Genomic DNA, 72,089 nt, shown 5'->3' with positions numbered 1-72,089 from the left:
AACCCCATTATTTGCTACATCATTCCAATTTGTACCACTTGACCCTCCCATAACAACACCATCATGATCTCTTCCTATTCCTTCTGAATGGAAGGTTGCATGCAGATTTGATTCATCAATCTCTGATACAACTTGTTGAGCACTTGTTGAAGCACTGTGTTCAAATTGTAACTCCACTTTTGGTCTCTCTAATGATCAACGATAGAATGAACTAAAACTTTCCAATATCACATAAATGCAACACAAGCTGAATTCGTGTCGTAACTATATATACACATAGATACAAACATACAAAAATTAAGCAATGATCAATTCAAAATATATTTTATGAGAGCATATAAATTTAAAACCAAAGTTTTATAATATCATGATCAAGTTAATGATGAATATACCTTAGGAGGATTTGTGTTAGATGAATAAAAGTGTTCAATTTACTTATATTCATGCATCTTCCATTTAGTTTTTCTACCATAAGGAGCTTTCCCTTTGTAAAACACCATGGTTTTCTTTATCCCAATCACTTTGTTGTTTGAACTGTAAACATAGCTTGGAGAACCGGTAGCTTTCTAGTATCCACAAGATGTTGTTCTGTTTGGTCTTCCTCCTGTCATCTCTACAAGCATCCTGAAATATAGTTACTACTATTACTTATAAAAGTATAATGAGAAGAAAAAAAAGATGCAAAAAACACAGAATTTCAAAACACCGTGCAAATTTCTTAAAACGAAACTATTCATCGAAGATTCACATAGCAACAGCAACACCGTTCAATTATACAGAGATGCTAAACTAAGATTGGTGATGAGTATTACAACTCTTATATCATTTAAAATCAATTAAACAGAGAGAATTGATACCTTCGGCGCATGGTGAATTTTCTTGAAGTCGTGAATACGAATGACCTGGTAAACAGTTGTAATGAGTAAAAGAGATGAAGAATGTGAGTAGAATATCTGAAAAGAACACCATTCTTCTTCACAATCAAAGTCAGTGGTGTGTTAAAAATACCTTTGGCTGTCCCAGCAAGCTCTTCAGTAGCAGTATTAATTGCACGAGAGACATTAGTCTCATCAGTTGAAACATTCTTGAACTATTAAATTTCTATATTTTATTTTGAAAGATTAAGATCCACCCCTCCTAAGATTAACCCCAGAGAAGTTCATTACATGGCATGGAGCATAGTTACTAAATTAAACAAAAACATAACAGAAATATATTCTCACTCATCTCTATCTAACTTCTCATGTATCAGTAACATTCAGGAACATGTAAGAAACAGTTGTAAGAAACAATAGTTAAAAAAATGAAGCATTTTGAAATGGTGTGCACCCCAAATCCTTGAGGACCATATTGATCTGCTGCCTTTTGCTAGAATTGTGAATCTGTGTGTATCCAATCTCCACAACCATTCCTAATACATCTATACCAAAAAATGAATAGAAGGTAAAGTTAATATGTTGTGGTAGTTAGTATAGAGTGTAAATTAGGGGATATGTGTGATACCTATCAAGACATCCCTTTTCCAATTGTCGGTCAGGATACATAAAGACAAATACTGATATAGATTGAACCATTTACAAATTCACAATATTTTGCAGAAAGGGACCATAAAGACGCACATCGAGAATATCGTAAGAGTAAAGTATGAACAACAATGGCCAATGTCAATAGGACCTGGATACATGCTGCTCCAATCTCCGACTTTAGTTCAAACTGTTGACAAAGTACCAGTGTCATAGTAAACTAATAATAGTGATGGTAAAGTTTCAAGAAATATTATTCCAAGTGTTAGATAAATGATTACAAATAACACGTTGAAGTTCAAACTAAATCCAACTGTGTGTTTACCAAACTACTGAAGTTAGAAACACTCCTGCATGTGTAAAGTACATACCATTCAAAGGTATTATTGTCCACATTAACCTCCCTCAAGCACCTCATCATTTCAAGCTGATAATTTGCACCATCGGCTTCAATTTCCCCATCCTCCTTTCTCATCTGCAAATTTTAGAAATAGATATGATGAAACATGAGGAGTCAAAGTTAGATAGTGTGAAAATAGAGAAAGAAAAGAAAGAAGAAAAAAACAAAAATTTGATATCATACTGGAAAAGGGAAGCATTTAGTAACTTCAAGAACACTACCAACATTAACTAACATTTGATGACAATCAAATAACAAAACCTCTTCATACCAGTAAAACATAATTCGAGAATCCCATAGTGAGATGAGAGCATCATAATTCCAACTCAGAAGCATTACTTTCGCAGTTGTGAAGCTCACCAACAACCAACAATACAAAATATGAAACATTCATCATAATGACAAGAATAAAAGCAAATATATGGCATTGTTTAATTGTTTTTTTAACTCCTTGGTCAATACTAAAGGGTATAAAAAGCAAGAAATTTAGAATTTTAGATCTAAGGGCTCGCCTACCTCCAAACTTGAAACAGGCAAACATAAACATAAATGCCTATCTCATCCGGTGTCGATTCCCTATAAACTTCAAATAGTTAAACGGTTTACTGCAACTATACATATTAGACCGTTCTTAAGAAATAGAGAACACCAAGTATACCTTGGTTTGTCATACTTTGCAAGATGTTTAAGCATTATACATTCCTGCAACACAAAATATTATCATAAATTAACACGGTCCAACATATTTTGGAACCACTCAAAAGTTGCCTCATAAAATAAAATAAATCAGCTAAAAGGCTTGATGAGCAACAATCTCTCAAAATTAAATCTTAAAAAGTCAATCCAAATTAAAGCACAACACAATAACAACGATGAACACGTGCAAATTTAAAGGAGAAAAAGAGGACAGAAGGAAAAAAGGAATAATCATAAAAACATATTAACCGACACGACATATTAACCAACCCGACATATTAACCAACCCGACATATGAAGTCGAGTTTAGTAGTCGACCCAAAGAACCGACTGAGAGTCACTTCTAGACGGGAATGTTTTCTAGAGAATACTCGTCAACGTTAAACTCACTATCACCTTGTACAATGCCTTCCTGCTGCAACAAACACATAAATATTGATTTGTTTATAATAAAAAATTAAGTGTAACAATACTATGAATGTTTTGGACCAAACAAAAGAAGGATGCCCAACCTGTTTCAGAAGTACACTCATAAGATCCTTCTGTTTGATTTTTTATATGTGATATTGACGGTAAACACTGAATCAAAAGCTTGTATATACACAGTAGGAACTCTACAATGTATATCAGATCCCTGAAATGCAAATATTAGTGTATGAGTATATAAAATTCGTTAAAAGTTCAAACTTGTAAAAGGGACTGCATTCATGTAAATACTAAGAGATGTGTATCAGTGGCATTTTATTGGGAAGTTTGTTAGCACTCTGAAATATGCACCACAAATTTTATGCACAGCAACAACTAAGCTAAACATAGTGTAGGCCAAGAAGGTTCCTTTTCTCATCAACTCTGAAATTTGCATAACAAAAACTAAAAACTAATCTGCACAATAGAAACCTAAAATGATTTAGAAGATACAAAATACAACAATCAAAACTTTGAAGCGTCAAAAGTTAACCCTATCATATAAAAAACTCATCAACGGAAACCAATACATCGACGCAACACAACATAAACCAGTAAATCAACTAAAAACTTGGAAGCACAAAAAGTTAAGCCTATCATATAAAAAAACTCATGAACACAACAACAACAGAAACTTCTTACCACATCAAACACAGATTTTTTTACCATCATCGTTTCTGGTGTATGGAACCCTAAAATCCGTACATATATGTATGGAGAAGAAATCCCTAAAATTTGCACGTATAAAATACCAATTAATATATACACAAAATATATGCAAATGATATACCACCGCAAAATTGTCCAAAATATTAAATCCGTCGTCATCAACTCTTCAATTGAAACAAAACCAAAACCACAAACAGATCTCCATCTCCTTCGCTTGAAATCGAAACGAAAAACCAAAAGCAATAGAAAAGTTTCTTTGAAATATTGTGGATTTTTTTTAAGATTCAAAAGTTAATGGTGGAAGAAGATGAAAGTTAAAGGTTGAGATGAACAATGAGGAATCTGAAGAGGGCTGAGTTTCAAGATGAGAGAAGAGAGGTGGCGTGTGAAGGAAAGAAAGAAAGAGAAGAGGAAAGAAAGAAAGACAAGGAAAGAAAGAAAGAGAACCTGCAAATAGTGCATCTCATTGGGAAGACCATGAGTGAGCAGTTGTTTTGCAGAGAGAACTTGGAAAGTTTTTCTGGTTCGTGTGCAACTGGAACGTTGCAGAAAAATATTAAATAATGTGAGCAGCCAATGAATGGCACAAAAGGTACCAATTATGCAACTAATACCATCTAATTGTCTGACAAATGGTTACTTTGGACCTAATTTGCCCCCATAAATGAGATTTGTCACCTAACAAAGCAAGGGTTAACTTGTATAATCCAGCACAGTTTTCTTTCTTATATTATAGATTTTCAGCTGTGTCGATATTCACTATGAAATCATCTAATACTGTGTGTATTTATTTATATTAATTTAATGGAAAAGATTTCAATATTATATGAATTTCTCCCAACAAAAATTATTACTAATGATTTTTTAAGTTAAATATTTTTTGAGTTCATATAAATATGATATTTTATTTTATTTTTATAGACGAATAAAAATTATTTTTATTATTAGACTAACTTATATTTTTCTCAACCACTTTTATAAACGGATCAAATCGACATTAGTTTTCTCAATTAATAATGACGGCTTTTAAATCAGTTTGAATAGTTGTTCATTGCAACGCCAACACTAGTCTTAAGACCGAAGATGTCACGCTGATCTTTGTTTATGCACTAGAAGTTCTATTTTCGTGTCATCTCCCTCGGACTTTAATTGCTCCACCACTTTAATTGCTCCACCGACTGCTCAAGACATTTTTTTAGATTAGCTCGTCATTCCAACATTTTCACCATCTACTTCAAAGTCAAACTTCTAAGCAATCTCAACTACAAGCGCAAACATCCAAAGCAAAGAGATTTCAGAGTCTTTAACAACTTCAAACCATATAAAAAATGTAAGCAGTAAACGAACTCTCCACAAGCATATACGATTTAGTGCATCATCAGAATGTACATCTTTTAGTGGAGAAGTTCTTGTGAGTGGAAGAAAATTAACAAATAGCTATGTCGCAAGGTCACACACTACACAAGGTAGTGCAACATGATAACCTTGGAGCCACGCCTCATGAAATTCTCTGCGGTGTCGCTACACAACACCATAGAGCTTATAGAACATTGTCATTTATGGGCTCGCCAATTTTTTCCTTAAAGTTCTAGAGGAGGAGATGACAACCTTACATCTCTCGAGGATCACCACGCTAAGATTTCCTCATTGCACCAATCTCATAATAGAAATGCACAACGGTGTAGAGATGATGTATGTAACACCCCTTTTTACCCCATAAATAATAAGCATATAATCAGAGAATAAGCATGCATAGAACTCAAAAGGGCGTCACATCGATGTTTTCAAAAAACTAAAAGCTTTAAAAAAAACCGACAGCATTTATCCACAAAATACAATACACCTGGTCATTTCAAATAACACCTAACATATAATCATAATTCATCTAGAATATGCATTAACAGCGGAAAGTAATACTCATGTGTTTCATATAAATGATACATGTCCCATACCATGATCATATCTCCATAAACAACTCATAAGATAACCAATTAAACGTGTTCACAAGTTATAACAAAATACATAAACAAATAGAACATGAGTTCAACGTCTAAGCTACCCAGTGTTACATGACCAGAGCATTGACTCGCTACTTAATTACCAAGCAACTCGGAAGAACTCCGACTAGATCACACGCCAGCTACTAATCGTCAAAACCTGTATGTCGCCAAACGAGGGCAACATTAAAACAGAAGGGTGAGAATACGAACCATTATGAAGAGAGTATAATGAGATACAATGGCTAAATCAACAATTATAGGAATACATTACACCTTGCCTAATCATGTAAATTAATACTAATCAATATAATCACATACATTAAACGTACAACAAGTATAAGAGTATAATATCTCAATACTATATTCTCAATTATGCACATAGCCATAATTATCACATATTCCCGCATTTAACCAATTACGTATTCAAACATCACTCATTCTCAATTATCAACTAATACAATATCACCACAACACCAAGTGTACGTAATCAATTATCAAACTCATACTCATAGAATTACAACATCGATGCACATAATCAATTGTTCACTCGTACACTTATCACAACAACATAATGCACATAATCAATTATCACAATCATGCACATATCACGATAACATAATGCACATAATAAACTATCACATAACTCTAACGTGACTCAATGAAACATGTGACACTATGCATGTGGTACCAATGTGAAATTCTAAGTTTCACCGGCCTCCGATTCATATCTCTAGAATCTAAGCCACACTTCCGATCCGGACAAGACCAAAGTCCACCAATTGTAAACATATAGTTTACGGCTTCCGATTCACTCTAGAATCCAAGCCCGCTTGTGTTTCAAAGCAAATCCACCTGTGTTTCAAGGCACACTATGATATGAATGTATGTACAATATCACAAATATATGCAATTAAGATCATCTCTACCATCTTAACTGTCCGCATATCACAATAATTCAACTCTATGAATTATCCACCAATTGTACAAAACATTCACAACACACACACATCATTAACATATAAGAGACCAATTAATCAACTACGATTCACACAATCCAATTAACACTAGTAACCATACTATCTCATGTTAATTCTCATTTTGCCAATTATATATGAACACACACTTTCAACATCAAGCAATTAATCATTAGAATTAATATTAACCAACTACTCATTGAGAATCAATATTAGCACAACATCATTGGCATGAAAATATATATTTCTCAACATACATATTCAAGACAAAACACAATTACGGACAAATCCTCAAAATACCGTAATTTACCGACAAATCGAATAATTGATCTAATTCCAAATTTATTTAATCAATTGAACTCATTGAAATTAATTCAACTATTAATTTAATCATCCAATTAACAATCACACCATATTAATTTCTATGCACTTATTTCTAACAAGACCATTTTTATTGAAAAGAATATGGCGTTAGCTTACTAACGCTTCGAACGGGGACTCAAACAGAGATACGGTTCAAAAGTTATAAATTTGTAAAGTTTCATCGAAAATGTAAACACCGACATCGTAAACTAACAACTCTAAATATACAAGAATAACTCTTATAAATTTAATTGGCTAACGGCCTGACTCAAGTAATAATAAAACAATTCTAAAGAGTCAAGTACCTTCAATTTTAATTTTTGTTTTATCAAATTGACTCTAAACAACTCAAAAGAAACACTGACAACTCTATTGACAACTCTAAACATGTCAGAATTACGCAAACAATTTAAATTATGACTCTTAATGATTCAAAACAACTCTGACAACTTTATTGACAACTCTAACAACTCTATTGACAACTTTAACGAAATTAAAAAATAACTTAAATTAACTCGTTAATCTAATTATTTATCTCTAATTTCAAAACTCTAAAAAAAATTATTATTAATAATACTAGATTATTATTAATAATACTAAATTATTATAATTGAAATATATATCAGTAACCTTGAATTGAAACAATTGGAATGGACTTATTCCGCTACAGTATTTTTCTCAATTTTACACATAGCACTGCTACAGTATCGCTGCAATTGTATAAATTATACAGGTGCTAAGTTAGTTTAGGTGGCTATTATTTTTGTTATTCTTAACTTCATGGACCTATATTTTATTTAGTATTTCACTATTATTATACCAAACTAGTGACTTATATATATATACTTGCAATGTGAATGAAATACAAAAAAAATCTACGCTACAGTACCGATTTATTTCACCTAGCAAAACATGTAATTTGGATATTCATTATATATCATAGATAACACCACCAACACACTTTAAGCACCATATTATAGTTTTACGCTACAGTAAGTAGCAAAACATAATGTCATGAAGCATGATTCATTCAATCTCAATTATTATATTTATCCAAGAAAACATAGCAGCTGTCAAATTATCACTTGATATATGTCGCTTCAGTACCAAAATTACCACACAGAATATATTTATATGTCAATTTGTGATTCTCAATTATCTCTCAATTTCATCAATGTACCAATTACTAACATCAAAGCAAGTTTTTAATCTCAATTTTATGAATTCTCAACAAAACCTAACATGTTAAAAACCTAAAAGTTGAAGAACAAGAATCCCTAAATCATGTTAATCTACCCATTGACCCAATCATACTAACCCATAATAATAAGGATTCTCCCCCTTACCTCTTGATTTCTCCTCCAAAACCCTAGCTTTTGCCCCTTGTTGTTCTTCCTCTTTTTGCTCCTCTTCTCCTCTTTTCCTTCTTTTGAAAAAAACTCAGCAAAAATGAAAATGATACTTCTCTCCCTCATTCTACCCTTTACTATATTATTCCTATTGGGCTTAACCCATATAATTCCTCTTCCTAACTAATTAGGCCCAAATGATAAAATAGAGTAGTCAAATAAATAATTATGCTCCAACAAATAATATTACTACCCTTAATATTATTTTCTGATTAATCCAATTAAATCCGACTTTATCTCAAATAAATAAAATTCAATAATAATATTATTTCTAATATTATTTCTCTACATATTCCACTTTATTAATTCTTCGATTAACCGAATAAATTCCAACTTCACTTAATAATCCGAACACGTTTCTCAATAACACCGACGATCCAATTAATTATCAAACTTCGTCCAAATTAAGTAAATAAATCCTTATTTAATTTAATTAGTCAAATAATAAAATTCGGGCTGTTACAATGTAGACTTGGACGCTCATAAAGGGCCACATGTCAGGTTTTTATCTTACACTCTTCTCGATATTGAGAGAGAGGATTTTACAAGAGTGCTCAGATACTGACTTCAAAGAGGCCATAGTAAGATACCCCCATTTTCACAAAGAATAAACCAATATAGACAAGTCAACGTTTTTCCACTCCATAAAAGACACAAGCATAACATGGACGAATTAGTCAATCTGAAAGACGTCATTGAATAATCGATAAAGAAAAGAAGATTAAGCAGGTATACCCAATAAGAAGGAAAGAATGACGTTTGTGAGAGGAGAGCAAGCTTCCCTTAGGAAATCCTATATATAGGACAGCTCACCACGTAAGAAACGAACCCATCGTCAGGATAAATCATCATTAAAAAAGACGATCAAAGTCGTCGAGAAGACCAAGGAAGGATAACAATGACGTTGAAAAGGAAATTTGAGGGGGGAAATGAAAATCATAGCCTCCATCACAAAGGGATATGACCTACACTAAATTTGTAAGGTTTGGCCTATAGTCTATTATAGACTCTCTTTTTTAAATCTCGACAATTCAATCTCCTCTTTTGTGTTATGAGTCATTTGTCCAGCAAATAGAAGCATATCTTAAATCCTATTATAAGACGTATCGTCTGAGGAGATATAATGATGAATTCAAAAAGTTCTTTTTAATTTGAAGTATTTTCTAAAAAATTCTGCACCTTTTGATAGTGAAAGATTTTATATATGGACAACTAGAATTAAAATATTCATGGAAGCTAATAGCTTGAATTATGAAACATTGTAATTAATGGTCAATTTATTACTCCTTATTGTGTTGATAATAAAATAGTAAATAAACTTGAATTTTCATTGGACCGAAGAAAGCAAAACGAGATTTCAACTCGATTTTAAAGTTAAATATTTGTTGATGAGTGTGTTAAACACTAAGGAGATATTTTCTATTTTTAATTGTAGAGTTAATAGTAATTCACCCCCTTGTAATGTTAGCGAATTTTGCTTTTCCTCCTTCCTACTTTTTGGCAACGGTTTTTCAAAAAAAAACTGTTGCTAAAACCTGCCTTTGACAACGGTGGGGGATAAACCGAAACACGCTCATATTACAGGAGGGTAAACTACTATTAACCCTTAATTGTATTATGAGACACTCTTATTAAGATGATACATGGAAATTTTCCTAAGATCAAACCAGAAAGAAACCAGTGAGATGAAATGCTATATTATGGAATGTGTTGATGTGCATAAGGTATATCCTTATGCACGATGCATAAATACTCAAATATTGTTTATATTACTCAAAGGATTATATTTATTACTCAAAATAATATATACATTACTCAAAATAGTATAAATATTACTCAGAACAATGAATATATTACTCAAAATAGTTAAAATTCGATATTACTGAGAATGATGTAAATATTACTTAGAATAGTGTACACATTACTCACAATTACTAATTACTCATAATTAATAGATGTGTACAAATAATGCATATATTATTCATGGATTATGATATTATTACTCGTTTCTAACTAAAATGTTACTCGGAACAATTTAAATATTACTCGTACGACTAAAATGTTACTCGGAACAATTTAAATATTACTCGTACGAGACTTATGCACCGTGCATAAGGATATACCTTATGCACATCAACCTGACCCCTATATTATTATTATTATTATTATTATTATTATTATTATTATTATTATTATTATTATTATTATTATTATTATTATTATTATTAAGGCTTAATTGCAATTTTGGTCCCCCTACTATCTGTTTTTTTTGGATTTTGGTCACCCTATTTTAAAATTCGGAATTTTAGTCCCTTTATTTTAGTTTTTTGAGGATTTTGGTCCCCTTGCAAATCTGAAGGCAATTTTTAATAAAATGAAACTCAAATTGATGACATATTCAACATAAATCTTAAATAAAATTAGTTTTTTTGAACAGTTCATTGTTGAAATGACACTAACACATCATCAATGTGAGCGTCATTTCATTTAAAATTGCCTTCGAATTTGCAGGGGGACCAAAATCCTCAAAAAACTAAAATATAGGGACTAAAATTCTGGATTTTAAAATAGAGAGATCAAAACACACAAAAAATGGATAATAGGGGGACTAAAATTGCAATTAAGCCATTAATAATAATTATTTATTTCATTATGTATATTATTATTATTATTATTATTTATTTTTGATAATTTAAAATATAAAATAAGTGGTCAATATTTTAATATTTTAATCTGTATTATTTAAAATATTTTAAATGTATGTATGAAATTGTTTTATTTTATTATTTATAATATAATTTTATTTTGAAAAAAAATAAGTATTTTTATTAAAAAAAATTGATTTCACTAAATAAATGGTGACGAGTCGGGGATACCCGAACCTATTTGCGTCGGGTTTGAGTTTTAATTCTCCATCCTCGTTTGAGTTTGGGACGTGGAACGAAAATTGTTTGGGGACTCGGATTTGGATTTGAGGAGGTAGTAACCGTCCGTCCCTTTGTCATTCCTAAATCAAGCCTTACTTGATTAATTTTGACATCTGTCATACTAGTTTTAGGCCCTCATTATTGCGAAAAGTATATACTTACTTAACAATATGTTCTAAAGATCAATTCAATGCTATTCCATTCGAACAAATTTTACTTTTAAATTTGGAAAAAAAATATATGCACTGACACTATTTTATACTGTCAACAAATTACTACCATGTATCATGTCAAGTCATAAAACCGGTCTATTCAACCAAGTTATCCGATTTAGTCACGCAGTTCGACTAGTGAATCAGTGGTTTGACCAATAAACCAGTGACCTAATATCCTCACCGATTTAATATCCGATCCGATTTTTAAAACACTAAGAATTATACCATCATATAATAAAATTATAATATTCAACTATGTTATATTAATATTTTAAAATTACTATTGACATATACACTTTTTTTCTCTACTACAAAAGAAAACATGAAATATCATAGAGATTGTTTTGACTTAAAACTAGCGGGATACCCGTGCGTACGCACGGGTACTGGTATGGTACGCGCATTGTTTTTAATATATAATAAAAATGAAATGAAAGAAAAATTAAATTGTTAAATAAAAAAATTTATTTATTGTTTATTTATTTAAAAGATAAAATGTAAATGATATCAATATTTGGATCAGTTGTTTCATTTTTCCCGTTTTATATAATTTTTACGATATAAGAAAACAAACAATAAAATTTTATTGACTCACTACATGTTTTGATCAGTGGTTTCATTTTTCCCGTAATAAAGTTGGATTAGTAAGTTATTTCTTTTTATTGATGTCACATAAAAGAGAGTTGGTATTCAATGTGTAAAAAGTGAAGAAAAAAAAGTGAATATAGCATTAAATATTATATCACTGCTTTCAAATATTTTGATATCCGATGTCAAAAATATTTGTATCAACAATAATTTTTTCCAATTTATAAAAATATTTTTATCAACAAATCATTTTTTTTCCGTTTATAAAAATATTGTATTAACAATACACTTTCCATTTATATTCGTATCAACAATAAACTGTTTTTCATTTAAAAAATATTTATATTAACAATCTATCTTTTTTCGATTATAAAAATATTTATATCAACAATACGCTTTTTCCTGTGTTAATAAATATTTGTTCTATAATGCACATTTTTCGTTTATAAAAAAATTTATATCAACAATACATTTTTTTTCATTTATAAAAATAATTGTACCAATAGTAAACTGTTTCCCGTTTATAAAAAATATTTATATCAACAATTTATTTTTTTACATTTATAAAAATATATGTAACAAAAAATATTAAAATTAAATTTTTTCAATTTTTAAAACAAAAACAAAAATCACTTAGAAAAGAAATAAATTTTTATTTTAATTGCATAAATTTTAATTAATAATATTAATTAATTAAATTGTTGAGAGAAGATATGTTTGTTTCAGAAAATGGGTTTGGTTTGTTGAAAAAAGTGGGTTGGAATAAAATCAAAAGCAATGACGAGAGATACAAAGAATGGAGATATGGTAAGATTATGATAATGCACATCTCGAGGATATTAGTCACTATGCATTAAATGCATTTCAGCATACCAGAAATAATATAATAAATAACATTGTCATTATATATAAAAATATTTGGGGATATTAGTCACTATGCATTAAATGCATTTCAGCATACCAGAAATAATATAATAAATAACATTGTCATTATATATAAAAATATTTGATTCAATAATAAACTTTTCTCGCTTATAAAAATAGCATCATTCATAAAAAATTTGGATTAAAAATACTTTTTTTATCTATATAAAAAAAATGGATCAAGAAAATATTTGTTATAGTTTTTATAATTATATGTCATATGTTATTTTAAAAATATATATACATAAATATTCTTTATTAAAGAATATGGACTAAAATATTTATAAATATACTATAATTAAATATAGTTAAAATCATTTATACAGCATATTAGAGAGAGAAAAATCAGTCATGTTATCTAATTATGCATATAAATACACATTCAATAAAATAAATATAAATAATGTTAACATAATAGAGAGAGAAATAAAAAACATATTAAAATCAAAATAAATGTAAACATAAATAAACGCTACAAAAATAATACGAATGCTTAAAAAATTTTGTTTTTTATGATACTATTTATATCACTTTAATTACAAAATATTGTTGTTACACTTTTATTTAGCAAGAAAATTTAAAAATTAATAGTAAAATAGTATGAAAGTGTATTTAATTTAAATTAAATGGTATATTAAACATGTATTTAATTTGTAATAATACCACATTTAATTTGATATGCAATCTCTTGGTAATCTCTTGGTAATCTCTAAAGTTGAAAGGCCTTGTGAAGTGCATCAGACAGGAGAATAAGGAACCGATCTCCCTGTATCTCCTCCATCAGAATCTGCTTAGGTGCAGGCCAGTCTTCAGCAGTGCTCTTCGGGGTATTGGAATCAGTAACTTAGTTAGCTTCCCCTTTAGCAGATTCATCTCCATGTGAGCCAAATTTGATGGCCTCACCAGCTCCCATATCTTGTTCCAGCTTTCCATTCTCATGTTCATGCACAACAAATTTGCCTCCTTCAACACCATTCTCAATCGGTCCTTGAACCATCTTAAATCCCGCAATTCTCTCCCCTTCCATTCTGTCAAAATTTGGTTACGAATTCGGTTATGAGTTAGCTTGGACCTGCAAAATAAGTAGTTAGTTATAGGGCCTCTGCAGTGGCAATTGAATGTTGGTAATAATTCTTACAGTTAGACCCCTACAATTATCAGCAACACAATCTGTTTCACTTAGGAACTCATGAGCGTACAGAATCTTGTCATCACAGTAATTGTTATCTCCTGCTAAAAACAGAAAAATGAATGACTGGTTAGCAAAAGTGAAACACTTAGCAAAGGCAGATGGCATAATATGGTGGCAAACCAAAAGTCCACCAGATAAACATCACGTTGTAGCCTATGATTGCTGCCAGAGAATCTGCCGTGCAAAAGCATCTTAGCACCTCAATGGCGGCATGTTGATAACATTGGAGAAGAATGAAGGAAACTGATACATGTTAAACTCTTTAATTACTGTAATTGTTGTTAAAATCTGGAACCAATTGATTGATGTATGAAAATCCTGAAAACAATGGAAAACAAAAATATATTGTTAAAAATCTCATTCATCTTTCCAATTCTTGCTATATGGTTCTGCCAAAAATATATTGTTAAATTGAAACAAAACAACACATAGATGAGAATACATAATAGAAACAGAATAATTATAGAATAGTAACAACAAATAGAAAGGATTTATCGACCTCATTCACAACAGGCAAAAACTGATATTGATGACGACGACTGGATCACTTCATATAGAGAAGTAACCCAACAGCAGGTTTCTCATCAATCAATTGTGCAGCCCAAGAACCTACATTTCCAAAACCCTGTAAAAAAATACACGGTTTCGGATCAAAGTGCTAAATCCAAAAACTTCATTGAAGTAGAAATGTGATACACAACAACGCGAGCCAAGGTTTATAATAAAGCCAAGGTATAAATATGAAAATTATTGATGATACTCAATTAGAGGATATTATGATAAAATAGTTTTAAATATTTTCAGAATTGGATGATAAAAACATCTTAGAAGTCAAAATCCCAACAAACCTGGAGGACCCAATGTGCACAACTCAAGAACCTTGCAATTCCAAGGGCAAAAACATAGTGTGCTGTGAATGGTTCAACAATCTGAAAGTTCAATTTCAGAATTAACTACAAACAGTTTCAAACAATTAAACCATAGTAAAGTAAAAGGAACAGACTGAAATATATTTTTAAGAGACCTTTGTGTTCTGCATGACTCGCAATTGAGGTAGAACTGATACAGCTTCAAGATAAACACAAAAAGCCCAGAAAATCTGGTTAATAGTATGATGCTGGGTTGTGGGATGAACGAACAAAGACAGCACAGCACAAGGAATCACCTGTATTTGGGTATAAGAAAATTAACACACTCCATCGATACTCACAGCAACTGATCCTCTATTCACTTTGATGCATGTCCTTTTCACCAAGTAAATTCTATCAAAAATAAAATTCCTCCAACCATAGGATTTTAATATTTAGATTTAAAAAACACAATTCATCAATAAGATAGATGAAATTTCGGTGACATTGAACCCATTACCCATATTGAGATTGTAAATTTTTTATTCTTCAATACATTTTCTTCAAAATAAACCAAAAATTCTCCAAAATCACATTTCTCATTATGAGACATCAGGCTCTATGGTTTTGCACAAGAGAAATCATCGTAAGTACCACAAAATACAAAATACAAAATACACTTTGAAACCTCGTTTGACACGAGCAAACCAAACTTTAAGACAAAAGGGCAAACCAAACTTTAAGACAAATGAGCAAACCAAACTTTAAGACAAAAGAGCAAACCAAACTTTAACAAATAAAAGCGGTCTTGTTTTGTAGTTACTCTAAATTTGCCGTTTTGTAGTTACCGCCCTGATCGTTGGTGATTGTCTTATGAATACAAAGAAATAAACAACATTTCAAAGAAGTGGTGATGAATTATTATAAGCTGCACTACAATGCTTGAACTTTTCCTCTGTTATTATCTAATTAGCAAGCTATTCTAACATGTCAGTTCATAAAAGGCATTTAAAATTATCAGTTCAGACCAAGATAACATAAGGCAGAGGTAGTATTATAAGGACCATTGCAGCCCAAGTACATTTCAAGGTCATCATAACCATAACCAAGGTCCTATCCTGGAGATTCAAAACAGTTAGACAAAATTCACAAAAAGGATACTAATTCATTACATGAAGGAGCAGAAAAGCCAATGGCAGCAATACATGAAGAAGCAGAAAAGCCAATGGCAGCAATACATGAAGGAGTAGAAAAGCCATAACTCCACCATGTGATGACCTTGTTGAGTCATATTCTGAAATCTGGCCACGACTGGACATCAAACATGCTACTGCAGACCGATATTAAGGCACGATTAAGCATTTCTACGTCGTGACTTGCACCTGCACATGTTCACACATACATCAGATCTGCTATGCACAAAAATACATACTAAAGCAATGTAATATTGAAAATTAAGAAGCTGAAACACATAATCTTCAAAAGCAAACAGGGAAGCTAAGTGAGAAACCATGCTACCGAGAGTTGTTTTCAGATTATAACTAAGACTTCGCCATACTTTCAACAAACTGCAACCAAAGAGTAAAATAAATAAACATCACATAATTGTTTCTTTATAAAGAGGAATCGACATTTTAAGCATATTTACAACTTCAAAAATGTTATCTCTTGAGCTTACTTCACCTGTATTTTGGGTAATGATGTGCAACACAAAGTTTAAGCTGCTCTAAAATATCTTTCACAGCAGAAACCATACCATGTACGCTAAGCTTTGGAATAGCCAACCTAAACCTGTAACTCATTAACAACCACATAAATTGAAAAAACTTCCAAACAAAACAGAGACGATGTTCCGAAGATTACATGTTTTACCTTCAAGATCTAAAACCATTGCTTTTAGCATGTACGAAGCGACATCTTTTAGGGTTTCGTTACGGATGTCGTAGTTTTGGAGAAGTTGTTGCATCTTGAGAACCATATAGAGGGACCCAATTTCTTCACTTTCAAACCACCAATTTCTTCCTCGAACATCCTCTCTGCAAAAACCTACGAATAACCCATGATTCAAAATCCAAAAAGATTACATTTTTCCTAATGAATATAACAAAACAAAGAAATCTCATGATTCAAAATCTAAAAAATATTGAAGAACCATACCTGAGACAGCATCTTCAGCTACTTTACTAAGCCATGAAAATCTACAAAACCAGTAAATGGGAAAAGTGAAAACTGATGAAAGAAAAGAGGAAAGAAAGAAAGAGAAGAGGAAAGAAAGATTGATACTTGTTTTTGGTTTTTTTTGTGTTAGGTTTGATCCGGACAAGCCAGGTAGATGGGAAAAGTGAAGAAAGAGAAGAGAAAAGAAAGAAAGAGCAGGAAAGAAAGAATGATACCTGCAAACAGTGTATTCATTGGGAAGACCATGACTGCTGTTGCTGTTTTGCAGAGGAAACTTTTCTACTTTTTCTCGTCCATATGCAACCGGTTAATGGGTTGAATAATATAAAATAATGGAGACAGCAAAGGAATGGCACAAAAAGGTCCCAATTATGTAACTAATACCATCTAATTGCCTGACAAATGATTACTTTGGACCTAATTTGCCCCCATAAGTGAGATTTGTCACTTAATAAAGCAAGGGTTAAGTTGTATAATCCAGCACAGTTTTCTTTCTTATATTATAGATTCGAACATCTATTTTTATTCATTCCTATTTTATCGCTAGTCGTTATCAATAGGCAAAAACACAGAGCACTATCTCGCGGTTGTTATGTTACTTGTGCATAGTTCTTCTGATATCCACATTTTCTCAAACAGCTAGTACTCAAATTCAAACTCGGAGATGGAGTCTCTGAAATCCTCGTTCCTCTCCTCTACGCCACTCTTACCTCCACACCACACCAAGAAGACCAAGAAAAACAACCACAACAAATCCATTCTCCCCATTCGCAGTTACACCCCATCCCACGAAGTACACCGTGACCCATGGTCCCCTCACACCGGCGACCCAACCAAACCAAAACCCAATCACCTCAAACCTAAAACCCCTCTCTCCGACAACAACGCCCGCCGCATAATCAAGGGTAAAGCTCGCTATCTCAGCGCTCTGAGGAGGAACCAAGGTCCCAAAGCTCAAACTCCTCGTTGGATTAAGCGAACTCCTGAACAGATGGTTCAGTATTTGCAAGATGATCGTAATGGTCAGTTGTATGGGAAACACGTGATTGCTGCTATTAAGAAGGTTCGAGCTCTTTCGGAGATGGCGGATGGGGTGTATGATATGAGGGTGGTTATGGGTTCTTTTGTTGGGAAGCTTACTTTTAAGGAGATGTGTGTTGTGCTTAAGGAGCAAAAGGGGTGGAGACAAGTTAGGGATTTCTTTGGCTGGATGAAAATGCAGGTCTCTCTCTCACTCTCTTCATTTCCCCCTAATCAATTGGTGTGTAGCATAAATGAAGTGATTTTTATTAAAAGTAACTTATATGTAAAGTGATTTATGTTTGAATACATTCGCGCAATGTTAATGTGAGGCTAGAATTGCTTTTTTTAGTTGAATATACTAATCTAAGCCTCAAACTAGAATCTGTTTTGGAGCTAGAATTCTTAGATACTGGGTTAAGTTACTTGCATGACTCATTTTATTTTGAGGAGTGCAACATTACAATCTTTTAGACATGATGAAATTCATGATGGTCTTTAGTTAAGAGGCAAAATTATGACGGCAGTCCTTTAAATTTGATCTTTACTTTGGATTGGTTCTTTAAGTTTTTTTTGGGTCCTGTATTGGTCTTTTAAGTTACACTCTATGAATCTATTTACACCGCTATCCTTTAAATTACGCTCTTCTTGCATTGTTCTCCTTTATCTTACATTTTGTGACTGTGTGAACCCAACTTTTGTTCTATAGCTAGAGATGAGCGATCTTCATGTGCCCAATCATCTCACACGACACTAGGAATGAACGACTCATTGTTTTAGGTTCTTGAATTTGAATCATTACTCTTGAATAAAGAAATTGTTGTGAAATATTTGCTTCTTTGGTTCTAAGGTTTTCGGATTTCATAATTTAAATGAAAAACAAAGTGAAAGGAGAAGGGAAATGGACGGATCTGACATGTCTATGTGACTTATCTCAAAATCAAAATGCCTCATGTGCTTTTTAAACCGAAATTGTTGAAAATGCTAATGGTGCAAACAAAATGTAACATGAAAGACCAATACGAGACAAAAGAAACTTAAAGAAGCAATCCGAATACAGGTCAAACTCAAGACCGCAAAGAATAAATGTAATTTTGCCAACTAAATAATACAGAACCCACTTTTTATTTGATGGGACCTACTCTCTATATTGTATTGCTACTTGCTAGTTTGTTTTATTTATGTTATTTGGCCTAATTGTATAGAAATTGAACCCGTGTATTGATAGTCCTATGCTTCAACAGCTGAGCTACCATCCGAGTGTTATTGTCTATACTATAATATTGCGCCTATATGGGCAAGTTGGAAAGCTTAATCTGGCGGAAGAAATCTTCTTGGAGATGCTCGATGCAGGTTGTGAACCAGATGAAGTGGCTTGTGGTACCATGCTCTGTTCTTATGCAAGATGGGGGCGCCATAAGTCCATGTTATCTTTCTATTCAGCTGTGAAAGAAAGGGGAATAATTCTCTCGGTTGCTGTCTTCAACTTTATGCTATCATCATTGCAAAAGAAATCACTCCATAGAGAGGTTGTTCTGGTGTGGAGGGATATGGTAAGAAATGGGGTAGTACCTAATTATTTTACTTATACGGTAGTCATTAGTTCTCTTGTCAAAGAAGGGCTGCACGTCGATGCTCTCGAGACTTTTGATGAGATGAAGAATAGCGGATTTGTCCCTGAGGAATCAACTTATAACTCACTCATAAATTTAAATGCTAAAAATGGAAACAGAGATCAAGTGCAAAGACTGTATGACGAAATGAGGTTTCATGGAGTAGCTCCTAGTAATTACACTTGTGCTACACTTATATCTTTGTATTACAAATACGAGGATTACCCTAAAGTCCTCTCTCTCTTTTCTGAAATGGCAAGAAACAAAACCCCAGCTGATGAAGTCATATATGGTTTGCTTATAAGAGTTTATGGAAAGCTTGGTTTATACGAGGATGCTTGCAAAACATTTGAAAAGATAAAATACCAAGGCCTACTCACCAATGAGAAGACATATTTGGCAATGGCACAAGTCCTTCTTGCTTCAGGAAATGTCGACAAAGCTTTAGAAGTTATTGGACTCATGAAGTCTAGAAACCTACGGTTCTCTCGATTTGCTTATATTGTCCTGTTACAGTGTTACGTGACTAAAGAAAATGTAGTATCAGCTGAGGGAACATTTTTAGCTCTATGCAAGTCAGGGCTGCCCGATGCCGGTTCTTGTAACGATATGCTTAGTCTGTATGTAGGACTTGATTTGATGAACAAGGCGAAGGAATTTATCGTTCGAATAAGGAAGGACGGGACACAATTTGACGAGGAGCTGTACAGGACAGTCATGAAGGTTTATTGCAAGGAGGGAATGCTGCCGGAAGCTGAGCAGTTGACAAATGAAATGGTTAAGTATGAATCTCTCAAAAATTCTAAATTCCTCCAGACATTTTATTGGATTCTTTGTGAACATAAGGAGGATGTGCAAATTGATGATAAACTAGTCACCATGAAGTCCACTGACAAACTCGATACTACAGCTCTTGGGATGATGCTCCGTGCATATCTGACAAATAACAACTTCAGTAAGACAAAAATGTTACTGAAACTATTGCTGGGTTGTGCAGGGGGATCAAATATTGTTTGTCATATCATCATTAATTTGACTAAAAATGGTATATCTCTACTTCGAAATTGATCGCACCTCTTTCTGTGATATCTTTTTTGATGTTTCTATTTTCAACCTTCTTTTTTTCCACAGGAGAAATCAGTAAAGCCGAATCACTCAACCATCAATTGATTAGCCTTGGCTGCAAAATGGAAGAAGTCACTGCAGCTTCTTTAATTAGCCATTATGGGAAACACCATATGCTCAAACAAGCTGAGGATATTTTTGCAGAATATGTAAATTCTCCAACGTATCGTAAACTATTTTATAACTCTATGATTGATGCATATGCCAAATGCAGCAAACAAGAAAAAGCATATTTGTTATATAAGCAAGCAACAGAGGAAGGACATGATTTAGGTGCTGTTGGTGTTACCCTTGCTGTAAATGCTTTGACAAATGAAGGTATGGCCACACTTAACTAAACTAAACTCGTATCAACCTGAAATGCAACACCTTGTCCTCTCAGATAATTCTACCAATGAACTGGAATATGCTATAACAATTAACAACTCTTGAGTTATTATCTCTCACTATCTATAGCTTTTTTATATGCAAATCTAAAGTTTTTTTGGATTGAAAAGAGTCGTACAGTACAACAGTTAGCAAGTTTCAGGAACATCAATTATTTTTTCTTGCTTCTCTTTTCACCATGTGGTTACTTAACATTTAACTGGTGATTTTATACGTATTTATTAATCAGGAAAACATCAGGAGGCTGAGAATATCATCTCCCGGAGCCTTGAAGAAAACATAAAACTTGATACTGTTGCTTATAATACGTTTATCAAATCCATGCTTGAAGCAGGTTTGATCTCAAGCTTTCTGCTTACATAAGAAAGATAAAGTTAAAACAGCAAGCTTGCTAATACAGTTTATTTCACATTGTAGGAAAATTGCATTTTGCATCTAGTATTTTTGAGCTCATGTGTACCAATGGCATCACTCCATCAATTCAAACATATAACACTATGATAAGGTTATAGTTTCTATAAGCTGTCCTCCGCTGATAAAGGTTTTGTATCTATTCTTTTGGTTGCTAATTTTTTGATCAATGTTAAACTCTATGCAGTGTCTACGGAAAATATCAAAAGTTGGACAGAGCTGTGGAGATGTTCAACAAAGCTAGCTCATTAGGCGTCCCTTTGGATGATAAAGCATATATGAATTTGATAGGCTATTATGGGAAAGCTGGTAATGGACCATTTTACATAACAGATGAAATTTTGATAATTCTAGATGCAATTTTGCGCTTGAAAATTTCATTCTACCTGTTTTCTCGTGCATAATATTTTTTTTGTATCCAATATAATTTCCATGAAATGGAGAGTGCAAACATAATGTGATTAGCACATGATGATTGGTGATTAGTTCATTTACTTTTCATGATTGGTGTTCTACTTAGTCCCAAGAAAGCTCATAATTATGTATTTTGCAGGTATGATACAGGAAGCTTCACAGTTGTTTAGTAAAATGCAGGAAGAAGGAATTAGACCTGGAAAGGTAAAGTTGAAAATTTCTTACTATATTTTCAAGACTCAAGTATTACTTTACAACTCTTGTTGAATTAATTTTATTTAAAAGCTTGAGATATGTTAAGGTCCAAAATAATGACATATTTTACATTGAATTGCAAGGCACATTTTACATTTGTGATTTTTTAAATAATGACTGTTATAGAGAATTAGAGCTAATTCTTTGCCTTTGCTGGTGATTACAGATCAGCTATAATATTATGATATATGTATATGCAAATGCTGGAGTTCTTCATGAAGTAGAGAAACTTTTCCAGGCCATGCAGAGACAAGGTTGTTTGCCCGATTCTTCCACCTATCTTTCACTAGTCCAAGCATATACAGAAAGCCTAAATTACTCCAAAGCTGAGGAAACCATATATACTATGCAGAGCAAGGGCATTTCACCATCCTGTGCCCATTTTAATATTTTGCTCTCAGCATTCATAAAAGCCGGGATGATTGATGAAGCCAAGAGGGTATATGCAAGAATATCAACTTTCGGTTTAATTCCCGATCTCATATGTAACCGAACAATTCTGAAAGGTTACCTGAAATATGGACGTGTGGAAGAAGGAATCAACTTTTTTGAAAGTATACGCAAATCAACAAAAGGGGACAGGTTCATCATGAGTGTAGCTGTACATTTATATAAATCCGCAGGAAAGGAAAGCCAGGCTAATGAAATATTGAGTTCAATGAACAATATGAGGATTCCTTTCCTCAAAAAACTTGAAGTGGGATCGGGGAGAGAGTGAAAGTTCCTTGAGATATAAACTACTTAAAAAATGCATGTATGTTTGAGAAGCAATATGGTAACAGAGAAGAGCCGGCAATGATCATCGAGCTTGTATATATTACTTAATTGACAATGGTGTTGAGGGAACCCTGGCTATAGCTCTGCATTACTGCTGGCAAGGATGATTGAACAATTTGAACTCTTAGTTCAAAATGTACTTTTGCTGTTAACGACGAGGACCCGGGCCACTTTCATATCCGTAAATTCTGTATATGCCAAGAAAGTGTTTATTCTACCTCCCAATTAAAGGAAGTTGAACCAAGGAGTAACTTGTGCAACTATTATGATAAGAGTGTGTTTAGTGGGGATACTTGTGAACACTTGGGGTTCACAAGTGACTCTTTGGCCCCATAAATTTATACACGTGTACAGATTTATATGTTCATTGAAATTCCATATTCGTTGACCACATAAAAGGTCAGTTATCAATTTCATTCCTTGCCAAAGCCTAATATTTATATTTATCCGACTCAATAAGTAACAAGAATATCAATCCTAAACTATATGAACCTTTTAGTCTTATTACTACGTCACAGAAAATAACTGGTGTACATCAATTTCAGGAACTTGTTGATAGCATTTTTTGATATTCTAGCAGGACCTCTCTTTCTAAAGTCTTATAAAACTTGTTGATGAACCTCTGCTCTTTCATCCATCCACTTGTATCAGAGGTGTGTTAGCAACAACAATCTTCCATGCATCCTCCATAGTGGCGACATCCTCCATAGTGGCTATGTCGCCGCAATCTTTGTCCTGCTTATTTCCTCTAGTGCAAAGGCCTTATTGAGATTTTCTCGTTTTTTAATATAAATTCATTTTAAAAATTCCATATGCATTAATGACTTTTTTTATAATTTTTTATATCGAATTTACTTTTGATAAACATAAATACTTGTATATATCATTAATATAGAAAACTGCAAAACTCAATGTCCATTTTCACTGAAAGAAATTCTACTACTATTATTATTACTACTATTATTATTACTATTATTATTATTACTATTATTATTATTATTATCATTATTATTATTACTATTATTATTATTACTATTATTATTATTATTATTATTATTATTATTATTATTATTATTATTGCAACCTTAAAGTAATTAAGAGTAAAAGAGACACTTGAATCCAAATCTTGATTACTTCATTTCTTATTAATCATCAGTCTACAAGACTGATTCACATCACACAGATATGAACAAGAAACAGTTATAGGACCGATACTAAAGAAAGACCACTCAGTAATTGCAATATCATGCTAGTGCTATTTTTGTAAAGATGGATACAAACATAACATTGTCAGCTTCTAAGTTCTACTTTAAGCTTTACTATCCACAGCCATAGCCACAGATTCCTGCTTTGCTGCAGCAGTTTTTGCTTGTTCCACTTTATTCATTTTTGCAAATATATTTCCATAAAACTGTGCATCCTTCTTGTTGTATTCTCTCACTTTGTCCTTCAATCTTTTGTACTCAATCTTCACATCCCTGGAACATCCACAGACCACATACCAAAGATTAATTTAAACAAAAATTTGAATTAGGACACTTTCTTCAGTTGTCCCTTTAGAACAAGGTACCTAATGTTTGCATATACAACATGAGGACCATACACGAAACCAAATGCATACCTGTTATCTGGATCAATTTCAAGGGCTTTCTTAATATCCATTTCAGCCAAATCCAAGTCTACAAGATGAATATATGCTTGTGCCCTACGGTATAGTGCTTTTACATTCCTACTATCAAGCTCTAACACCTACACAGTAAAACAAAACTCTCATAAGGTCAATCAATGGATTTCACTTCATTTCCTCTTGAATTCAACTAAACAAAGATAACAAAAAAGCAGAAAATTTCATAAACTAACCTTTGTGCACAACTTCTCTGTCTGTTTGTAGTCCTTGAGTTTCAGCTTGCATGCTGCATTGTTAAGATTGCACGTAATTTTCAATGTTTTGGTCTGCTGTTTCTCCTCATCACTAAAGGTGGAATCGTACTCAATATACTTCATGGCCTGTCACACAGAAAAAGAATAAGAAATCATGTATAATTAACTCACTTTTTTACTACAGCATGTCTGTAATTTACATAGCAGCTTGGGGTCTTTCTGTTTCCGTAAGTGTACCTTTTCGTATCTCTTTGATGCTCTTTCATGTTTACCAGCTTTGAACAATGCATTACCTTCTTCCTTTTTCTTTCCAGCTGCCTCAATCTTCTCTTGCGTAGTCATATCCCATGATTCCTTTTCCTGCACCCCACTTTTTAGTCAGTAACTTAGCCAAAATTAGAAAACCTGAAGAAAATTAAGGCATGAGTTCTCACCTTTACAAAGGAAACCAGCTCAACTGCATAGTAAACGGTGGAATTAGGAGGAACAGTAGCCAATTCCTGAGGGGAGGCAGATGAACCAAAAGCATACTCGGGCTGTATGACCACCAATGCAACTTCCCCTTGCTTCATATTCTTCACAGCTCTATCAAGTCCAAGAATTACTTGCTCTACACGGTACATGGAAGATACCAATTAGGATCATTGTAGAAGCTTATATAAAGAGTCAAAAAGTTCAACTTAAAACCATTGTTTAAAAGTACCTTCATCAATTTTGAACTCAAATGGCTGATCATCATCATGACCCTTCTTAAGAAAGATAGTTCCATCTTGTAGCTTGCCAATAAGTTTCACTGAATCAATGGAAATAATGCTTCTATTCAATACTACAATCCAATATAAAATACAAGGAAGCAAACAAAACACAAACTTTAGCAAAACTGTACCTTGAACCACAGCTCCATCATTTGGCCTTTCATACCCCTCTCCTTCCTTCAAGATCTTCTTAAGGACCTTCCCGTCCTTAGTAATGTCAGATATGGTCTTCCACGAGACTAACTCTAAATCTATTTGAAGTGAAGCATTTGGAGGTACAGCGCCATCATCTCCTGATGCAGGTTTTCCACTCTCCCCAAATGCATCTGCAAAATTTATAAAACTCAATAAACTTACACAACCAAGCAAAACATGTATTTACATAATTCTAATAATAACAAAAGTTTGACTCACATTCTGGCTTAACATTCAAGAGAACTTTCTCTCCCTTCTTCATTGTTTTCACAGCCTTTGCCAAAGCAGGACAGAAATAACCTGCATCATAGTCAATTACCAGCAATCAAAAACTATCTTTTATACCCAAACAATTTATAGGTTTGAGGTATGAAACTTACCCTCTTGAACAGTAAACTCCACTCCATCAGATTTTGAAATAATCGTCCCATCTTCAAGACGAGCTTCATATTTAACTACAGAAAGAATGAAAGCACCACAAATGTGAGATAATAATGATCAATCAATGTTACAGAATAGATGTATCAAAGAGGATAATAGCTCAAGTTTCGTACCGAATACTTCATCAAGATCCTTAGGATTTTCCCATTTCTCTCCTTCAATTATTATGTTCTTCAATATCCCACCATCCTTAGTAATGTCCTTGACACTCGTCCAAGACAGTAACTCCACATCAAACCGAAGAGTCGCCTTCGGAGGAATAGTAGGAGGCGACCCAGACTCACCATAAGCCAACTCTGAAGGTATTGTGAATATAGCATTTTCACCCTTCTTCATAGTTTTGATACCTTCATCCCACCCCTTGATCACTTGGCCTGCATAATGATGAAACCAAGGGATTACAATCATTGGATCATGAAGATCTATGAATCACAAACTCAACAACGATAAACATCCATTACCTTGACCGAGCTTAAACTTGAAAGTAGTACCCCTATCGCGGCTCGAATCAAATTTGGTTCCATCAAGCAACGTTCCAGTATAATGCACTACGAAAATCAAGAACAAACGCAATTAAAATCACATTACATTATTACTATTTACCAATCCAATTCCTTATGCGAAATAGCGTTTGAATTACCTTCAACTTGATCTCCATTACTCGGAGTTTCCCATCCTTCACCTTCCTTTACAAGCTTCTTCTTCAAACCGTTCTTCCCGATTTCCTTCTCTTCACCGACCTTGTGGATCGGACTCACCATCTCTTCTTCCTCCGGCATTTCCATGTCGCCTGATGCTGGAAAATCAAAATCCTCTTCCATTGATGAAAATCACAAAGGAGATTTTGAAGGATTCAGAGAATGATTTATGGGCTTCGAATTGGTGTTTATGAAATTGTTGAATGTTGCATTACGCGATCACGAGTGTGTGTATATATAGAAGAAAAGGAGTGAAATGAGTGTGTCTAGAGAGTTCTTTGATTCAAAGGTGTATCATGATCGTTCTAGAATCATCTAATTTCAGTTTTTTTCTTTTTTTATTCTCATCGTCGTTGTAGTTTATATAAATATTTATTTAATTTAATTATAAATGAAAATAAATATGGAAAATGTGGTAACGAGAGCTTGTTCAAATCGCTGGATCTAACTGTAAAGGGACTGTTCGTTATTTGTCCGCGGGAATGTAACTGAATGTTGAACGTTTCCTTTTTTGATACTACTGATAATAATTAAAAATAAAATTCTTTATTTTATTCAACCAAAATTTTAAAAATGGCTGAACTTGTTTGTTGTAAATTATTTTTTTATTTATTTTGTATTGAATTTTAATTATGTTACATTTTTGTACTATGATTAATAAATTAATATTATAGTAATTTATTATTAACTTTTTTTCATTCATAAAAAATTATAACTGATCTTACCGCGATCAGTACAGAAGCGTGGCCGGCTGATGTCGTGGACTTATGCAATCAACGAAGGAGGAGTGGAGTGTATCTGCAGACACTCCGATGCCAAAATGAATATCGGTGGTAGAGGTAGCAAGGTTTAAGTGTAGAAAAGTGAATATCTGACCCTCCTGTAAAGGAGGGTATTTATGGTAAGCCCCAACGTTGAGTTAATGGTCTCTATTATGGGCTGAAAGTCCAAGCCCATAACGAATGACTGCCAGGATTTCCACCGAGTAATGGGGGTGAGCAACACGTGCTCACCATCTTGGATCAACTGCCTGTGATCTTCGAAGACATGGGCGCAACCGCCCATTACGGGAGACAAAACTGTCTTGCTTGTCGCACAAGACGTGGAAGGCAGAACAGGAGCCCCCAAGTCGTTGCTCGTAGGCATAAGAGTAATGACTTAATGTCAGTTTGTACGTCGAGGAGGGTCGATGGACACTATGCGGAGTGAGTTGCATTCGAGACCGTAATGGTGAGCTCGCATTATCGCAGACGTTGCTCGTCGTGGGTTCCTTTGTCCATGAGTACGCGAGCGTAACACGAGCGTAGGACAGTGTGTTTTGTCAGGATTCTGGTTGACAGTTTCACTTGGCCAAGAAAAGTTCCCAGTGTTACAAGGGCATAAATATGCACAAGCTCATTGTTGGAGGCGCTGTAAACCACGTCGAGGAGATAGAGTTTTGCGGGGAACAACTTTGCTTATGCTTGAGCTGATCGTCTGGGTCTGCTCGTGAGTTATCTTTCTAATCGTGCATTCGCACTGAGCTCTCCTTTGAGGCATGCTCATGAAGGAACGAAGGAGTTTGTCGTTTGTGTTCGACTATGTATGCTCGGGATTCAGAGAGATGGAGAAGTGATGTGACTTGAAGAGACAACTATTCGTCCCCTCGAGCCACGTGTGTGGGTTTTTCGATGCGTCATCATTAGGTTCTATGCCTAGGGGTAATTATGAGTCGTAACATCGATACGCTACCCCAAATGGTGCCACATTTTCCTGTGCAAGGTCCTCATCTTATAAATAAGGAAAGGATTGAGTCATTTGCACCTTTCCGTTTTCCTACCACGTCTACTTCCTCTGAGATTTGAGCCTGCCTTTGCCTTTTGTTTGTTGCTAACTTGTCTACGTTCCTTCATTTTCCTTCAAAACAAGTAAGTTTGCCTTTGGTTTTGGACTTTTGCATTTTATTTCTGCATCGACTAGTTTTGCATGTTGAACTCCGGCGAATGTTGGTGTTTGGCAGTGGTTTCTCCATTTTCAAACGCCGAATAGGAATTCGAGTAGAGACCTTAGAAAATTGTGTGGTATTGAATCGGATTCGCCGTTACGACAGTGAGTAGACTTTGCACCGGTGGAATTCCTGAGTTTTTGATCCAGCTCTTGATCAAGTTCATGCGTTGAGGATCTTTCTCCCCGCAAAATTCATGGATTTATGGCGAAGTTCATGTGTCGGGGAGCATTCTCTCCGTGAAACTCATGAATTTGTGATGAAACTCATGTGTTAGAGAGCATTCTCCCCGTGAAGCTCATAAAATTATGATGAAACTCATGCGTCGGGGAGCATTCTCCCCGTGAAACTAATGAATTTATGATGAAATTCATGGGTCGGGGAGGGTCTTACCCGTGAAACTTATAAACTTATGATGAAATTGTTAGTCGAGGATAAGTTCTTCGTGTTCCTTGCTTGTCATTGAGTAAGGGCTTTGGTTGGGACCAAGGTAGTCAAGATCGAGATCTGGGTCGTAGGATCGTAAGATCTTACGATCTTTTATTGCCTTTTAGTGCTAAGATCTTGCAGAAATCTTTTTTCGTGTGCTTTTGTAGTCAAGATCGAGATCTTTTAAGTAAGATCGTAAAAACCATAGTGTAGGGCCCTGTTTTGTTGGGCTTTCTAACCGAGTTGGATTTTTTAAGTGAACCCGGTTTTTTTGTCCTCCTTAAGTTGTCTTTACTAACCCTAAAATTAAAAACGCAAAACAAAATCTTCCTCATACGATACTTTCCCCCTTCCACGAAAAACAGAAACTTTTCACCATCATCTTCGCCATTCTTCTCCCCTTGTTATCATCTTTGTTCTTCTCCCTCTACTATCATCCCCATTTCGTGTTCATCCTCTTCCTTTCACGATTCTGCCCTCTGTAATGACTTCAAATAAAGGATCACAAAACGCTTCATCAACTGCTGAAAGTGCTTCATCAACTGTCCTCTGTTATCATCCCCATTTTGAGCTACTTATTTTGAACTTGATCTTTTGAGCTTATTAAATTAGGGATTGATGGTTATGAATTATTAATTAAATTACATGAATGTTGTGATTTATAGGTTATCTTGTTCATGTATTATAATTTTCATGTTTTTGTCTATGTGAATTTACCATCTTGCCCTTTGGTAAGATCTTAAGTGTCGTGCTACAATCCTACTTTTACGATCTTTCATCGGCTGTCCGATCTTACTTAAGATATTGTGCTTGACTACCTTGGTCGAGACAGCGTCCTCCTGCCTGTTCTCGCTCTTTCACTTAATTTGCGATGGAAAGGTGGATTTGATTTTATCGTCGAATTCACTATTATCCTCTACTTTTCAGGTTTCAATGGCTTGCAGTACCAAGGGTATTTATCTGGTCGTCACCATCACTGATTCCGGTCTGGATTGGTTCGGGGAGGAACCCTGAGGAATAGCCTCGTGTTTTGTTGATCGCACGGATGACTTGCACTCAATCGTCAAAATAGGCGCATGCGAGTTGGGCTTTCGGGAAAATTGGGCAATTTACCAGCCTACGCAAGAACAGCGAATCTGCTCATATTTTCCTGGGAATCGCTTTCCCATGTATGAGTTTGTCTTCAAAGAGTTGAAACTTCGATTTTCGTTCAGTGATTTCTAGAGCGGGGTCTTCGAGCATTGCGCTCTGGCGCTTTCCTAACTGCATTCGAATTCGATTGCCTTTATAAGGGCTTATGAGATGGTGTGTCGCTACCTCGAGATTGGCGCCACCATCCCATTGTTCTTTCGTTGTTTCCATCTTCAGCAGCAATCCCCAAACAGCCGCCACAACTAGGTTTCTCTCAAGCAGCTAAAGAAGTGGTTTAAAGCTTTCACTGACTCAGTTCGTGCCTTCAAAGACAGCTACTACTTGATAAAAACTATGAGCCGAGCAGCCAAGGACTCGATATTCGAACTGAGGGTTAAGACAGATGAAGAGGGGCGCATGTGTCTCAAGGAGGATGAGATGAGAGTGAGAAGATGGAGATGGTTTCGAAATTTCATCTTCACTAGACTAAGGACCATTTTGACCAGAGTACCGACCACTACATCACTAAGTCGGGCGAGTTAGATCTCGAGGACCAGAGGTTTTATTTTTATCATTCAAAAGACCCATCCAAAAATCATTCAACTTCAGATTGCTGGCAAAGTCTTTTTTTGCATTTCTTTTTTTTCTCGCATGTAACAAATGATGAAATTTTTTTAGAGCCTCTAAATACACAATCTCTACTATTAGTTTCTTGAAGCTGTCTTTAGCAAAAAGTAGTGTGGAACATTTCCAGCACCCATGTCGTTTTCAAATTAACATATATAATACACATTCGAAAAAAACATACTTTTTGGGCCTGCAGAATTGTTGCTCTTATAAACTCCATCCAACATCTTAAAAGCACTGTTATCCCCAAAATAAACAAAATTATACAGAAGGCAGCAATGGAACTATTAAAAATCAACAGACATTAATTGGTTAAAATCTGCTAATGAAAGCTTTCAACACTGTTCAAATGCAGCCTCAATGCTTCGTCCTAATCCGAGCACCCCAATCCTTCCTTTCGTTACATCGTGCCACTGTGTAAAAAACATAACCACAAATTAGATTCAAATACACGGCGAGAGTGTAGGAGTATTCACAAACCGGGACGGGGTGGCTTGTAAATGAAACAGAATGCAATAGAATTTAGATCATAGCAGCTTCAACATATAATAACATGATAAGGACAACTCAAAAGTACTTAAATTTTGCCTTTTGTGGAAAAGTGCAATTAGAAAATGGTGATTTAAGTAGTGTCTAAACTCTAAAATGCACCTCCTACATGTTTTTGTTGCAGAAACAAGTAACCTAGTTTTAAACTAAATTTGATAACGGCTTAATGGTTTGCAGACTCTGATGATGCATAGAACAACATGGATATATAGAAGAGAGCAAGGTAGGAAGGAAATGCTATCATCATAATTTATATATCTCATATCAATTGGAAAGGAGGTAAATTATAAGCACCAACAAAGTTGTAATCGCATGAGTGCAAAATAGAGCATCAAGAGATCTTTACCCAGCTATATGATGCCCCTTGTAAGCTATTAATAATGCCTCGGTATTTTCTTTAAACTTTGATATATACTTGTTCAAGAACATCTCCTCGGGCAAGCATAACACATAAACAAAACTGGGAACCTTACAAAGATTTTGTGATTTCAAAAGCTGAAAAACTCTATATCGAGGAAACACTCGATCCTCAATGCTATACATCAAAATCATGGGCCGGTTAGCCAGTACGGACTTTGGCAGCATAACTGTATGTAAGAAGAATTCAATTCCAGCCTCTAATTTTTTGCCTGATACCCTAAGCAAAGTTGGAGCCTTTTTGAACATTTGCAAGGTCTCATCTTTAGAAAACCCAAAACTCTGAATTAAATCCAACTTTCTCTCAAATGTTTTATGGCTCAAACTGCTTATCGTATGAAGCCCGTGAATCAACATTCTTGAATTTTGATGGAAGCCCAATTCTACAGCTTGCAAAACATGGTTTCTAACAGCAGATTGTGGTAAACTCAAAAGTCTCGATTGTCGTTTGAGTAGAATCAAAACCTGGTCCCCAACAATACCACAACTCTCTAAGAAAGCGATGTTGGAAACAAATAGTTGGTACATTGGAAGTAACCGACCACATTTGTACAAAACTTGAATAAGATCTTTCTCATTGTGTACAATTTTCTTAACAGCTTCCACCGAGGGAACCAACTGTTTTTTCAAACTAGCAGTCAAAAGGGTTGGATACATAGAAATAAAGCCGCTTAAATCAGAACCCTGAAAACCCAATTGTTGAAAGAGATCAACTTTAGGTCTGAGAGTTTTATCAACATCTGAAAACAGTACTTGACTTCTCTGACGAATGATGGTTTGAATCTGAGTTTGAGTAAACCCAGTTTGTTTGAAAAAGTTGATCACAGACATGGGGTTTTGAGGGAGGGTGGTTCGTGAAAGACGTTTAGAGATAAAAATGGATTGAGATTTAGATAATTTGAAGTTTGAATTAAGGAAGTCAAATAGAGAAGTGGCTTCTTTTGAGTATTGGGTTTTTGGGGATGATGAAGAAGCCGTTGAAAATGAAAGGAGAAAGGATTGAAGTGAGTTGGAAGAGAAAGGAGGATAAAAGAGAAGAGAGCGTATCTTGAGAGATTGCATTGCATTAGGGTGTTCAATTTAACAAACACGTTGCGTGCATGGATGATAAATAAGAGATGAAAACAAGAGGTTTTATGTTAGGACTAGTTTGTGCAATTTAACAAACATGTTGCGTGCATGAATAGTAAGACATGAAATAAGTGAGAATTATTTAAGGTTTAAAAGACACGAGTGACAGAATAGAACACAAAATAGATTATGTGGGTTTTGAATCAATAACAGAAGGATGAATCCAGGGAATATCAAGGTTGAAGGAAGGACAGTACTTTGCGCGATTCTGGTAGAAGATGTTCGAGAAATTGGAAAGCCGTTAATATTTGGGATTAGGGGTGTTTGAAAACCAAATCGAATAATAATAAACGAACCAAATTAAGCCAAAAATAAATAAAAAATGTATTGGGTTTGATTGTGTTTGAAATATTTTCTAATAAAACGATCCGTTACAAAACCCTACACATTATTATATTTTTAATTATTTTGATAAATCAATAAGAATATTTTTTCTTATTACCAAAAATAAAATATTATTTTTTATAAATATTATTATTTTTATTTAAAATTAAATTGTTATATTTTATTCTATTTTCATTTTTAATTTGTTGATGTTAATAAGGATAAAATTAAAAGAAAATTACATTACACCTCTAGGTTGAAAACATTTCTCTTTTTGTTGAACTTACATTACATATACTTCGTCTTACTTCTGCTTAGGCAAAAGTTACGCGTTTCTAAAATTCATATCCAAGTCTTCAACCTCTCATTTAAATATGTATTATTGTTACTGATCTTTTTCAAAACACTTCTTTTACCTATTATTTCTAAAGTCGATAGTAGTAACTATAGTTTTGATTTTCGTCTTAAATGTGGAGTCTGCTAGAGTTTGGTGAAATATCATATCTTTCATTAAATAAATTGTAAAAACACATCTTCCACCTATCATTTATCTTCACTTAGCAAACATATGTATAGATTTTTCTCCCTCTTTGGTGTTCCCAAAGATTGGTATAGTATGTCCAAAACCTAGGTCACCGCTCTCTCTTAGTCTCGTTCTTAGTTTTCTTGTATTTTTTTTTTCAAATTTCTGCATTTTTATACCTAGATCATTCTTTAAAATAATAAATAGTTGTTAACTTTATTCTGAACACTTTTATTCAACCACCATGATTTTTTATCTCGTCCAAAACTAAACTTCTTTATTCCCCTAACATCTTTTTAGCTACTTTTCTAATCTCTTTGGCCATCTTATTCCACATTGCATTTGCACTTCTTTGTAGTTGTCTAAATCCTCCCTCCAAGATCATTAGCCGGAAACTTTCATGTTTTTCACCCTTCAAATGTCACCACTTGATTCGTGCACTCTCATGTGACTTTTTCTCTTTACTCTCCTCTTGATTCTTACATCCATAATCATACTCTATGTTGGATAGTGAAGCTCTCTTCCGAACAACTTAACAATAATTTATCTAAAAACATGTCACTCCATTCTTATATGAGATATGAGATAATATGCTCATCTCTTTTCCTAAATCAAGTATTAGCTATAGTAAGACCAAAAGTCATTACATAAGATAACACAAATTCTAAGATGGATTTATGTTATGCATTTAACAAAAATTCTAAGATGGATTTATCCACATAAGATAACACAAATTCTAAGATGGATTTATGTTATGCATTTAACAAAAATTCTAAGATGGATTTATCCTATGCATTTACCGTACCTCTTGTGCACACTCTCAAAACCTCTTCCTGCACTCCTTGCATGTATATTGTGATTCCCTCCTAGAAAAAGCTTTTCCCCTTTAGATATATTCTGGCTCCTTCAGATATATCCTGGCGTAAGCCTTCTAAATCCTCTCAAAATTTCACTTAAAATAGTCTGCTAACCCAGCCTAAGGTGTTGTAAGCACTAATAACATTAAAACTGTCTTGTTCCACTACAAATTTAAAAACTAGATTTGATCTCCTATTATTTTGACATCCACAATATCCTTCTTCCACTCCTTGTCTACAATAATCCTCACCCCATTTCTTGATCTAACTTTTTTGGTGTACCAAAGTTTAAATTCCGAATTGTCTAGTTCTTTCTCCTTTTCACCTATCCAATTAGTTTCTTGCAGGCGCGTGAAATTGATCTCCCCCCTAACCATAGTGTCCATTATTTCTACAAATTAAAATATGCAAGAAAAATCTGCAATAATTAAACTAAAAAGCAATAGAGAACAAATAATAACCAGAATACATCAGCACATGAGATGAGAGTATGGAGCAAATTATTCCCTAAGACCAAACTACGTACACATTACACAGTATGAGTAGTAAGATTCCTGATAAAAATAAAAGCTGAAGATGGTCAACATATACAACGCAACTCCTAATAAACTTGCAAGAACAATATAGGACACGTTAAAATATGTATCTAAAATCTATGATAGATAAACTAAAAAAACAATAGAGGGCGAATAATAACCAGAATGACTAATGAGAGGATAGAGCTAAAAGCAATCTTCTAGTTTTTCTTCTACCTTCGTTGAGGATGATCCACTGCTGTTGAGCAACAAACAAACTGTAACCACAATGGTCTGCTCTTCAATTTCTTTTTCTCTCTCTTGATATTTGCAGGATATCTTGCTGGAGAGTTCCATTCATCTGCAGCCTTTTCTTTTGCCACTTGGGCCGCCGAGGGGGACTCGGGACCAAGAATTGAGTTAACAGTTGTCAATCCAGACACATTATTAGTTTCTTCAACTTTTGGCGATTTCGGATTTTTGCTGCTATGAGTAACCTCGCCCAAGAGACTCTTCAGAGGTGTGTGCTCTTTATTACTGCTGCTCCGGTTTGTTATTTTGGCAATTGTTTCTTCGTTCTTCTTTCTCCCTTCAGAATCATTGATAACCTGATTTAGAGTTGGAAACCAACCGGCTGGCAAGGTAGAACTTAACGTTTGAGGGTTCGGGATTTCAGAAGCAGCACCTTCAGGACTAGCAGCCACGGGGTTAGGCTCAACCAATGTTGTGAAAGATGGCAGTTCAAATGTTGCTGATTTTCCAGATAGCTGTCTATCAGCAGGTGCAGCCTGTAGGGTGTTCAAGTCAGATTTGCCCTCTTCTGATGCTGCCAGCGAACCAATTGGAGGTAAAGTTTCGGCCTCAATAACAGTTGGTGCATCAGATATCATTGAGATAACTGTTTAAAGAACCGTGAAAAAAACATTACATTCTTTCGGATTTAGTGTTTTATATAAATCATGCAAGGCAAGAGTGATTGTGTGCATACCTGAACTAGAGCCCCAGTTCCCTTCCAAACTTTCACGCCGGCTACTGGAGTCAACTGAAGCATCCGTTCCAGGAGAAGTTAGTTTAATCAAGTTATCAACACTTTGATCTTGAACTGAAAGTGGCGCAGCAGTAATTATAGACACTTCTCCCCCTGAATTCTCTTCAACAGCAGAAACATGTTGAGCAGAAAACTTAGTATTTATAGAAGAATGTGCTGTATACTTGCTGGTAAGGTCTTCTGTAGCTACATGCAAGTCAGCAGAAGTATCAATTCCTTGATCTTGAACAGGCTCTCTGTTTGAATCATCTTCAACGGTGGAATCATGTTGAGCAGAAGGCTTGGTATTGGTTGAAGAATGTGGCGTATGGTTGATGGAAAAGTCCTCTGCAGTCTCCACTAATAGATGTGTAGCTTGTTCTACATGTGAGTCAACAGCAATACCAGTGGGTTTGTTATATTCTTCATATAATTTGATATTGCTATTGATTTCATCTCCAGTTCTATCACATTCTTCAATTTTACCCGTTTCACCAGCATCATCGCCATTATTCTTATATAAGACACTTGATTCCTCAACTTCAGATTGCAAGAGGTCACTAGGTTGATAATCATTCAATAGAACTTCGGCGTCGTTTTCCACATTAGCTCCTGCAACCTTTCCATCTACAGATACATCATTTATTTCAGGTGTGTCATTCGAACGATGACTAACATTGATGATGTCAAATGTTTCATCGGTCGCGGACTGAAAGGATGCCTCCCTTTGATATTCATTTGATGAAACCAATAAACTACTTTTGAGTTGAGAATTTTCATGAATGTCATCAGGTCCGTGCTCTTCAGAAAAATCATTCTCACTCGTCTCAGTTTTCATAGACATTCCAATTTCATGTGATCTTTGATAAGTTTCAGTTGCAAGCTCGCCTAAAGAAAATTCAGAGCAATGCTCAGCATGTGTGCCTTCAGAGAGAACACCACTTCTTTCACTTGATTGGCTTGTGTTGAAATGAAAATTACTTTCCTTGCTAACATCTTCCTCATGTTTCAATGACTCACTGTGAGGATAAGCTACACCAAGTGTATCATCGTGCACAGGAAGTGGATCACTACTAACATTCACGTCTTCCTTTTCCTGCAAAACCTTGACTTCACTACTGTTAGTGGACTCTATTGCATGTGCAGATTCTACCGGCGTCTCTTTGTTGATAATAGACGAGTTTACTTCTAGTGGAAGTTCATATTGAGGCTGCAAAGAAACGAACTCGGATCCCTTCTTTTCATTTGGATTAACAGCTCCATCACCATCAATGTTATTAGTAGACTCCACAATTTCAACCACGTCTCTTTCTGATTTTACCTCATCCTTTCCTTTCAAATTAGACTCCTTTTCACCATGTGTTAAACCAGAACCTGTCACATCTTCACCAGCATAGATATTTTTTTCTGGCAAAGTATCACATACAGCTGCAGCTTTGCTGAGACTTGACTCACTTGACAGACCAGAAAAACCATCACCACGCTCAATACTTAATTCTTCAGTCTTTGAATCCGCAACTGAGCTTATTAATGGATCCACAGTAGAGCCTGATAATTGACCTTGCGACTCGACTATATTTTCCACTTCAAAACTTTCATTTTGTGGAATTTCAGAACTCTTAATTTGGAACTCATTGCTTGAGTTTGCAACCAGTGGAGTCACATCGGTAGCTGTGAAACAAATTATCAGACATGATAGAAATAGAACCACAGATAAGAAACAAATCTTAGAGTGAGAGAGATTTCTAACATAAAAAATGTCAATTCAATATTGGTGGATTTAATTTTTCATAAAATAAATGCCACAGATAAGAAATTACCTTCCTTTTAATACAGTTTTACTAAAGCATTGAAAAGGTTATCTCCAAAGTGAAAAGCTTCAGTAATGCAAGAATCTTATATATTCAAAGAAAAGAAAAACTTGACACAAAGCAAAAGAAAAAAAAAGGACATAAAGAAGACAAAATGCAAAAGCACATTTAAGGCACTAGCAATGATTAAAAAAACTAATACAAAGCATCAGATCGTTAATTAATTACTTATTGAGTATGCTTTACAATCAAGATAAGTGACCGTTTAATAAATCATTTCCTGATATGAATACATAATTTCAACAGACAAAGAAAATAGAATCAAAAACTTTTCTTTAGTTGTACCAAACATTTCCCTTAAACATCAAGTCATTAAATTTTCAACTAGGAGACAAACAAATTCAAAAGCTTGCTTAATTAACAACCCTCATAAAAAGGAAAAACACATTTCCCAAATTTTCATTTAATCTGAGACAGGTAACGCGATGTTCGAATCCTCATTGACATAACAGATCTCGCATCCAATGAAACTCAACCGCGATTTTCATGAATGCGAGCCACACAATGTCACCACGATTTCGTTAAAATCCAAACACAAACTAAATAAAAAGCGGTCGTAATATGAAAAAAAAAACCTATCTTCTTACCATTAAAATCATTGTTCTCAGAAGACCCTTTCAGGATTTGTGGAAAATGATCCTTAACTCCAGTATCTGGAAAATCAGCAACTGCATCTGAAAACACATCACTTTCAACCCTAGTAAACTTCCCTTTAATTCCAACATTACCCTTCTCATTATTGCCACTAGACAGAACCAAACCTAGAAAAACACCAACACATAAACAAATCTTCCATAAATTAATACGCAATTAATGCTAAACCAAACAACAAACAACGCATAACGAAAACAAACCCGGCGTTTTGTAATCATCATCCGAAACACGTTCATCATCCGAACCGTTTTGTTTCCGTTTGTAACCTTCAACAGTTCCGCAGATCTTCTTGTGAGCGCGTCTATGTTTAGCACTGGGATGTGGATTCGGAAACGGCCATCCACATTTGTGACACACATAAACTCCATGATTCTCGTGCCCTAGATAACCAAGACGCAAACCGATAAAAAACCAGAAAGATAAGAAGAAACCGAAAACCAAGAAACGTACAAAAAAAAATACCTGGAGTGTGAGTTTTTCTTTGATCTTGGTTATGCATTTGGGAGAGTAAGAGAAAAAGTCAAATGAAAAGTCAAAGAAATGGAGATAGAGAGAGAAAATGGATATGAAAAAGAAGAATGAGAAGAAGAGAATATAAAATGTTGTTAGAGAAAGAAGAGAGGAATGGTAGTGGTGGTGGTAGTGGAGTGAGGTAGTGTAAGTGTACCCTGGTTTGGAACAACGCCGTAGAAAAACGTAGGGTCCTTTTGGTTTGGAGTATAGTGTATACTTGGTAAATTTTAAATTATATTTAATATTTTTATTTTTAGTCAAAGTGATTAATAAATTTATTCATTTTTAGAGATTGATTTTTTTTCATTATCCAATGGTGTACTTTTTGAAAATGTGTATTTACTTATTTAGTCAAATTCTAACAAATTGGCATTTAAAAAAAACATATTTTAATAGATAAATTAGAAAATGTATTATCATATATGGTTTAATTTGATTATGTATAAAAATAGTGTTATATTCTAAATATAAAAATTAAAAATATATATTTTAACAGTTAAATTAGAAAATATATCATATCATAATCATAATATGGTTTAATTTGGTTATGTATTAAAATAGTGTTATATTCTAAATATATAAATTAAATTCTTATATTTTTTTTAACATTAATGTTTGGTTGTTTATAGATTTAGCCACGGAAAAATCGGTCATTAAAAATCTAAATTTTAATGTATTTTTTATTATCTTCAAAAACTCAAACTAAAAAATGAATAGTTTTAAAAATTATTCCATTTTACGTAGTTAAGAATATTTCAGTGAATCACATTAATTTATCTTAATTTTAGAAAGGAGGAACAAGAAGTAAATCACACTTTATTTTTATTTAATCTAAAAAATGAAAGAAAAAAAACCAAGAATGAAACAACAAAGAAAACAATTATAATTAAATCAAATGATTTGTGATTCACAACACAATTTTTAGAAGTAAAACACCACCTTTAACCACCGTCCACTCCCTCCGCCATGTTAGAACGATCGCTTTCCTCCCACCACGACAACTCTCACAATGAAAATATTCTCAACAATGACAAATCCAAGATGAATAAGCAACAATACATCTTTTTCACTTAACCAACTGATTTTCAACCTACCCCTCCGAACGGTAGGTTTTGGAAGCTAGAGCATGTTGTATGTCACCATCGCATTGATTTTTTGGTTGATTTTCTCTTTGCTCTTTACTATTCGCAACTTCGTCGGCATCTTTGAGTCCCTCATGCTAGACTTTTAAGTTAAGCCCCTCAGACTAGACTTTTAAGCTAAGCCCTTCTTGCGAGAACTTTAAGTTTAGTCCCTCAAGCGAGACTTTTAAGTTGAGTCCCTCGGGCGAGACTTTTAAGTTGAGTCCCTCGGGCGAGACTTTCTATTTGAGTCCCTCTGATGAGACTTTTAAGCTAAGTCCCTCATCCATATTTCCTTGGGCAATAACAATCTTTCAATGGAAGTCCAAGATTTATATTACCTCTAAGGGAGGAAAGGATCTTCCAGTGGAAGTCCAACATTCGTGTTACTTCTAAGGGCGACAAGGATCTTCAAGTGGAAATTCAACATTCATGTTACCTATGAGGGCAACAAGGATCTTCTAGTGGAAGTCCAACCTTTACGTTTCCTCTAAGGGTGGCAAGGATCTTCTAGTGGAAGTCCAACATTTATATTGTCTTTGAGGATGACAAAGATATTCTAGTGGAAGTCTAACATTTATATTGTCTATGAGATCATCAAGGATCTTTTGGTGCAAGTCCAACAGTTATGTGAACTCGGCAATGGGTATACTTTATGTAAATATGGTAATAATCAATTTTAAGAGAATTCTTACATTGGTGGGGCGAGGTGATATGACCATGGTACTTCTTAGAGATGCTCATCCTAAATCCCTTTGGCTTCATCGAACTTTTTCTTTATCCCACCTAATATTATTTTGTTCGTCGGTCCTGATGGAACGTACTCCCATTCAATGAACTCCTCTAGTCATCTCCTTTAGAGTGTGGGTGAACCAAGGTTAGGAAGAATTCCCTTGAGGCCAATCTACAAGTTCTAACACAATCATAGTTCACATGTGCCATTAAGGACTTGAGAGACAATTGTTTTGGGTCAAGCAAGTTCCCAACAAGACCGATCCAACTCCAAAGGCCCATCCTAAACTATTCTTGCTGAAGAGCGACGAACAAGTGGAGTCCTACTGGAAGGCCACACACCTTATCCGAGTTAATGGCCCATTAGACATCGTTAGATCTGATCATACAGTCTATTGCAACCCACGTCAGATAAAGCGAAAACATTTCTAACCGCTGACCTTGTATAAATATGTCACACATCGTAACAAGTATTCATTCATTTCCACTCTTGCAAGTTACATATCTCTTACCACACTAACTTAGACATTCAAATGTTAACGTTGCATGTTCATCACCACTCTATTGTATCAGAGGCTGATACCGCTATACTAGAGAAAGTGCCTTCTACCATATAATTGAAATGTCGTTCCTCAGCAAAACATAAACAATGGCTATTATATATCTCACAACAACAAAAAAAAAGAGAAACTATGGCTATTTAGTAAAGTAATTGATCAATGTATCAACTTTTTTTTTGAAAGGAATGGTCTAAGCCCAAAACGAGAAAAAGCTACAACCGAATGCTCCTACTAATAGGGAAGCCAGAAAAATCAGAAACAACTAACTGCCCAATCAAGTTCGGCATACAATCTCCAAATGACTCACTTTTCCGACTTTAGATCCAAATTTAGCTAAAGAATCCGCACACCTATTTTCTTCTCTATAAACATGTTTTCATTTAACTTCCTCAAAGTCCATCATTAGCTTGTGAATTTGTCTATATAAAACCAAACACTCTATATTTGAAACAGATTTAAACTCCAGAATTTCAATCACTGAGAGACGGATTAACATTTAGATCCACTCTTTAATAACCCAAATCCTTAATTAAGGACAATTCATGTTACACACCCCATAATAAATGTATCAACTTTTTTATTACTAAAGATATATATGGTCGAGTTACGTACATAATAAATGTTGAACGTGTTACTCTTATGTCCCTTTTAAGATGACAGATGATCGGTTCAGTTAAATACCACCACCAACCATAACCAAAATCTCTACTTTCACTGTCCCAATCTGTTATTTTGTTTTTTTTGGAACAAAGATAAATGGGATATGATTGGATTCTATTTGATATGCATCAACTGCGTACGACGGTATCCTATGCGTGCTTTATACAAAAGACATATATTAACCGCCATATATAAATGCAACGGGATGACTTACCTTATCGTTACGAGAAAAACTGAATTTATTACAAATATTTTTATATTTAATTATACTACATAAGTTACCTTATGTTTATGACATTATTATGAGAACGAGCCGGATTGTTAAAAATCAAATTGATACCATATTAAATTTACAGGAAATCATTGTTTGTTTCTTTTCATTAAAATTCTACATTTATTAGTGATACAGATTTGATAGAAGTATTTGTATAACAATATTTAGCATGAGATCATGAATTTTATTTTCTTTAATTTGGTTGGAATGCAAATGTTGTAAAATCTCAACTGCTATAAGGTGAAATCTAAAGTCTATTAAATTGAATAATATTTCTTAAACTTCTGTTTAATAGTTTGAGTGGTAAAAAATTGGATTCACTGTGTAAAATGTGAAGAGGAGTTTAATGGTTTAATTGTGTAAATTCTCGATGCAACTGTAGAATTTTTTGATTTGGGGTGGTATTAGTGTGTGAGCAATATAAATGTTCTCATTTTAAATTTAACAAATCTCGCCCATTAATATAATCCAACGATTTAATTTAAACGAGTCACCCATGAAACATGTAGTAGGTAAAACACTTTAGACATCATCTAAGTTATAATATCTATTAAGTAGAGAAATACTAACAACACTCTCTTTTTAACACTCTCTCCAACACTCACCTTTTTATTGGTTCAAAGATGTGTGAGTCCTACCACTTTATGTGGGATTCATTTCTAAAGTGAGAGACCCGCACATGTTTTAACCAATAAGAAAGTGAGTGTTGGAGAGAGTGTTGAAAAGAGAGTGTTGTTAGCACTTTTCCTATTAACTATTATTGAATTTGTTATTGTTAAAAATATGAGATTAAAGGTAATGTATTTTTACACTATCATTCAATAAAAATTAATCAATCAGTTATGTCACACAATTAACTTAAAAATATTAGAGTTATTTTGCATAATACATAATAGATTAATAGTAATTGATTGATAGTGTAAAATAACTTTATTTTTTAAAATATATAAAGTTTAAAACATTAAATTTAGAGTGATAAATAGGTCCAACTTTTCATAACATAGCAAGTAATATTTAAAGTCACTTACAAGTGATAAAGATGTGACATTTAAAATAAGTTTTCATATATTTCTTAATCATTTCATTTTAAAACATGATCTTATAAGTTAGTCTTAAATATGGCAGTTTTCTAAGAGGTCATTTAGTTGTAGGCAAATCCTTCAATGTGATACTAATGTGATACTAAGTAGGGGTGGTAAAATGGGCGTTGATCCGTCGGGCCAGTCTGTGCACCCGTTAAAATATGGCAGGTTAGATTGGGATTTTGGGTCCGTCGCCCACCAAAGTCCGTCTCGCCGAAACCCGCCTCCCGCCTAAGCTCGCCCCGTCAAAGCCTGCCGCCATTTTTAGTTAATTTTAGTACTTCAAATTTTTTAAGGTTTTATTTTATACATTTACTTATAAATATATGCAATATTTTTTTAGGTATAATTTGTTTAAAAGATGCTTCATAAAAAATTGTTCTAAAAAATAAGTGAAAAATTTAATTGAAAGGTAAAAAAAATACTATTAATCTATTCAAAAAATATAAAAAAAGAATAGGCGGACGAGCCCGCCAATCCGCCACCTTGGCTGGGCGGGCATGAGTTTTATGTCCATTTTACTTGGCGGGCTTGCCCGTCCCGTTCGTTTTTTAGCGGGTTTAAGACAGGGCGGGCGGCTCGTTTTGCCACCCCTAATACTCAGTTCGAGACTTGGCATAAAAAAAAGGAAGTCAATCTTAAATATTAGTATCATGTATTTTTAGATAAAAAGAATAATCTTAAAAGTGAGGTGTGTTGAGGTTATGAGCTTGGATCTCTATTTATATAGGTCAGGAATAAGGCTTGTGATCACATGAAAAGTGTTTGATCAAGTTTGATTCAAGTTTGGTTTGGTTGGGATGAAAGTGGTAGTTCATGGTGCATCATGTCTTGGAGCCATAACTTTAAGCTTTTTAGGGTGGTTGGGGAGATTATGGAGCATTGGTGGAGTGTGATCAGAGATTAAGATAGAGTGTAATTAGGGCTTAACCTCTTTCACAAAGTCAACTTTGTGATTAAAGTTAACTTTATGAAAATGCCAATGGTACTTTATGCCAAAATGATCCCTTAATGGCATGTATGTTTGGACAAAGCTAAAATTAAATGTGCAATGCACTTTGGACTTGTGTGAAACTCATCTCTTGCCGAGATTTAGATGCAACATTAGGTATACACCAATATCTCAAGGTATAGGTTATGTTTGAACATGAAAATTGACATGAAATTGGACCTTCAATTCAGCTTCAACATGCCAACTTCATCTCCTTGAAACTTCTAGCTCAAGAAACATAAATTCATGCTCTTGGATTCTTTGGAAGGAGGACACCACCTTTTACAACTTTGATGTTGATCACTTGGATTGAATCATCTTGGAACATGAAGAAAATTTGGCCAAGAAAATGAGATGTTGAAACTTTTTTTACACTTAGAATTTTTTTAAGTATTTGGTATTTTTGACAACTATGAGACCTTAACTTCTATGGTTCATATCTCCAAATTTCCATGAGATTTTTAGACAATTATTTTCACAACAATGAAGTATGAAATGACATATTTAAGTACACCCCTTAGGCATGAATGATGGTGGCTTGGATTGATCACAAATTGGCCATAAAGTCATGCACTTGGTAAGGTCAAAACACTTAGAGAAATTTTTCTAAGTGGTTGAGATTTTAAACAACTTGAGACACCAACTTTGGTCATCAATTTAAACACTTTTAAGGATCATTTTGAATTCAAATCTTTTCACCATATTGAAATTTGCCATGGGATCTTTCCAAAGAGCCCTTGTTTGAAAATTTTGAATACTTGGAGAGGAAGTTACAACCATGAGAAGTTGGCTAGATAAACATGAGTTTTTGTACTTGGAAAATTCTTCAAAACCCTAATTTTGATCTTTTGCTTGATTTTCTTGATTAGGCTTGATCAAATACATCCATCTACCATATTTTCATGATTCTTGACTTGAGAAGTCCATAGTTGGCCAAAAATCTCTAAAGTAAAACTTTGACTCTAAGTAGTTGATTTTTCATCAGATGAATTTCAAATCTTCAATTATCAATAGATCAAACTTCTTTAGCCATTTGGGACACATGAGAGGGCTATGGGGAAGCATATGAGGAACTTGAATCATGTTTCAAACTACTAGATCATGTTTTGACCAAAAGTCAACATCAGGCTAAACTTTGACCATAAACCGTGATTTGCCCATACAAAGTCTTAATGATCAAATGGCTTGAGCAATGAGCATCTTGAGATGCTTGAGAACCCTAAATCCCATAAATGATGACTTGATGTGTTGTTAGACTCAAAACCCTAATTCCATAGGATCTTCTAATGAACCCAATGATGAAACCCTAGAATTGACGAGATGTTAATCATCGTGCTTTGATGATGATGAATCAAACTTTGAGAGACAATCCAGCTTATGATGTTAGGTTTTGTAAACTTTTTAGGTTACTGCATCAAGAAAGAGCTTGGTTTTCGACTCCAAAGAACGCTTCATATTATGTCTGTTTTTCGGTTTCATCACTCACTACTCCATCAGACCTGAAAACTTAATACGAGATCAATGACAAATGGTTTGGTGAATCTGCTTCCTAGACGCATTTCTCGCTGTTAAGATCTCCAATTTCTACAAGAAGTCGACAGAAGAGGGGAATAAAGGATTACAAATCCAGATCTATGGTTACATTGGGGCCTGAAGGAAAATTCCATGAAGGTCATACTCAAGACTCATAACTTCTTGTCCGACCTTGCTACACGCGTACTCAAGACTCATAACTTCCATGAAGGTTGTCTTTTGGGTGTCGTTGGGGTTCATCCTACTTTTATTGTATCCAGAGTAGGTGTCTATGAAACCTAACATTTTAAAACTGAACGTACCATTAATAAGCCTATCAATATTGGGTATGGGGTATAGATCTTTAGGGCACACCATGTTAAGATCGGTGAAATCTACACATATTTTTATTTTCTCGAATTATTTTTTAACATTACTATGTTAGCCAACCAGGTGAAATATTTAATCTCTTGGATAAATATTGCTTCTAGAAACTTTTATACTTCTTAGGCTACGACCAATATTAATTCTTCACCTTCATATCACTTTTTTTGGGAGACATGATTTACTCTGGATGCTATGGATAAATGATGATACATAACATTTATATATATCCCAATCATATAGGTACCCATATGCAAGAGCTCTATATTTTCTTGTAGTGGTTCCATAATCTTGAACTTAGTAGTTTGATGTTTTTCGAATCCTATTTAGATAGTCTTTAGCTCTTCCATAGGGATCAAACCATACTATAGAGGATCTCCAAACAGATCTAGGTCCACTTAATGGATCTTATGCGCATCCGAAATGGGTTATTGATTGACCTTAATTTTCATCTTCAAGCAATCTCGATAACATTATGTTGCAAATTCCTAATTTCCCCTAATCACTCCAACTCGACCATTACGTATCGGGTATTTCATGGCCATGTACAAAGTTGACAGGACTAGGGGTGTTCGCGGTGCGGTTTGGGCGGTTTTGACGAAAAAAATCATCCGAACCGCAAGAGAAAAAATCGTGCGGTTTGGTTTGGTTCGGTTGGCTTTTAAAAAAAATCGAACCAAACCAAATCAAACTAATGCGGTTTGGTTCAGTTTGGTTGATTTGGTTTTTTACAAATATTTTATTGAACCATACATATACAAATAGATGACAACATAACTTTGTATTTAGACATTCATACACTATCAAATAACAACAAAACTCGACATATTTTGACAACAACTTTCTATTTAATTTGTAAAAATTAAATTAGACAAAAGTGGAATAATAAACATAAAATAAAATAATAGTATAAAACAATATAAAAATTATTAGAATGAAACAAATAAATAGAAGAGACGAGATATTAGTGAAGGTGAAAAAGAAAAAAACAAAAGAGTTGAGAGATTAGAGAAGATGCGCAATAAAAATGAAACTGAAATAGGGAACATTTGTATAAAAATGAGAAGGTGAAAAAGAAAGAATATAAGAGAGTAGAAATTATAGAAAAAGAGTAAAGATGTATGTGGCAAAGAAGACGCGATAATGCTATTAGAGATTTGAGAAGATCGGGACTAAAATCATGTGTAAGAATGAGAAAATTGTTCGAAATCATAAGGTTAAGGTATTATAGATTTAAGTTTGAGTTGGATGTGAGTTAAGTAAAAGTTAGGTTGTAACATAATATGGTTTGATTCGGTTTGGTTCGGTTTACAAAATACAAACCGCAAACTGAACCAAACCATGTGGTTTTGTTAAAAGATGACCCAAACTAATCCGAACCAAATGCGGTTTTTTGCGGTTTCGGTTTGGTTTGGTTTGGTTTGGTTTGCGGTTTTCTATTGGGTTGGTTTGGTTTTGAACACCCCTAGACAGGACTGCCTCTAAAGCGTTAAAGGCTACCAATGTTGATGTTTTAAGGTGATAGAGTGTTTATCACCATGTACCTCACTTTTATTGTCTTGACACTTCCGTCAGTCTCAAAGGTGGACTTATGGTGACATAACCTAAGACATAGCCTTGCTCGCTGGAAAAGCCTATTAGCGATCCCTTGGACGATTGAAGGAGTTCCAGGTCTAGCTTAAAAACATGGAAATATTCCCAATAGAGGATATCCACTAAGCTATCGGGATCGATCATCACCCTTTTTACATTCCAATCATGGATCTGAAGGTTAATCACCATCGGGTTCTCTTCATAAGGAATTATGCCTTTAATACCCCTTTGAGAGAATATGATAGTTCGAAAGGGGCCTTATTCGGTGGGGGGAGCACTAGTGACATGCATTAATTGTCGAGCATATTTCTTCAAGGACAAGATGATTTCTCATCCTCTTTTAAATATGTCAATGATTGTATTTAGGGTGTGTCGCATAGTACTTTGCCCCTGTTCTTCTTGCATGCTCTGTTTTGTTTTGGTCATAGAGATTTTTTCCCATAGGTCTTGCAATGGGGATCTTCTTCTATCATTTCCTCGACCGACATATTGCACGTATCTTTAAAGATGACCCATTTGTATTAACTTTTTTTATCTCTTGCTTTAGATGTTGACAATCATATGTATGGTAGCTGTTGCAACCGGCTTAAAATTTTTTTGTAAAAATACATAGCTGCCACTCTTAATTTATTTAAAGAAAAAAAAAGAAAACCTTATTGATGGTGAAATCTAGGTCAGTAGGTAATTTAGGCAAAGGGAAGGTGATAGGCACCCTTTCGCTCCCTTGTACTCAAGGGGGCCCGATTAGCTTTAGGTTTGAAAGTGAGATTTTAGGGCAACTTTGGCATTGTTCGTACAAACAACTACCTTGACAATTGTTGGCTAATAGATTTAAAAAAAGGTCTCATGTTGCATCATTGGGCAAAAACAAGGTTTTGAAATATTGAAAAGGGTGGCCTCATATGAAATCATTGACCAAAATTTTGATAAATTTTTTTAAAAAGAAATGAATTTCAATAGGGGAGGCCTAAAATATTCATCATTGGCCAAAATAATATTTTTTAAAAAAATGGAGTTGAAAGAAAGTGTTTGGAAAAATAAAGGGGAGGCCAAAAACATTAGAATTTTGATAAAGGGTGGCCTCTGGTATCATCATTGGCCGGTAATTAAGAAAATAGTTTTATTAGTAACTAAGTTCAAAAAAATAGAGGGGGGCTTCTAATACGGTGAACTGACTTTATCGAAATGTCTCGGTAAGCAAGAGTCGCCACCGACTTTTATTTTATCCAAATATCAGAAAGGCTAAAAGAACAGGAAAAACCTTTTTTAAAGAAAATAGGGTCTGGGGGGTAATTATGCAAAGGGAAGGTGTAAGGCACCCTTTGCATCCATGGTTATCCATGGGCTCTTAATTGCTTTGCTCGTTTGAAAAGAAATGTAGAAGAAGTGAATACGGACTTTAGCTCGTAAATGAGCGTAGCCATATTGAAGGTTTATGAAAAAAGTGTAAAAAAAGATTTTTAGAGCAAGGCAATTAGGAGCAATTACCTTAATATTTGTAGAAAAGTTCTTTTAGCCTTTCAGGACTATCCCTGCCATAGGAGGGCAAGGAAGTCCTTTGATTTGGAGGTTGAAGTGTCGTCGAATTATCGTTCGCCACAAGACTGTCCCATGCCATAAAGAGGCAGGTAGTCTAAGGGAAGGATCAGAATAGCCTTTCGTTTAGGCAACCAGAGGATACCTCAGCCTTTCGTAGGCAACTTCCGAGGGACGAGATCATAATTAGTGTATCGAAGGCAGCATCATTAGGGACTTATGACCTTTGCATTAATCGAGGCAACATGGCTGAGGTATCCTCGTATTCGAGGGACATGGCTATTCTGCAAAAAACACAAGGCAACAAGGCAACAAGGCAACAGGCAACAGGCAACAAGAGGGATTACCAAAAAGTGTGCGTGGGTGCAACAATCACGTGATTAATTCAGAAATTATCTTATAATTAGTTATTCTAAATTGATTAACAGGCTTGCACTCCCTAGGATTACTAACAACACAATAATATGGGGAAGGGGGAAAAAGAAACCAGCAGATTCATAGTGCAATAGGGTTTGGCATAAGTAATAATTAGGCAGAAAATAAAAGAGGTTAGAGTTTTAGGGTTACCGACTATTCGAGCTTCGGCGGTTGGCAAACCCTGAAAAGGTGGGAAAAATATAAACCAAAAAAGGGAAGTGAGTGCATTATCAATTCCTTTGGCAAATAGGTTAACCATAATTAAAATAAAAAGGCAAAAAAAGAAAATAAAAACATGGAAAAGACTTAGCTTTTGATTTGATTTGATATGGTTGGCAGTCGGAGGTAGCCTCGAGGTTAACCCTAAAAAAATGGGCAAAAATAAATAAAAGACGTGAGTGCAAAAGAGTCCATTGACTTTCGAGGTTTTAGCCCTAATAACAATTTTATAATGCAAATAAGGAATAAATAATAAAAGAAAATAGAGTCGGGACTTAGCTTCGTAAGAGGCGTGGCACGTTTGTCGGGAGGAACCCTGTTGCTAACCCTGAAAAGTCAGACACAAAGAAGAGAAATTTTTAGTGTAGGCATGATCTTCGCAAACCCTGATTAGGGCACAAGTTAACCCTGGTTAATAGAATAAATAAAATTGAATTAATTAATTATTGGTTTTCAACCTAATTAATTAAATCGGTGACAATAAGATTTCGATTAAATATTCAAATCCTAATCTCTATTTTTATTAATTAATTAGCTAATTGATTAAACGGTTTAAACAAATCAAATTAATTTAGAACAAATAAAATAACATTATTCAATAATAAGTTAAATAAAAAAGAAATACTTTTTATTTATCATATTTTGGATGAAAGAAAGAAAATAAGAGTAGTTTAAGAAAGAAAATCATATAAATAATATAACTAAAATATAGATATTATATATTTAAAAAAAACAATTAGAATACTTAGCTTGTGTTCTAGTGTGGCATGACTGAGGATGCGCAGCATGGTCCTTCAATCCAGGAACGTTAGATCTTAGAGGTTCATGATCCAATGGCTAGTGCATTGAAGCGCATGGTGTTCCTTGAAGATGGAAGCGCATGTAATCTGCAGGAGAAATATTTGGAAAAAACATTGCAAGGGCCAGGGATCGAACCCTGGAACCTTGGGTGAGCGGCCAAGCGTGCTTACCAACTGAAGCAAGTGCGCTTCATGTTAATCAACTAACCCCATGAGTTAATATACGCAATTCACATCTTTGCCTGGAAAAAGCGCGCGGGAGTTTCGAACTGGCCAACCCCGCGGAGACACGTCTTCATCCCTAACCTCTGGCCGTTGTGTTAGGGGGGTTTTTACCTACGGTTCAGAACCTCCATTGCCATAGGTCCTGCATATCATAAAAATCCGTACGCGCAGCAAAAACAAGATATGAAACCATGGACAGATTTGTCTCGCCTTCACGAACACGAAGGTACTTGCAATCAAGACCAATTCGCCCCCAATCCAAAAACCCCAATCTGATACCTCTAACCCTAACTATGGCATATATCAATATGGACACGCATCAATCAAATTAAACATTCAGAAACATTCAGCATATCACCATGGATGCATACATACAATCGAAACATGCTTATGCAATATGAATCATGGAATTCGAACAAAAAAAAATTGTAAAATAAACCGTGAGTTGTGTGCTCCGGTTATGAACGCTTCAGGCTCCAATGGCGATTGAGAAACGACCAAGAGCGATCCTGGAATGTGTATGAACCGTCAAAGGTCTCTGAATTGACACTAAACTCTCATAACGAAATTGATTTTTTCTTGAGGTTTTGTGAGCTTTTTACGAGTTCTCCCAGCTGCCAAATCCCCTCCTTCAGGTCTGAATGGTCTCCATATATATGTGTGATGGATTTAGGTTAACAGATTTTGACTGAATCTTTCTTGAGTCCAAAATTGAAATTTGAAGAAAATTGATTTATAAATCTTTCTAAATATGTTCAAATCTTCATTCAATTTTACCAATCTTGTTTTCCCATTTAATTTACCAGATATTTGATTTATAATGTGTTTGAAATTGATTCAGACTTAAAACCAAAACAAATCTTTTCAAAACTTTTATCAAATCTTTGACTTTTCCATAATTTTTAATGAATAAAATTCACTAAAAATCAAATAATTTGTCAATAATTCGTGGCTTTAGGATTGAATCTTCTAGACAACTTGAGGAATAGATTTGGGCCATGAAAACTTGGGCTCCTTTGCAAAAGAAATCAATTTGAGGCCTTTTATTTCACATTTTCCCTCTCAAATTTGTCCTACTTTGACAAAGCATATCTCCCTCAATTTTTGAGGTATGGAGGAGTTCTATGACTTTTTAGAAACCTTGAAGAGTCCTCTAACCAGTGTTTTTGGTCTCATGTCAAAATAATTTTCCATGCTCCTTGTGTGTCCTTTTAAAAAAAAAAGACTTTTGGTTGAATTTTGAAAAGGACCTATAATGTTTTGGTCCATATCTCCCAAATGAAGCATTTTTAGCCTTGGCTTGTGAGACACTAAATTGTATAGAATCAAATTTCCTTCAGAATGAGCATTGGATGGGAAATTTCTGATGTTCCATATGGGAGTTATGGCTGGTCAAAGTTCAGTTGACTTTCTCCTATACAAACCCTAATTTAGAAACTTTTGGAATTGTTGATTTCTGGTCTTTCCTTGATGAACCATGATTAAATATTGATCAAATGATGAATGATACTTCAATATGAGGGTGTTGACAAAAAATCAAGAGTTTTGACTGTACTTTGACCACAGTTGACTTTTAGGTCAAATTAGTCGACTGTTGACTTTTTGAGCAATTGAGTGACCAATCTTTTGTATTGAGCCCTGAATTTTGTTATGGGGATAGTGTGGAGTGTCATAGGCCATATGGGATGCCTTAGAGCCATTGATTCATTGATTTTCCTTCAGAACAACAAAACCCTAGTTCTCTGAGCCTTGTTTGGGAGAGTGTGTCTTGGAGCTTTCTTCTTTGATTTGAATTTTGAATAGGAGAAATAGTATGGGCAAATTTTGGGGTATGACAGGGCCTTATATGAAATCATCGGCCCTTAAAAGAAACACCAATAGTAAAGAGATTTTGAAAAAAAAACAAGAGGGTTTGAAAAAAAACAAGAAATTAATAAAGAAAACTCAAAGTGTGAGAAACCCAAAATGAGAGTGAAATTGTGAATATTATAGATTTTTTGGTGATTGTTGGTGTCTCAAATTCTCAAAATAGAGTGCTATTTATAGAGTTAAAAATAGGTTAAAGGACAAAAGTGGAATTAATTTGACAACTCATATCTTCCTTGGTCAACAAGCTGACCAATCAGAAGTGAGTATGACTCATACTGACACCAATTAACCAATAAGAAACAATTAATAAAAATAGAAATATTTTTTTGTATTTAATATATTTGTGCACTATTTATGATAAAAAGTGCATAAAATCAAATAAATAATTATTTATAAAAATGCACTAATTAAAAATACGAAAATTTTAATTAAAATAGTAAAAAAATGTAATTTTGTGATTTTTGAAAATAAATTTAAAAGGAAAAGAAAGTTAGTAACACATAACAGAAAAATATTCAAAAAATACAACATGTGAGATTCGAAGCCATGACCTTATGCTTACAAGGTTTTACTCCTTACCAATTGTGCTATACTTATTTATGATGTACCCCGATGGGTCACTCCTCCCATCGAATATGGTCAACGAGGGTGGTTTTGTCTGAATTTGATTCCCAAATTTACCCAGTCAACGACTACAGATCGATTGGGTCTTATAAGTGGTGATTCTCTGATTGGGGATGATGTTGATTCTGTTGCAAGACATGAACACTGCCATGCAACAATTCGTCATCTTGGTGCAGGTTTTCTACAGTGAAGACTTTTCTACTAGTTTGATAGAGTCACAAGAGGGTCATAATGGACGACTTTTTGCTTAAAGATTACAATATCCTTTTTCACTTGGAGTCTCCCCCTTTAATAGCGGTCCTTCTACCCTAATATAAGACAAGGGATGTATGGACAAATTGAATGTAATTCAATGGTCATTAAGGCCCCATATTTGGTAATTATGGAATTTGAGGGGCATGTTTAGATAAGATGATGTCACAATGATAAATACCTATAAAAGCATGTCCATGACATATTGACCATGGGTGAATTACATGACGTCTTATGGTATACCTCGACTTTGGGCGAATTATATGGATTTCCCCATGATTTCTTGTCACCAAGGTGGTCAATAAGGTGCTAATAATCGCTGAGGGTGCAAACCAATTCTATGTTTAGATCTGGTTCAACATGCTTGTGCCTTCCCACTAATTCTTGGGATGTACATGTATTGTCCAATACTGTTATTTCTAATACATATTATTTATAAATTAAACACACTCAAAATAAAGGTAGGGAAATGAGAGAGAGAGAGAGAGAGAGAGAGAGAGAGAGAGAGAGAGAGAGAGAGTAATTTCGTAGAAATTAAAAAGATATTTTGATATTTTAAATAACGTGTACATGAGGCCAAAAGTTGTTTCATAGTTTGATGAGAGACAAAATGTGAGCTTTTATCTAGTCTCTTATCCTTCTTTTTGTTCTATACCATTAACCTATTTAAATCAAATGCAGACAAATGGAGTTGTATTGTTCAATTCCTTATTTTTTTCACCAAATCAATCACGCGCATCATGTCTCTTTTTTTATTATTATATTATAATCACTAGGGTGATAATAAGATGAGTCGAGTTAGACTTTGCCAAGTCTAAATCTGATCTACTAAAAAAGTCAAAGCTAGCCTCTTATATGCTTATTTTAAAACCCGAACCTAACCTTTTGAGAGCATGATTTGAGTATTCTACTTAAAAACGTGTTTCAGTTAATAACATTAAATAAACAATTCAACTAATACTTAATTATATTAACAAACTAAAATACATGTTTTATTTAATAATATTAAATAAACAATTCAACTAATACTTAATTATATTAACAAACTAAAATACTAATGAGACTAAAAATTTATTTGTATTGACTTATCTAAACTTATCTAATAACATAAGTTTTGGAAAATTATTTATTTGAAATAACTTATAAGAACAAATCATATTATTCTTAAGATTTTTTCACCTTAAATTACTAAATTTTTTTAGATAAATAAATTTTAATTTAATTTTTTATTCAAAATAATAGTAAATAAAATTTAATTTAATTTTTTATTCAAAATAATAGTAAATAAAATTTAATTTAATTTTTTTATTCAAAATAATAGTAAATACATTAATAATAATAATATATTTTTTATTTATTTAAATAAACCAAGTTGACAAGTTTAAAATATTTTTTTATGCTATATAGCCAATAGTTTTCAATAAAATAGATTTATAAAAAAGTCAATTGTTTTTTTAGAAAAAAGATACTCACTAAACTGTCAGTGCATATCTTTTTTCTAATATTAAATTGAATCAGTCACTAGACTGTCAATGCATATCTTTTTTCCAACTTTAAATTGAATCTTAAGTTCACTGATACTCAATGAACCTCACTAAACCAAATGAATCTTAAATTAAAAGTCTTTCCGATTCCACTGAACCTCACTGAACCAAATGAATCTTAAATTAAAAGTCTTTTCGATTCGACCTGCGATCCAATTTTTAAAACATTGGTAGACAACCATAAATTCATGTCAATTTATTTAACTTATTCTCACTCTTGATACTCACTAGACTAACTTTAAAGTTTATAAAGGTGTTTGATTTATAAAATTTATGTGTATATTAGTCGAACTTTTTTAAGAGAAAAAAATAATTTTGAAGGTGTATAATTAATTTTATAATAATTTTAAAGTCTTTGATTCTTTTTAAATAGAATTGATTATATTTCAATAATTCATTCTATTTAAATTTAAAATTTAAAAATTTTAAATTCAAATACAATTTTCATATTAAAATTTACTATTCAACTCACTTTTATATAAATTTATATAACTATAAATCATTTTAACCTCACTTTACATTCAATTAATTTTTTTTTTCACTGCAGAATAAAACATGTGTTTGGTTCATGGTGTTTGAGTAAAAAAAAAACTTTATTTTATCTCCGTTTTTTATTATAAGTCGTTTTAAACTTTTACACATGTTAAGAAACATAATAATTGTTGTATGAAAATGAGAAATTATGAAAGTTTTTGCAAAATTGTCTTTTATTAATGACATGTTAAAGATAAATTTACATAATTAAAACGAGAAAGAATAATAAATATTTAACGATATAATAGAAAAAATATCATTAATTATTCATTTGAACTGTAAAATGATTTATATTAAAATTCAATTTTTTATTTCAAAACGACTTATAATAAAAAACGAAGAAAGCATAAGTGTATAATATAGTCTCTCTAACCATTTTATTTTTAGATTAATTGAATAATTAATGTATCTAATATTTTATGTAAATCAGATACATTCATTACTCAATAAACTTAAAAAAAGAATATTTTTACTTATAATTCTTACCAGAGAGAATATATTTAAAGTTGTGCAAAGTAGGGGTGTGCAAAAATATGGTTAATTGAACCATATTCCTAATCTTAATTGCATTGAACCACAAAAAATTTGAACCATTTAAATGGTTAATAAATTGAACCATATATTATAACCAATTCAGTTAACCAAATTTAAGTTAAAACCCAGTTTAAACTGTTTAACTAATTCTTTTTTAAAACATAAAAAAAAATACTTTTTAATTAAAAATCTGATTTATTATTATTATTTTGAAAATTAAGTTTAAAAATAATGCTACAATATTTCAATTACTTGTACACAAATATGATAAAATATGACAAATGTGATACCAAAAATATATAAATAATTAATTTATATTACATTTAAAATTAAATAATTATAATCAATTATCTAGATAAATTAACGATAATTAGACCCAACAATTAAAAAAATGCATTAAATATTCATATAGAAAATCTAGTATCACCAACCGCATAAGTTAAGAAGGAAACCTACTACAATTAAAAAAATGAATTCATAGTTGAAAGAAATTTATGCAAAAGTGTTTATAAGAAAACAAAAAAAAAATTTATGGAAAAGTATTTATATAAACTATTGCACATACCCTACTTGTGTTGCTTGCAAAATCAGAAAAAATTCACTTCAGGAACCGGAAGAACCAATGAAAAACGTAATCTACTTAATCTAAATGCAAGGTTGTCATGATGGCAACTTTGAAGATAACCCTAACCCTAATACTGATGTGGCATGATTATGGCAACTTTGAACATAATCCTAACTATAATGCTTACGTGGCATAATTTTAGAATTTTCAATTTTTATGAGCCACTATTTTTTTCTAACAATATTATTAAAACCACCTTTCTAACCACTATATTTTTAACAATATTATTAAATCATCTTTTTAGGAATAACATCAAATAGTAATAGTATAATAATATTAATAAATAGTTATTACTTTATTACTAATCCTTCAATAATTATATTTTATTAATAATCCTTAATTTTTTAAATAAATTTATAAAAATATATATTCATAAAAATTGAAACAAAAATAAAATTTGAATTTAAAATTGTGATATTTTAATATTATTATTAATAGACAATCTTTTTACATTAAGACATTGAAAAATTTAAAAGTCAAACAAATAGTTTTCCATGGAAAATTCAAAATTCAAACAAATAGTTTTCAATGAAAAATTCAAATGTCAAACAAATAGTTTTTCATTTTTTTAATAAATTTATAAAAATATATACTCATATAAACAAAAACAAAAACAAAATAAAAATTTTAAATTTTACTATTTCTTAGTGCATTATTATTTACTAAATTTGTAATTTTTTATCCTAAATTGAAATTCTTGATATTTATAAAATATATACTCATAGAAATAAAAATAAAATGTAAATTTAAAATTTTGATCTTTTAATATTATTATTATTTTTTTTTTGTTAGACAATTTTTTACATTAAGACATTGAAAAAATTAAAACTCAAAGAAATAATTTTCCGTTTCTTTAATAAATTTATAAAAATATATGCTCATAATCATAATTCACCCACTTCTTTAATTAATTAAATAAATAAATATAATAATAATAATAATAATAATAATTAAAAAAAAGTTCATATAAATCCACCTCTTCAACTAATATACGTAACCTCTCCTATTAATTAGATAATAACTAGATATATGGCCCGTGCGTTGCACGGGTATGCATATAATTATTACTTCAAATATTATTTTTCAAGAATTTAATTGGAGAATGATTCAATAAAAATTTGTATTTCCACATACAAAAGTGAATAAAAATATAATATATATATATATATATATATATATATATATATATATATATATATATATATATATATATATTTTACTAATGATATTTATTTTTGTCTATTAGAATAATTAAATTTTTGTAATAATAAGTAATATGATTGACCTTATTATCAATTATAATAATTATTATTAATAAATAAGTAATCCATCTTAATTAAGAATAAAAATGTTTATTTTTTTAAAATGAATGAATAATAACGTCTCATTTATAAAAGCAATCACAAATTTGTTAAGTTAAATTTAAAAATAAAATAAAAGTGCATAGAAAATAATATTTATAGACTTCAAGTATTTGTTGTAAAATTTTATCTACATTTTTTTCAAATAATTTGTTTATCCAATACAATAAATTAATTTCGTGTGATAGGTATTTTAATCTAAACTGTATATAAGTTAAAGAATATAATCATTTTCAATACAATCAACTTAAAAAGTGAATAAATATTTCAATATAATTTAATATAAACATCTTCAAGACTATAAATTAATTATAGTAATATAATTTTTTATTTCATTAAATTGATTACACCATATCAATATTTTCGTAAACAATTTATATTTAAATTCATAATAAACTCAAATACATCTTATCAACAAAACTTATAATGTTGTATGGTTTATTATAAATTCAATATAAATTAATAAAAAGAAAAGAAAATTTCAATAGTGAGAGGGCATGACAATTACAATTAGAATTACAATTAAAATTAAAGTAATAATAAATTTAAAAAATACAGTTAAAATATAGGACTATTAATAATAATAATAATAATAATAATAATAATAATAATCTATAAATTATTTAAATTAATTTTTATAAAATATAGAGCTGTATAACATATTTATTATTATTATTATTATTATTATAACTATTATTATTATTATTATTATTATTATTATTATTATTATTATTATTATTATTTTATTACTTATAGTAGTGGTATCTGAATTTAAATTTTTAATATTATTACTAATTTTAAAATTAAGAAAAGTAATTTAATTTTTTTTTATATTCAATGATAATTAATTGGAGTTATAACGATAGTAATCTATAATATAAGAAAATTAATGGTTGTGGAAAAGTCTAAAATATCCTTAATTGATTTTTTGCCACCACATTAAAATTGTGGTTTTTTGGTCTTTGTACCATAAAGTTCTTAATTTTATTATTAAAATAGTATAACTCTTATATTTTATCAAACTTATCAAATCTCTCTCTATTCTCTATTTTTTTCTCTTTCATCAATTTCTCACTTCTTTCTTCCAAAAAAAAAAATATCAATCTCTAATCTATAATATAAGAAAATTAATGGTTGTGGAAAAGTCTAAAATACCCTTATTTGATTTTTTGCCACCACATTAAAATTGTGGTTTTTTGGTCTTTGTACCATAAAGTTCTTAATTTTATTATTAAAATAATACAACTCTTATATTTTATCAAACTTATCAAATCTCTCTCTCTATTCTCTATTTTGTTTCTCTTTCATCACTTTCTCACTTCTTTCTTCAAAAAAAAAATCTATCAATCTATAATATAAGAAAATTAATGGTTGTGGAAAAGTCTAAAATACCCTTATTTGATTATTTGCCACCACATTAAAATTGTGGTTTTTTGGTCTTTGTACCATAAAGTTCTTAATTTTATTATTAAAATAATACAACTCTTATATTTTATCAAACTTATCAAATCTCTCTCTATTCTCTATTTTGTTTCTCTTTCATCACTTTCTCACTTCTTTATTCCAAAAAAAATCTATCAATCTATAATATAAGAAAATTAATGGTTGTGGAAAAGTCTAAAATACCCTTATTTGATTATTTGCCACCACATTAAAATTGTGGTTTTTTGATCTTTGTACCATAAAGTTATTAATTTTATTATTAAAATAATACAACTCTTATATATTATCAAACTTATCAAATATCTCTCTATTCTGTATTTTTTTTCTCTTTCATCACTTTCTCACTTCTTTATTCCAAAAAAATTCTATCATTCTATAGTATAAGAAAATTAATGGTTGTGGAAAAGTCTAAAATATCCTTATTTGATTTTTTGCCACCACATTAAAATTGTGGTTTTTTGTCTTTGTACCATAAAGTTATTAATTTTATTATTAAAATAATAAAACTCTTACATTCGATCAAACTTATCAAATCTCTCTCTATTCTCTATTTTTTCTCTTTCATCACTTTCTCACTTCTTTCTTCCAAAAAAAATCTATCAATCTATAATATAAGAAAATTAATGGTTGTGGAAAAGTCCAAAATACCCTTATTTGATTTTTGGCCACCACATTAAAATTGTGGTTTTTTGGTCTTTGTACCATAAAGTTCTTAATTTTATTATTAAAATAATACAATTTTCATATTTTATCAAACTTATGAAATCTCTCTCTATTCTCTATTTTTTCCTCTTTCATCACTTTCTCACTTCTTTCTTCCAAAAAAAATCTATCAATCTATAATATAAGAAAATTAATGGTTGTGGAAAAGTCCAAAATACCCTTGTTTTTGTGAATGATACCTAAACAAAAATGAAGTCTGTATACGGGAAAAAAAATCTATTATTGACCTAAATATCTTTATATACGAGAAATTGTATTTATGATCAAATATTTTTGATAAAAAATAGTATACGGGAAAAAATATATTATTGATCTAAATATTATAATATACAAAAAATATTTTATTGATCTAAATATTTTTTTTAAAACTGGTATACGGGAAAAAATTTATTATTGATCTAAATAGTCTTATATACGAAATTTACTATTGATCCAAATATTTTTGTGAATGATACCTAAACAAAAATGAAATCTGTACGGGAAAAAAAATCTATTATTGATTTAAATATTTTTATATACGAGAAATGGTATTTATGATTAAATATTTTTAATCCAAAGATGGTATACGGGAAAAAATATATTATTGATCTAAATATTTTTATATATGAAATAATCAATTATTAATCTAATTTTTTTTTAACATTTTTTTTAAAATCAATGATGTATCCAAATTCGCGTAACCGAACAGAACCCGTGCGTATGCACGGGTTTGTTACTAGTATGCCTTTATGAATGATAATTGTGATATAAATTATAAAAAGTAATATTGTAGGAGTTTTTTTAAGTTAATGAAGATAAATATCACAATTACTATTAGAAGTTAAATAAAATAAAATAAAACAAAGATATTACCGAATAAAATTCGTGCAACGAACGGGTAGTTTACCTAGACAATTATTATTATTATTATTATTATTATTATTATTATTATTATTATTATTATTTATAGTAGTGGTATCTGAATTTAAATTAATACTATTATTACTAATTTTAAAATAAAATAAAGTAATTTGAAATTTTATAATATTCGATGATAATTGGAGTTTTAAAGGTAGTAATTTAAATTACATATTAAATTGTATAAAATATTAAAAGGAATTGGAAGTTGAATATGAAATGTATAAAATATAAAATTAAGTAAAATATTATTATTATTATTATTATTATTATTATTATTATATAGTTAGTTGTGTTAATATAATTTATATAATTCCATAGGTCTTACTGTATAAATATAAAAAATTGTTATATTAATGTTAATTTGTATTTAAAATTTGAGTATTATTATTATATAATATGAAAAGAATTTTTCTTAACTATTTATTAAAAACAAAAAAATTACATAATATTCATATTTTTAAAATATAAATTGCAAATGATTTTTATTTTTATGAGTTTTATTTTATTAATTTGCTAAAAAAATTAAATTAAATTTATGGATTTTTAAATTTAAAATGTCTTAATTAAAGTCAAATACATTATTATTATTATTATTATTGTTGTTGTTATTATTTAATAGTGTTAGCAAAATATTATAAGGTTATTATTATTATTATTAAATAAAACCAATAGTTAACAACAATAGTTATATTCAAATAAACAATAAAAAAGAAGAAGAAATTATAAAAGTAAATAACGAAATATTATATTGATTCTTAAAATAAATTATTACTTAACACTATTGATAAAATATTTAAATAATTGATACATAGATTAAGTTGAGTCAATGACAGTTAAAAATTCATTTGTTCAAACTTCTTCCTCCAAATTTCATTTGATCCTTCACCATAAAATTCTGCACAAATATTCCTCCATGATTTGACCTTCCATTAGAGTACCATCCATAGAACCTGAAAATTCAGCTTCACTAACCTTAAACTCATTGAACTCGCACCTTCAAATCAACACAAAACCATACACAAAAACTTCCTCAACCTTACCTTCAAATTCTGCATAACCTGACAATTCCTTCAAAATAACCTATCACACATGTTCATCATCTTCACCAAACTAAATTCACCTGCAGATTTTAGAAAGAACAACACGCATCAGTTTCAAATCGGATTTCACATCCATACACTTTCATCACCTACAAACCGAATCATAAAAACAAAACTCACCTGTGAATTTCAAAGTTTCACACAGCTTCAACGATTCGGCTTCAACTTTGCATCCTTCTGCAATCAAAAGACAGTTAAAATATAAGTGATAACTAAGAAAAAAAATAATAAAAATATCAACACAATAGAAAAAGAAGATCTCATTTCCATATAGACTTTGAAGGTAAATAAGACCTATTTATATTGAATATTTTTTTAATAATTAAAGAAATTGAAAACAAATTGATGGGTTACCATTTTATCATCAAGAACATTTAATGTATTACCGTTTTATTATCAATATAATTTAGGGAAATGCTTAATATCACGAATGATATTTCACGAATGGCAATAATTAAATCTATAACCTTCATTTTTAGTTAAAATTTTCACATTGCATTAGTAGCACATTCTCATATAATTCTGTAACTTTTTGAGATTAGTAAAATGATGATGTCAAGTTTACTATGCTATACATGTAGTCTGGTGTGATATGGCCTATGGTTAACTAGCCTTTATCTATTTATTTTAATAAAAAAAACTTCAAATGTTTTTTGAAATTAAATGTTAGTATATGCATTCTACTTTTTAATGATAATTAAACAAGATATATACTATAGGAGAATTAGGTTCGTGACATTCGCGACATTGAATTTCGTTATATATAGCATTGCTGTATAATTTATATAATTTATTAGAAGAGTTACAAATAATATTTAAGAATAGCTTTAATTTTGTAATCATTATAATTAAAATATGTTTATTGTTCAATATTTCTAATTTGAACACTTGTTTTTAATTTTTTTTATTATAGAAACAAAAGATGAAAATTAACAAAAGAATTATTTGTGAATAGCATAACATGTCTTTTTTATTTTTTATTTTAAATTTTTATTGAGTAGTAATTAAAAATGCATTTATTTTTTTTCATGGATAATATATTATTATCAACATATTTTATTAGTTGCAATTTTAAATAAAGAAATAAATAATTTATTATTGTAATTATCAAATTTATTTCATAATAATAATTTTGTTTTAATATTAATCGTTAATTATAATGGTTTTAATCAATTACATATACAAATTCTCATTTTAAATATAATAATGAGCATGTGAGAGGTCATGAGTGTTACTAAAAATCCATAAAATTAATAAAAATAAAAAGTTTTTTAAAATAAAAAAAAATTAGAGCTATTAATAAGAGAAATACAAATTTTATATGAAAATAAGTGAGAATTAAAATAATAGGATTTAAAAAGGTGAGAATTTAAATAATATTGTAGAAGGATTATTTAATAGGGACTTTTTTGGGCTAAAATTTTATATTAATAGAAAAATTAAAGATTTTATATTAAAACAATTGAGAATTATAATAATGGGAGTTACATAATAAAAATATAATTTAAATATTTATGTGGTATTATTATTTATAGTAATAGACCTTAGATTTATATTAAGTAGATAATTACAATAATAGTAATAATAATAAATAATTAATCAATTAATTAATTCATATAAATTCACTTTCTAAGTAACTTCCACATAATTGTAACCTCCTCCTATATATATATCCCTCTAATGAATTAAATATTTTAAATAAATACTAATAAATTTCTATAAATCTAAAGCAATATACGTAACCTCTCTTATTAATTAAATAATAATGATAATTAGCAATAATAATAATAATAATTAATTCTATATAAATTCACCTTTTCAAATAACTTCTACTAATTATAATACTATTATTTATTAATTACTTATAATTAATCAAAATCAAAATAATTAGAAAGAGTGGGTTTAGTGAGAAGTTATCTATAAATAGGGTTTAGTGAAAGGTTAGTAGTATACATGGTAACAAATTGGAACCTCTTATGCGTTATAAATGATTCACGTGATTGAAAAATTAGAGATGTTCTCATTTTCTCTTAATTTTACCATCTTCTCATTTGCTTTATTTTCTATTTTTAGTTATTAACTTTGAAATTTTTTTATGTCTTTACATTCATCATATTTTTCATACATTTCAACCATGAATGATTTTACTTTTGTTGCAGAGAAATGAAGACATGAAAAATGAAGATATGTTATAACACAATGCTATGGTATTAAATAGTTTATTATTTATTCTCTTTTGTTTTATTTTATTTAGAAAAAAATAGTTCATTATAGCATCAATCCCACACTTCCACTATTTTCAATCTTCCAGCCACTTCTGATGCTCTTATCTATCTATTATAAAGCTAAAAAGCATGTTTTTTTTCAAAGAAGAGATTGAAATTGATAGAACATGTTACAAAACACCAAAAACATTAAGTTTTTTTTTTTTTATAAATATTTCTTTTTTCCCTCAACAAAAATTTATGTTATTCTCTCTTTCTCTTAGGTTTATTTATCCACATATTTTATATATTGTTTTAATTAAAAATCTATTTTATCAACTTTAATTTATCAATTTATTATATTATTAATTTCATTATGCAGATATCTTCATTTCAATGATCAAAAAAATTTCACACAAAATTAAGGTAATCTATAATTATATTGTATATTTTATTTTATTTTATAAATTATGTGATATTAATATAAAAAAAATCATATTTATTTTTGTAGGTACCACCATCATGCCTTCTTGGATGAAGCAATATGTTTATTTTATTTATTTATCAATTTATATATTCAACTTATTTTTATTATATATTTTTTATTATGTACTTATTTTTTTCTTTTCCTTTATTTATCATCATTTTATTAATATTTATCAATGACTTAAATTTACATAACTTTATCGGTTTTAGGATTTCTTTCTTGATCCATGTTATTTATACTTTACAATTGATTATACTATTGTTTTATTTTCTTTTTTAAAATAATTCAAAAGAATTTACTCATGCCTACAATGTCTTCTACTAAATTTTCTCCTCAAAATTAGTAGTAATTATAAATTATTTTAATGATATTATCAAATAATTAATTATAAGAAAAATATTAAGTCAAAATAATATTTAATTCATTAAATCAATATAATTAATTAAATTAAATTGAACCACTTTCTTTTTTATTTATTTACTGGACCTCAATTACATACCAACTATCATGTCATTACCCACTAATACCTTAACTATTTATTTTTTCATTATTTAATAAATCGGCAATTTATAATTTTTCCTAAGATAATCAACCAAAAAATAACATATTCACTTTTGGTGGATTCTAAAATGAGGGCCCTATTAAGTCCCTCATCCATGTACCACTAATTATGACTTTTAAATGAAACAATTCCACATGATTATATTATTAAGTACCGTATTAAATTAGATTTTTTTATTCATATTTTCTTCATTTCCACCATATATATTTCATCTCTTTAAACAACATGGTTTTCTTTTTCTCCATTCTCAATCAAAGACAAATTAATGTTCCATTTATCTCATATTTGTGTTCCTTCCCAACTTCTAAATCAAAAATGGATTTTGTCTGAAAAGTCTTTTTTCCACTTTTGCAAATGGTGATAAGCATATGTAATGTAACAAAACAACACCATCGTTAACCTATCTAATAATTCATTTTCCGTCTCCTGTTGTTTTTTATACCCCTTCTGTAAATAACAAGATAGTGAATTCATTTTCCGTCTCCGTTGATTTTTATACCCCCTTCCGTAAATAAATGTATTGAAAGTTGGATTTAAATTTTTAATTAAAGAAGTGACTGTTATATGAAGCAATTGCATAAATCTGTGAAGTATGAAGTCTCTATTATTGACTGAGTTGCAGCAAAGTATCATGCAAAGAGAAATAAGTCCAAAGCACTGATGGAAAATATCACAATAATTGTGTTTAGTTATAAAAATAATTTATTGTTATTATGAGAAAAAGATGACAGTATCACCATATAATGTAAAAAATATTTTTATGGAAGATGAATAGATTCAATAATAAGAGGATGGAATAATAACACGGAGGAGTGCTAGCAACACTCTCTTTTAAACACTCTCTCAAACACTCACTTTCTTATTGGTTGAAACATGTGTGGGCCCCTCATTTTGAAAATAGGTCCCACATAAAGTAGTAGGACCCACGCATGTTTCAACCAATAAAAAAATGAGTGTTTGAGAGAGTGTTCAAAAGAGAGTGTTGCTAGCATTTCTCTAATAACACGATGGATAATTGAAGGGTGGGAGAGGTAGTTTTAGGCAAATTTAGATTTTAGAAAAAAAAAAGTTACTCTTCAATCTCAACCAATAGCAGGAGATGAGAGGAGAGAGAAAAGGTGGAGTGAGTAATTGTGGGAGAAAAGTTGTATATAACCCATTTTTATTCTAATTCATTTGAACCTTTTAAATATATTTAATGGCATCTAAAAGTGGTGCACGGGTGAACCACCTATTAGATGGTCCACTCTAGATGCTACCTTCACTTTTTTATGTAACAGTGAATTTCTTATTTTATGTGTTTATTTTGCATATAAATATTTAAAAATAATAATTCTAATTTATAATTTACAATTTTTCACTTAATTTTTAATTCTAAGTTATGATTAGTTTTTCTTATATTTCAATTTCACAACTCTACTTATTTTTTATTTCAATTATTAATTTGTCATTAATGGTTTATTTTATTTATTTTATATTAAATAATATTATAAAACATAAAACACAACACATTCGAGACATAGTTGATATAAAATTATTCATATTAATATATTTTAATTTAATATAACTATTAATAATATTTAAATAAAACATATCGGTGCATCGCACGGGTGTAGATCTAGTTAAAAACAAATTTCAGCTTGCATGTTATAATATATAAACTATTTATATACTGCAGTTAAAGAGCATGCTCATTCCACTGATATTCTATTATGATTCTAAAAATTAATTTTGTAACTTTTAAATACAACACATTGATAAATCATTAATATATATATATATATATATATATATATATATATATATATATATATATATAAAAGCAATTTTGAAATAATTTATAAAATAAATCTTCAATCCGAAAAAGAAAAATCTAATTTTTAACTACAAATTAGTTTTAAACTAATTTATAACTAAAAATTACTCCCTCCGTCTCATAATAAGTGTCTCATTTGCAGTTTTTATTTGTCTCAAATTAATTGTCCATTTACAATTCCAATGCATCAATCATTATTATTTTTCCACTATTATACCCCTATTTATTAACTTTCACGTTATTCAACTTCTATTAATAGGGGTATTCTAGTAAATGACATTAACTTTTTTACTAAAACCAACACATCCAATCATTTTCTTAAAAACCGCGCATTGCTCAAATGGGACACTTATTATGAGACGGAGGGAGTAGTTCAATTCAGTGCATGAACCACGAACACCCCTAGTGCAAAGACATCAACTATAACAAGTCACCTATTCATGAATTTCAACCGTTAAATTATTTTAAAAAAATATAATTATTTATCATTATCTTATTATATAATTTATAGGAAAGGAATTATTCATTTTTATGTTGGGACGTTTGCCTCCTTCCCCAATAATACCGTATGATCGGAGTTTGGAAGCATTTAACACTTCTTTCTGCGGTTGACCCAAGACCGGTGACTTGTCGTCGTCTTGTTTGTACTCATGTGCAGTTCACAACTCGTTTTCAATATTTTCTTCACCGTAAAGTTTCATTCCGCAATCAAACAATAAACCATCTTTATACTCATAAAATATTTCATTTATTTTAAAAAATTTATTTCCAATTGATCGTGAATTTTATAATGATAAAAAATGAATATTTCTCTTTAAGGAGACAATATTTTTGGTCCTCCAAAAGTTATGTAAACATAAAGAGATTCCATCTTAGGAATAGACGGTGGGTGGGGTCACAATAATATGATTCCCCACCATGTGATTTATTGTTTTGTTGATAGAATCATCTCATGCCTCGCTGGCTCATCTAATAAAGTTTAGTTATGGTTGTTAGTGTTGGAACGTGACTTAGAAGTTAACAATTAAGTGTTAAATTTAATTACGTAACAACAAATTTTGCTATTTTATGGGTAAGACAAACTCTGGTGCTTTTATTAATTGTATGAAGAGAAAAAAGGACTGAGAATTTGTCTCGTTCATAACAGGATTTGTTAGTCATAAGATTGAAAAACTGCATTGAGATTAGGATGTGTGAATTTCAATTATTTTATTTTGATTGGGCCGTTCAAATATGTTATTGTATTTCATTGGGCAGTATAATTTCGACAGCTATCATATCAAAGGATCTAACCTGCCACTCCTAATTATATCTTGCACCCCACAGATTCAATCTATTGATAATAAAAAATTTAACTATTTTTCAAAATCCACTCATATTTTGCGCAAATTTTAAAACCTCCATTTAACACTTTTACCATAAAACTTGTGAAAAGTAAATTTTTTATCGGGAATTTCAAAATTTTCGATACAACCCTTTACATTTTTATCGAGAACTTCAGAAATTCCAATATATTTGCATGCATTTCCATTACAATCCTTTACATTTGTGTTAAAAAAAAGTTAAGTAAAAAATGCAAGTAAGAATTAAAAGAAACAACAATTCGACTAGGTCGAATTGATGGTATGAATAAAAGACATAAATAAATTTAGAAAAGATAAAAAAGACTTTAATTGCATGAATAAAAATGGGTGGACAATTACATATATTTCCTTCAGAAAACTCATTTCTCACTAGTGTATGAGTACTTTGCGCGTATATTGAAGTTTACGATGATTTTTGCCACACCCTGAATCCTAATACCAGAATCCCTATTTATAATATTTGTAAAATTTGACACGTCGTTCTGGTGCTTCCAGATAAGATGAAAAAAATAGTTATTAGGTCTAATTTGAAATCTTGCCTTGTTCGAACGTCCTTAGATTTGTCAAACTGAACATCTTTAAACCTTTGAGCAGAAGTTTCGACATTTTTTTGAACACTGGTATTTCGACTCAAACCTTGCTTTTGGTTGAAAAATATACAAACTCACATTTTGAGCAGAAGTTTCGACATTTTTTCTTGTCAAGCTATGATAGTGATTTTTCTTGGCTAACACGTCGTTAAGGAAATTTGGACAGAAAGAACTAAGGTGACATGTTTTGAAAAATTAAGGAATCTAAATTGTCATTTTTAAAATTGAGGAATCAAAATGAACTCCGCCTTAAAGATATGAGACTAAAAAGAATATTTTGCTTTAATTTAAATTTTCTTTATCCATAATTCAAACAAACCTGTTTTTGCTACTATTTGTCTGTAACCTAGTGAGCTTAAACAGTCCCACTAAAGCTCAAAATGGAGTTCACATAATAGAAGCCCGACAAAACTAGTTACGATCAGTTGAACACCTCATAAACACAGCAACCAACACCTATCCCCAACTTCTCCTTCAAATTAATAATTCAAAACTATAAGACATTTAAATTAAAATCAATACCAGAACTAAAAAAGATACTGGAATGGTATGGCTCAAGTGGTTGAGTTAATAACAATTAAACGAGTTTGACAAGGAGGTTGAAAGTTCAAATCTTAGCCTACTAACAATTAAAACTCAACTACAAAAACAATGGCATCTCAAGAGATGTATAAGTATTTTTTTTCCACAATTTAATACTATGTCTCAAGAAAAAACATACTATTACATAGATATTCTGGTCAACAAACTAGTCAACAAGAATAAGACCTTCTTTTATGTATTCCAAACATGAGAATGGCAAGTCCATAACATGTTCCAGTTCAAGGGATTTGGATATGAGAGTGTTTAGAACCAAGTCCCGGTTAATATATTGATTATCTCTACCAAAACCTCTACAGGCAACTAGGGACGTATTACAGGTCCAAGGAACTGCAACAGTAAAAGCAATGCCAGAACCTCTTTTCTCTTCACAAGAGCTTCCAGTTCCTAAAAGCACGTCCTTGTATGCTTTGCACACTTGAGACACGTACTTTCCCATTGGCAAAACTTGCTCAAACTCAGATGGGGTTGATCCATCATGGTTCCGTACATCAACGTCAGAATGCAGGTTCACCACAACAGTACCATGTTTGGGATGAAGCCGGGTTTTAAGAGACTTTAGGAAAGGCGAATCTGGGTCCCATAACTTGTGGGGAAAGACATCATCACCATCATAAGCATCAACAAAGATCATATCATATAGATTGGTATTATTAGTAATAAATTCCTCAGCATCAGTTTCATGTAGGCAAATCCTCTCATGGGTGCCTTTCCACATAACTTCATTAATGATATCGGGTTTAGCAAAAGACCGGTGACCTGGTTGTGTCATGAGTGAAAAAGCTGGGAACCCCATAGCACGAATTGAAGCCGAGATAACAAGTGGATCAATTTCAACTACATGGACAATAGCACCTTGGATTTTACTTGCCAAAAACAATGGTAAGCTTCCCCCACCTTGACCAATGCATAAAATGTGCATATTTTTCTTTCCCTGTAATGTGCTAGTAATATCA

At 31.8% G+C, this 72,089-nt stretch overlaps 5 protein-coding genes and 3 long non-coding RNA genes across 10 annotated transcripts in view; 1 reads left to right on the top strand and 7 right to left on the bottom strand.

Moving 5' to 3' along the window:
* Nucleotides 1-14,842: 14,842 nt before the first annotated feature.
* Nucleotides 14,843-15,990, bottom strand: LOC131607934 (uncharacterized). Its single transcript, XR_009285451.1, has 3 exons — nt 15,370-15,990; nt 15,194-15,274; nt 14,843-14,970 (listed from the first exon to the last, which is right to left on the bottom strand). It is a non-coding gene; the product is annotated as an uncharacterized LOC131607934 (long non-coding RNA).
* A 720-nt stretch (nt 15,991-16,710) lies between these two features.
* On the bottom strand, nt 16,711-17,233 carry LOC131607933 (uncharacterized). Its single transcript, XR_009285450.1, has 3 exons — nt 17,066-17,233; nt 16,877-16,984; nt 16,711-16,761 (listed from the first exon to the last, which is right to left on the bottom strand). It is a non-coding gene; the product is annotated as an uncharacterized LOC131607933 (long non-coding RNA).
* A 670-nt stretch (nt 17,234-17,903) lies between these two features.
* LOC131603458 (pentatricopeptide repeat-containing protein At5g27270-like) lies at nt 17,904-24,237 on the top strand. Of its 2 annotated transcripts, XR_009284399.1 has the most exons (9): nt 17,904-18,593; nt 19,636-21,049; nt 21,136-21,447; nt 21,746-21,850; nt 21,934-22,021; nt 22,115-22,236; nt 22,481-22,545; nt 22,763-23,772; nt 23,919-24,237. XR_009284399.1 is itself a non-coding variant. In XM_058875769.1 (8 exons), the coding sequence occupies exons 1-8, from the start codon at nt 18,036-18,038 to the stop codon at nt 23,312-23,314; spliced, it is 3,216 nt and encodes a 1,071-aa protein (XP_058731752.1). In that variant the 5' UTR covers nt 17,904-18,035; the 3' UTR covers nt 23,315-23,784. The 2 variants fall into 2 exon arrangements, 1 of the variants encoding a protein (XP_058731752.1); XM_058875769.1 differs by lacking the exon at nt 23,919-24,237 and having other exon boundaries at nt 22,763-23,784.
* A 249-nt stretch (nt 24,238-24,486) lies between these two features.
* On the bottom strand, nt 24,487-27,591 carry LOC131607932 (70 kDa peptidyl-prolyl isomerase-like). Its single transcript, XM_058879879.1, has 12 exons — nt 27,286-27,591; nt 27,107-27,193; nt 26,759-27,019; nt 26,585-26,659; nt 26,424-26,504; nt 26,141-26,335; nt 25,958-26,047; nt 25,689-25,864; nt 25,492-25,614; nt 25,234-25,380; nt 24,995-25,122; nt 24,487-24,851 (listed from the first exon to the last, which is right to left on the bottom strand). The coding sequence occupies exons 1-12, from the start codon at nt 27,464-27,466 to the stop codon at nt 24,683-24,685; spliced, it is 1,713 nt and encodes a 570-aa protein (XP_058735862.1). The 5' UTR covers nt 27,467-27,591; the 3' UTR covers nt 24,487-24,682.
* Nucleotides 27,592-31,304: 3,713 nt separating this feature from the next.
* LOC131607931 (uncharacterized) lies at nt 31,305-33,894 on the bottom strand. The gene is made up of 2 exons (XM_058879878.1): nt 32,410-33,894; nt 31,305-31,927 (listed from the first exon to the last, which is right to left on the bottom strand). Exons 1-2 carry the CDS (start codon nt 33,540-33,542, stop codon nt 31,915-31,917), a joined length of 1,146 nt encoding a protein of 381 aa, XP_058735861.1. The 5' UTR covers nt 33,543-33,894; the 3' UTR covers nt 31,305-31,914.
* A 1,899-nt stretch (nt 33,895-35,793) lies between these two features.
* Nucleotides 35,794-40,083, bottom strand: LOC131603456 (uncharacterized). Its single transcript, XM_058875768.1, has 5 exons — nt 39,845-40,083; nt 39,583-39,762; nt 39,316-39,489; nt 36,819-38,528; nt 35,794-36,728 (listed from the first exon to the last, which is right to left on the bottom strand). Exons 1-5 carry the CDS (start codon nt 39,879-39,881, stop codon nt 36,064-36,066), a joined length of 2,766 nt encoding a protein of 921 aa, XP_058731751.1. The 5' UTR covers nt 39,882-40,083; the 3' UTR covers nt 35,794-36,063.
* Nucleotides 40,084-63,190: 23,107 nt separating this feature from the next.
* Nucleotides 63,191-63,760, bottom strand: LOC131607930 (uncharacterized). The gene is made up of 3 exons (XR_009285449.1): nt 63,631-63,760; nt 63,451-63,530; nt 63,191-63,360 (listed from the first exon to the last, which is right to left on the bottom strand). It is a non-coding gene; the product is annotated as an uncharacterized LOC131607930 (long non-coding RNA).
* Nucleotides 63,761-70,954: 7,194 nt separating this feature from the next.
* Nucleotides 70,955-72,089, bottom strand: part of LOC131607929 (uncharacterized) — a 2,559-nt gene continuing 1,424 nt past the window's right edge. The window contains exon 3 of one of the 2 annotated variants that reach the window (XM_058879877.1): nt 70,955-72,089. This exon is cut by the window's right edge and continues 497 nt beyond it. In XM_058879877.1, coding sequence (XP_058735860.1) covers nt 71,282-72,089 — 808 coding nt within the window. In that variant the 3' untranslated portion in view covers nt 70,955-71,281. The other variant, XM_058879876.1, reaches the window with a different exon arrangement.

The sequence above is a fragment of the Vicia villosa genome, linkage group LG5 (genome assembly GCF_029867415.1).
Source record: "Vicia villosa cultivar HV-30 ecotype Madison, WI linkage group LG5, Vvil1.0, whole genome shotgun sequence".
In the NCBI taxonomy this organism is placed as follows: Eukaryota; Viridiplantae; Streptophyta; class Magnoliopsida; order Fabales; family Fabaceae; genus Vicia; species Vicia villosa.
The sequence above is the reverse complement of the archived record's forward strand: the minus strand, read 5'-3'. Positions and strand labels throughout refer to the sequence as shown.

Excerpts from the sequence above, each read along its gene's own strand:
- LOC131603458 (XM_058875769.1), top strand. The coding sequence starts at position 18,036 with ATGGAGTCTCTGAAATCCTCGTTCCTCTCCTCTACGCCACTCTTACCT. Across the intron at positions 18,594-19,635 it reads TTGGCTGGATGAAAATGCAG|CTGAGCTACCATCCGAGTGT; the intron begins GTCTCTCTCTCA and ends ATGCTTCAACAG. Across the intron at positions 21,448-21,745 it reads AAATGCTTTGACAAATGAAG|GAAAACATCAGGAGGCTGAG; the intron begins GTATGGCCACAC and ends TTTATTAATCAG.
- LOC131607932 (XM_058879879.1), bottom strand. The coding sequence starts at position 27,466 with ATGGAAGAGGATTTTGATTTTCCAGCATCAGGCGACATGGAAATGCCG. Across the intron at positions 25,865-25,957 it reads TGAGTTCAAAATTGATGAAG|AGCAAGTAATTCTTGGACTT; the intron begins GTACTTTTAAAC and ends TGTACCGTGTAG. Across the intron at positions 25,381-25,491 it reads CATCAAAGAGATACGAAAAG|GCCATGAAGTATATTGAGTA; the intron begins GTACACTTACGG and ends TCTGTGTGACAG.
- LOC131607931 (XM_058879878.1), bottom strand. The coding sequence starts at position 33,542 with ATGCAATCTCTCAAGATACGCTCTCTTCTCTTTTATCCTCCTTTCTCT.
- LOC131603456 (XM_058875768.1), bottom strand. The coding sequence starts at position 39,881 with ATGCATAACCAAGATCAAAGAAAAACTCACACTCCAG. Across the intron at positions 39,763-39,844 it reads AAGAAAAACTCACACTCCAG|GGCACGAGAATCATGGAGTT; the intron begins GTATTTTTTTTT and ends TTGGTTATCTAG. Across the intron at positions 38,529-39,315 it reads TGAGAACAATGATTTTAATG|CTACCGATGTGACTCCACTG; the intron begins GTAAGAAGATAG and ends TTTGTTTCACAG.